The 60948-nt window shown below is 39.8% G+C and overlaps 3 protein-coding genes across 5 annotated transcripts; 2 read left to right on the top strand and 1 right to left on the bottom strand.

Moving 5' to 3' along the window:
• The first annotated feature begins 4139 nt into the window (after positions 1 to 4139).
• On the top strand, positions 4140 to 11140 carry CUNH2orf69 (chromosome unknown C2orf69 homolog). Its single transcript, XM_027725703.2, has 2 exons — positions 4140 to 4490; positions 6189 to 11140. The coding sequence occupies exons 1-2, from the start codon at positions 4140 to 4142 to the stop codon at positions 7026 to 7028; spliced, it is 1191 nt and encodes a 396-aa protein (XP_027581504.2). The 3' UTR covers positions 7029 to 11140.
• A 3533-nt stretch (positions 11141 to 14673) lies between these two features.
• On the bottom strand, positions 14674 to 25751 carry TYW5 (tRNA-yW synthesizing protein 5). Of its 2 annotated transcripts, XM_027725704.2 has the most exons (9): positions 25614 to 25751; positions 24427 to 24708; positions 23418 to 23572; positions 20367 to 20436; positions 19466 to 19510; positions 18825 to 18962; positions 17799 to 17886; positions 17229 to 17345; positions 14674 to 16062 (listed from the first exon to the last, which is right to left on the bottom strand). In XM_027725704.2, the coding sequence occupies exons 2-9, from the start codon at positions 24565 to 24567 to the stop codon at positions 15806 to 15808; spliced, it is 1011 nt and encodes a 336-aa protein (XP_027581505.1). In that variant the 5' UTR covers positions 24568 to 24708; positions 25614 to 25751; the 3' UTR covers positions 14674 to 15805. The 2 variants fall into 2 exon arrangements, with proteins under 2 accessions (XP_027581505.1, XP_027581507.1); XM_027725706.2 differs by lacking the exons at positions 24427 to 24708; positions 25614 to 25751 and adding an exon at positions 24208 to 24416.
• Positions 25171 to 36206, top strand: MAIP1 (matrix AAA peptidase interacting protein 1). Of its 2 annotated transcripts, XM_039378849.1 has the most exons (6): positions 25340 to 25679; positions 27616 to 27687; positions 29452 to 29578; positions 30561 to 30711; positions 32502 to 32602; positions 32957 to 36206. In XM_039378849.1, exons 1-5 carry the CDS (start codon positions 25368 to 25370, stop codon positions 32578 to 32580), a joined length of 741 nt encoding a protein of 246 aa, XP_039234783.1. In that variant the 5' UTR covers positions 25340 to 25367; the 3' UTR covers positions 32581 to 32602; positions 32957 to 36206. The 2 variants fall into 2 exon arrangements, with proteins under 2 accessions (XP_027581540.1, XP_039234783.1); XM_027725739.2 differs by having other exon boundaries at positions 25171 to 25679; positions 32502 to 36205.
• The last annotated feature ends 24742 nt before the right edge of the window (positions 36207 to 60948 follow it).

The following is a 60948-nucleotide window of genomic DNA, read 5'->3' as shown; positions in this document are numbered from 1 at the left end:
TGAAAAGCTTTTATTCTCACTTTCATACAACTCAGTAAATTGCCCAGAGAGTGATTTATTCTCCCCTATGATCTCCTGAATATCCATACACACACAAAAGATGGATGCTGGCAGGCAGAGCTGTCAGTAGGAATTTCAGCAGAAGTAAATTGTTTAGTACTTATAATGGAGCATAATAGCTGTAATTTCATTTGAACTGTTGCCACTATTAAAATCACAAGCCAAGACCCTGCCATTCATCACTATGCAGCCACTGGGAATTTCTCTGTGCACACCACCACAGAGACAGGTAACTGAGTCCTTAAAGTGTTACTATACCCAAAAGAATGATGAGCCAGGCCCAGCACTTTCTCTCAATAGTGAAAGACACAGCTGCATATCAACTGCAAAGGAGTTTCCGACCAGTTTTTACCAGGTGTTTTCACAGTTATTCCAATCCTCTGCCAAAATGCAAACTGGCAATTTCAATGCATATGCAGTTAAAAAATGTTTAAAAGGAAACTAGAATACAAAATATAATACACAGATATGCAAATATGTATATATGCACACTGCACATGAGTTGGGCAGGAAGCATGTTCTTCTGAAGATCACTGAAATACCATGAAATATTACAGTTGCTACATATGAACAGATATAAATTCAAATATATGGAATACTTGGCTAAAGTTATTATTGTCACATCAGGAGACAGTTGTTCTTCACTTAGAATTTCAGTAAAGCACCTATTAAAATGCTTTAGTCTAAGTGCTATGATTAAAACAAACCACAACACATTTTCTTGATCTATGAAAATGATACAACCAGAATGCTATTCTGTGCTGTTTATGTGGGATCCAAGTGAAAGCATTAGCATACATGCTATAGAGGCAATGAAACAGAAACAATTCCAGAAAAAGTTCTTTGAGTGTCATAAAGATGACTTTTGCTGTGGTACTCTTTCTAGTTAGAAACTGCAGATGTAGTTGCCTCTGCCAGGTTAGACTAATCAACCCCTCTGCAGGAACCACAAAAGGCCTGTATGGGAACTCAGAGAGACTGAAGAGGCGAGTAAGCCCTTCGTTCTCTCTCTCCAGAGCAATTAATGTTCACACATTAATTCACGTCTCTCATCACTGCTAATCAACCATAATATACATTATTTCTGCCAAACTCCCTGAGATGTATTGGTAGATTTCTGCAAAGTCATGAAAAAACATTATGCACTTTACTTCCCTGTCCCACCTAGAGAAGGAAGGAAAAATGAGCAGTGAGCTGCACATGCGGGACAGGCTGTTCTGCTGCAACTCAGTGGTCAGCTCATGACTGATCCCATGTATAAAAACTGTGAGGGCTGCTGTGGGGAAAGAAGAGCAGATGTAGTAAGACCAGCAACATGTAAAAAGAAAACATCTTTCTTTTTACGATAACAGAGAATAGAGCAAGAAAAAATTGTAAATTCGTAAAGAAGAAGAAAGCAGAAGAGGAATGAGGCATCACAGAAAAAAGAACAAACATGAAGGCAGACAAAGGCCCCTCAAAATACAGTATATCATGGGTAATATTTTTAAGGATTGATACACACAATTATTGAATCTGCTTACTTATTTCAGTAGCCACATGACAAAGTTTGGAAGCAAACTCAGAGTGATCAGTCTCCATTAAAATTTATATTATGCCATGGAAGATTTTTTTGGATCTTCTTGAGAGTAGGAATAGGTTGGTGCTTTCTATTTTAAGGGGGGAAAATCATGTCATGTACACCATTATTTCCTATAACCAAAAGAGAGCCGTTTTCATTATTTGGTAATTGTGTATCTGCATTCTGATGAAGATACAGACCAATGTTCACGTTCTCCCTTAAGGCTCACGTAGCATTTGGGATGAAGCTGAAAGCCTGTATGCCACCCTGTATATTAGCTTTAATTACCTGGTAACAATTGCATAATGAACACACTGTAAAAGGATTTCTGGGCAGAAGTACCAGTATCAACTTTGGTTACCAGAATTGTCACCACAACACTAATAATATCTGTAAACCATTCTGGGCAAGTTAATCTTTCATCTGGAGAAACCACGGGAGGAAATATAGGCCACGGGAGGATAAGAGCACAGATTTATTTTTTCCATGCTACTGATAGTAATTATTCACATTTCTCAACAATAATTACTACATTGGAAACTTTCACTCTCCTTACCACTTCCCTTTGATGGATCCTTACTACTTCATCAGGTATCATAACAGAGCTCTGCCTTTGCAAGCAAACCTTACCAACCTAGGTCCAAGTAACAGATTTTCAGAGCACAGGCATTATTTTTCCTCAGTTTCTCTGGGCTTTTTTTTCTAAATTATCATCTTCCTATGAGAAAAGCAGACCACTTGGTTTTTTCTTACATGTATACATCTAGTAGGTCTCACCTAATATTGCTTTAGCACAGGACCTAATGGGGAACAGAAGTGATACGGCTTCACTGGCCCTTCTAATTAAAAGTTTTAGCATCAGCATGAACCAGAACTGCTCAAAATTGGATTAAGAAAATCTGCCTCTATGAACTGAAATAGACAGTTCTATAGGTGCATGAAGGAGCTACAGCTCTTTTCCTAAATAATTTTGCTTCATTAGCAGAGGCATTAAGAAAGTTTCCAGTCAGATTATACCCTTTGGGCATGGTCACAGGGAAAACTCCTAGGAGCACGGGCAGGAATTCCCAGAAGAACTCTAGTTTCAAAGACTGAATTTGGAACTGACTGCTAGCTTTATAGTAAAGGCATTAGAAATATTGTCTATATTGTCTAATTATCTGCTAACAAAAAAAAAAAAAAGCATTGTTGAAATGCACCTCTGATATCAGTCTTCTAAGACATGAAGGGTGTTATAACACCTATAAGGGTGTTATAACCAGATAAACTGTTCTCATACAGATTTTTCAAACTGAACCACACAGCACCATCTTCTGGTGACCAGAAGCTGGATTTGCTTTTTCAGGCTTTGAGAAACAAGCTTAAAACATATCAAAGACAATTTTCATTAAAAAAAAAAAAAGTAGTGTTAAGTTTAAAAATAAGCAGTTTAAGACAAACATCTATAAAACACAAGTCAACAAAAATTTTAATTAATCGCTGTTATTCCTAGAAACACAAAGAGAAAATATATCCTTTAAAATGTCTTACTCCATCAAGAGGGCCAGGCATCAACTTTGTTCTGGTTTCTACAAATAAAGAAAAATATGTATTGCTCACATAGTAAACAATGGAATCCCAAGTATATATCACAACGTGATGTCCTTCTGAGCGTCTGTGTGGACCCTCAGTGACAAAGGTTCAGGTCTGCTTTCTGGAAGAGCCTTTGGATGAGCTTCAGAACACAGAAACTGAGAACTGTTTAGCTGGTTCTGTAACGAGCCCAAAGACATACTCACAAAAAGTAGAAGTGTGCCAAGGAGATCATGAACACATCATTGCTCAAACTGAATCTCTGTGACCAGGCTGCACAAAAACATGCAGGTTAGAATTTATACCTAGAAAACAAGCCAATCTAAAGCATTCTGTTTGTTTCTAGCCTGCTACGTGAACAAATAATCTTAGTATCACCATAGTTCCTTTCATTTGTTGAGTTTTCCAACAAGAAGAAACCAGTCAATAGTTTGATTACTTGATTACACAATCACTGGTCAGTTAACGCTGCTTCCTTCACAACTGACTCAACTAGTGAGAGTCAGACTTGGCATCTGGTGGCTTCCCAGGGTTGCATACAAGTGCTTTTAAGCAGACTAGGAAAACACGGCAAAGGAACGTATACGTGAAATACCAAAATTCCAGAGAAAGCAACCGGGTACGGTCAGGAGTAAAGGACAGACTCTGTTTCCTTGCTTTGTTTGCCGCGTAGAACGCACAGTTTCGCACAACAGCACGCACAAAACCCCCTCTCCCCCTGTCCATCCCGCAGGACACAGACACCCCCTCACGGCCCCCGCCGCTGCCCTTATAACGGCTCCGTGACGTCACGGCGGGGGCGGGGCACCGGCCCGGCGCGGGGCGCGCACGTGCGGCGCCCCCTGCCTGCTCCCTCCCGAGGGCTCCGGGGGCGGGGCCGGCGGGCGGGGCCGGGGGCGTTGCGCAGGCGCGGAGCGCGGCGGGCGCGCGGCGCGCGGGCGTTCCCATGAGCCGGCGGTGTCCCGCGCCCGCCGCCGCCGCCGTCGCCGCCGCGCTGCTGCGGGGGCTCGGCGGCCCCGCCGCGCTCCACCTGGGCAACGCCATGAGCCTTTGCGGGGCGCCGGCCGCCTGCGCCGCGGGGCCTGCCGGCGGCGGCGGCGGCGGCGGCAGCGGCAGCGGCGGCAACACGGGGCTCTCGGCGGCGCGGCTGAGCCCGCCGTGGCTGCGGCTGCCCGAGGTGCCGGGCGCGGAGCCGCACCGCGCTAACGAGCTGCTGCTGCTGCTGCCGCCGCCCGCCCCGCGCGGCCCGGCCCCGCTACCGCAGCACCACGTCGTGTACTTCCCGGGGGACGTGCAGGTACGGCGGCAGGGCTGCGGGAGGGAGCGGGGCAGCGGCGCTGCAGGGGCTGTGCGGGTGGGCTTTGACGGGCTGCCGGGGCCATCAGAGCTCTGCCCCCGGGGAGCATCTCGCTGCCCGTCACCGGAGGGCACAGCGAGCGGGAACGGGCCCTCTGGAAACCTGAGCTGGAGCAGCGGTGCAGGGGAGTTGAGTCGTCTTCACGGAATGAACCAGGTTGGAAAAGACCTCTGAAGATCATCGAGTCCAATCCAACACGACCGTGTCAACCAGACCATGGCACTGAGTGCCACGTCCAGTCTTTCCTTAAACACCTTCAGGGGTAGTGACTCCACCACCTCCCTGGGCAGCCCATTCCAATGTCTAATCACCCTTTTTATGAAGAAATTTTTCCTAATGTCCAACCTGAACCTCCCCTGGTGCAGCTTAAGACTCTGTCCTCTTGTCCTGCCACTAGTTCCCTGGCTACAACCTCCTTTCAGGTAGTTGCAATAAGGTCTCCCCTGTGCTTCCTTCGTTCCAGGCTAGACAACCCCACCTCCTTCAGCTGCTTCTCACAGGTCTGGTGCTCCAGACCCTTCACAAGCTTTGTTGCCCATCTCTGGACACGCTCCAGCACTGAAGCACTGCCCAGTGCTATAGTGGGGATAGCAGTGTCTGAAAGCGTGTCAGGGAGTGTCAGTGGAGACAAGATGATGAAACCCTAAGATGGCAAGTTGTCCTCACCAGGCAGAACACCACGTCACCGTGCAGGTGTACGGATAGGCCAGACGCTGTCCTGGAGGAATTTGACGGGCACAGGAATCTGATGCTTTCTCAGCCTGCCCTGAGTTGTGGTCTCTGAGCTGGCAAGAAATTGCAGAGACCCTGAAGTGCTGTCCCTGCGCACATGGTCAAGCTCTGTAACGTTGCATGCTCTGGCACTTTGCATAGCCAGCTAATCTCAAATGTCATTACTACTTCTCAAAAGCAGGGGTGGTGGCTTTTTCTTTTAAGGAAAAGGCTTTCCTTTTCTGCAAGGTAAAGATGCAGAACTTTTTATTTTAAGGATTGGGATGGCCTTAGAACCCCTACCTGATTACCATTTCTGGGTATGGCTTCATTATATCTTAATAAAATAAATGAAGTAGTATTCTTTGCCATTATGACTTCAGATATAAAGACCATTCATGACTTGGGGTAGGTTTTTTCCACCTATACCCTTTATGGATGTGAACAAGGGCAATAAAGACTTCCTACAGCTGAATGAGAGGGATTTTTTTTTTCTGTATATGAGATAGAAAACTTATTACAAAGTTTTAAGTCTGTTGTCGATTTGAAATAAGATAATTGGTATTTCTGTAGGTGGAGATAATACAGTAAAATTATGTATTCTGTGTCATACTAAGTTGAATAATACTTTAATCTTCTCTTGGCATGAAGTCAACAAGAATTAATAATACTTTCACGTGCTTATTTTTATTGTATTAATTTTGGGGACATTAAAAAGTGTGGTAAAAATATTAAAGTAGAATAAGTAAATCTAAATGCATCTGTTTTTTTTAATGTGTTTCTTGTCCTGCAAGCCTAGCAAGTGAGCACCTCTAATGCCTGTTTCTCTCTTCAGTCCTTTCTTAAAAATATGAGTACATTGGAGCTGAAGTCTTTTCAGAATGAAGTAATGCATCTTTTGTGTTTTATTTTTTTTTAATTTTTCAGAACTATCATGACATCATGTCTTGCCATCCAGAAAACTTTCAGTGGGAGCACTGGAGTTTTGAAAATGTTGCTACCATACTTGCTCGCCGGTTCCCCAATAGCTTTATTTGGGTCATAAAGTGTTCTCGAATGCATCTGCACAAATTCAGTTGTTATGACAACTTTGTGGCCAGTAACATGTTTGGAGCACCAGAGCACAGCACTGACTTTGGAGCTTTCAAGCATCTCCATGCTTTGCTAGTTAATGCATTCAGACTCTCTCAGAATATTCTGCTGTCCCAGAAAAGTGTGCATGGTGTCAGCAAGGATGCAAAAATAGCTGCTTGTAAATCACAGCCGCAGTCTGTTCCTACAACAAATGGCTGCTCATCCACGGAAAGGGAGAGAGATTGTGAATGCTCCAATAATTCTGCTGTGAACTTCATGATACCGTCTGCTGTAGGTGCAGTGTCGTTTACTTTGATTGGCTTCAGTAAAGGTTGTGTGGTTTTGAACCAGCTGCTTTATGAGCTGAAGGAAGCTAAAAAAGACAAGAACACGGATGCCTTCTTAAAAAACATAAAAGCAATGTACTGGTTGGATGGTGGTCACTCGGGAGGAAGCAATACTTGGGTTACTTACCCTGAAATGCTGAAAGAACTTGCAGAGACAGGAATTGAAGTTCATGCTCATGTTACACCGTACCAAGTGTTTGACACAATGAGGTCATGGATTGGAAGAGAGCATGAGAAATTTGTACAGATACTTGAAGAATTTGGTGTGGAAATAAATGATCAACTGCATTTTGCTGATGACGTTCCCTCCTTAGATAACCATTTCAGAGTTCACGAAGTATTCTGAGACTGTGTATCTGAACAGTATATTCATTGTAGAAGCACTTTTAACACTGTAAATGTTGTCATCTAGATTTTCAACTTTGAGCAGATGCTTTCTGAAGAGAATACTAAATCAGTTCTGTGTTGCTAATAGATACTATATATAAATTTCAGTAGCTTACAAAGGAGTATTTGGGACATCGTAACTATAACAGATGTAATTTGATTCCTGGAAAAAAGTGTTATGAAGAACTATCCTATACATGTTCTTTTGTTAAATGTGAATGTTTATTTTAAACTGTTGGTAGACTTTTTAGTCCTGGATATCTAATGTGATATACTGCATTTAATGGGAGTTTAAAGTACTTGATAATTTCAGATGTCTGGATATTTCAGTTTAGTGGCTTCCAGAGCTAAAAGCATTGGTCTTTGTCAATAACAGATTTATGGTTAGTTTTTTGTTTTGAGGAAATTGATTGTTAGAAGAACCTTAGTTATGTATTTTGGTGAAAAGTGTTCTATTTAGTTAATTAAATCTTCCAGTTTTGTAACATTTCTCCTAACTGAAACCAAGTTACAAATATTCACCTTTGGAATAATAGTGCCAATGCATTTTTCTTCCTTATGTGCGCCTTGCCATTTCTGTCACTATAAAGTTTCATTAATTGATTGTGTAGTATCTGCCAGTGAATAGCCATTTCAGCTGGGGGCTTGAAAATTTTGGCATAGCTATGTTAAGTAACCAAGAATGTTGATGAGCGTGTAGCTTATTCCTGTTTCAACATACCTTGCTATTGCTTTGACTAACTTCTATAAGGACCAGCAGTAGTATCTGTATTAACATGTGAAGAGGTGTCTTTGTCCCTGCCTTGGAGTGGTAAGGTTTTTCTTGGTAATTGCTGCATTGATGTTGATCTAAATCGAGCCAGAAGTACATAATATGTTACAAATCGCATAAAAATTTTAGACTGTGTTGACTGCTTCCAAAATGCCTCAGTTTTAAAATCTGTTATGTATTACAGTAGTTGCTTCTAGAGCTATCCAAAAATCTATTTTCAGAGCCTAATCTGGTTCAGGCCCCAAACCTGAATGTTCTTGAGAAAGAAATACTGAAAGATGGACAGTTATCGTATTAGTGGAACTTTTCTACTGTCGTAAGTAACTTTCCATTTATCTACAAAACTTAGAATCATTCTTAAAGACAACTGCAGTTATTAACAATGAACCAGTAGCTGCAAATGGTTTTGGATTTCCTGGAAGTATAGGAATACAAAAGCAAGTTAGCAAAACACTGTGAAGATTACACAAACAATTGTGGCTAAGTTCTGAAAAAAGGCATTTTATTCAACTTTGGTCCTATGTTTGATGGCTTAGTGACATCTTTGCCCTGCTTCTTGTTTCCCATGACTCTTACACTGGGAGGAAGGTCCTGAGTCATCTTTCTTATGGTGGCATCATTAAAAGTTACAGGGTTCACTGTAGACAACTCTTGGCGGAGGTTATGCATATCAGTGATTACTGAACAATGAGAAAAGTGTGTTAAACTCCTAAGAAAATTTTCTTAATACTCAAAATATTGAGGGTGGTAGAAAGGATTATATGTGCACCTTAAAATTTGAAAGTGAACTCTATTGCTAAAAATAATGTACCTAGTTGATCAAAAGGAGAAATTATTTATTTAATTGATGGAGAAAAGTGCAACATGCAAACCAACTCCTAACACTGTATAAAGGAATCTGAAATCTAGTTCTCTCAGGTTTTTTTAATTTTGGACTCTTTCTTGGAGATATTGTTCAACCCTATTTGTTGATTACCATCTTAGTAGGCTTATAATAACTTGTCTATGTGTTTCAAGGAACATTATTTCCCCTTTTTGGTCCTTTTGATAACGCAGCACATGCGAGGACTTTTTTCTGTAAAAAAAAAAAAAGGGGTCACCTAAAGAAGTGGCTTTAATAGAAAGCCTACAAATGTCCTGAAATATATTTAACTATCCACTTATAAAACAAAACTTTAAAAAATAAACCAACAAAACCCCCAAAACACTCTACTCATTTTGCTCCCTCTCAGTTTCAGACTGACCAGGCTAACACTAACACTTGCCCTATCCAGTAACTGCAGATCAGAGATCAATTTTTAAACAATTCGGTGCCTGCCAAAACAACGGGACTTGCAGGCTTTTGGAAACAGCTATTAAAATATTGACATTGTCTTCAAAAGTTTCAGGATGGCTGTCCTATCAAAATACTACTAACTTGTTTGATGGAGGCTGCCTACAATAACTCTTAAATAGGCTCAAGTGTTGCTGCATTACTTTGAAGAATAAGCACTTTGTTGTAAAACTAATCTTGTTATGAGACCTCATGTTGTGGAGGGAAAACTGACTGGTTGTTTTTCATTCTTTAAACAGCTGTAGTACTCTGTTGGAATGTGCCTCTGTCATTCATTACAATGCATGCTAAAAATAAATTTTGCAAACAATGTAGAAAATAAACTATTTCTAATGGGTGAAACCACTTTGATGTGAATGTAAAACCATTAAACAGGGAATGTGCAGTTAAGTTTTGTGGATTAAACTTTATCAGGTGTTTGTGGAGACCTAGTTTAAAAAATCAGATTTGATAACTTTTCTTCAAGGAAGCTTTATATTTGTGCAGTAAGCATGTGTAATTCTAAAACAGCTTACTGGCATCTCACAGGCATGGGAAAGCTGGCACGAAGTGTGCAAGGGTGTGAACATTTCTGTGTTAGGATGAAATGGGTTTGTATATGCCTGGTTTTCAATGTTAACTATAAAGGCAGATTCAAATAAGCTCAGATGTAAATGCCTTAAGTTAAGTGGTTCTTATAGTGGTTTAATTCAAGACACTTCTGGTTTTGAATGGAGTGAGCAATGTTACACAGTCCTTAGTTCAACCTAGTAATGACTGGTGTTCTTTATACTACGTGCTTGTTTCTTGTACAGTAGACAAGACATTCTTCATATTTTGAGAAATGCTAACATGTTTTAAACTGTGCCTGTTAAATTCCTTTAAAGCAAGGCTTGATTCTGTGAAACTGTCTGGATGACTTAAATGATTTTGTGTGCATCTAAAATGCTAGAAACTTTGGTAACTTTCTTCCTATCTAGGACTGATTTAATCACATCTCTGTAAATGGGTCCAATTACAGAGGGTCCAATCTTTAAGGGTCCAATCTTTAACATGGGGCTGAAAGGAGCTATTTTCTCTGTCCTCCCATTGATAACATCCTGCTGCCTCCCTTATGTTAGCACAAGCACTTTATGGTAAGCTGTTCTATCTTTCTAAATTAACATAACTGCTGATAGAGATAACTAACAGGAATCCTATGTATTTAAAAAGTCACCAAAATTATTTTAAATAAGACTGCTATGTCAGTTCAGGAGTTAGGCTGTTACAACTGTGAATATGCACAGATAAAAATGATGGCGCATGAACATGTAGTCAGATTTTCCCCACAGGTTCTTTTTGAGCTATTTGCAGAAAGGAAATATCACCTGTGTTTTCTTCCCTCTTACAGTGCTTCTTACCACGCAGTTTTTCCAAAGCTAACACTTACTTCATCCCACCAGATAATCAGTATTTGTTGTCTTGTACAGACTGGAACTTGAAGCACTGAGGTTAAAGTCTACCCATTCATTTACCTTGAATGCTTATTTTAAATTACACGTGTATTACATCAGTTAATACAAGAATTTAAAGAACAGTAAACGTTCTGGGATGTGTGTGCTCAGTTGTGAGCCACATTTTAGGTACATCAGAGCCTGGTAGAATCCACAAATATGAATGTGTCCTTGTGCAATACAAAAGCAAAGATGGATGTCTCAGACTACAACCCAGAAGAGACAGCCTCTTTAAATCACCTTCAAACTTACTTCTTCACAGTCTTTTTAAACTTATATTGAAATCTCATTTCATTTTTGTAAGGGTGGTAGATTAAATTTAAAAAAAATTACTTCTGATGGTCATAACCTCATGAAAATTTAGACACATTTGAATATTGCAGATGGAGATTCTAAGACCAAAGCTGGTTTTCTGTTGGTGTTGTTATCTCTTTACCCTGTTCAGATGCAGGGTGACTGTTTTTAACTTGAATAAAGTAACATGAAGTCATTAAGCCAGTAATGCAAGATCATATAACACCTATGTGGCAGATAGGCACTGCTTCTTCCAGTGCCAGACATACTGTTCCTGACTAAAATCATCGTATTGGTATTAACAGCATAATTCTCTCTTCCTGCTGACAAAAAACACTTGCACGGGATTAGCTGTTCCACATCACTGTGGAAACCATGGAGGACTGATTCAGGCAGTCATTTTGCAGTTAGTGTAATGTGGGTTATAAAGTAGTGATGGCTTTGTCATCCCTTCCTGTCATTAGGGCTTCATTACATGTTTTCAAGTGACCCAAGAAGTGTCAAATTCTACTTAAGCAAATGACCAGAAAATCATCTGGTAGAAAAAAAAGGAAAAAATAAATTATTATCTGTTTTTAATTGATGTGTATAAACATCTTATACACTTGAAAAGGAACAGAGTGCTATTACTTCTAAGTTCAAAATAAATTTTCTTTCTTTTAGTAAGCTCTCAAGAGAGCACTTTCAGTCATGACTGTTAGTTTCCTTTGTCAAACCTGGCACTTCAGAGCTGAATTGTTTCCAAGGAAAGCACTGCTGCAAGACACAGAAAGCAGTCAAGAGACCAGTGCTGAAGGGCAGAACTAGGCTCTTTGCATCTCCCACACCGAGTTTACCCTCTGAGCAATACTCCAAAGCCTGGGTGTCAGACAAAGCCATTGCATCCCTTACAGACTGTGTGCCTAGCTCTTTCCCATTCCCTGTCACGAGAAATGCATTGATTTTGTGTGATGGAAGTTTAAAGCAATTGATGTACTGCTTGACGGCTGAAGTATAAATGTTTTCACAGCAAAAATTGTCCATTGCTATGATCTGTGTTATTATTGCAAGCAGTAGCTTCAGAGCATTTTTGTATGAACGTGGCATCGCACGTGGAGCTGCGTGTTTTGCATGGTTGAGCAGTTCTTTTAACGTTTTCAATCTGCTCTTAAAAGTGTTGACTAGGAACTGATCTGAAGAACTGGAAAGAAAGTAATCTGCTCTTGTGGATCTCAGAAATGGCCACTTAAAAGAGATCCTTGCTCCCAGGAATTGCCACATACAGAACTCAGAATCTATCCCCACTCCTGGAGTCTGACCCAAAGTAAAATAGGAAATCTTAACATGCAACTTTACTGCAGACTTAGGTAACTGTTTAAAAAATGTAACATTTCATCTGTCCTTCTAGTTACACCAGAACCTTTGATTATTGAGAGATACCGATCTACAGAGCATCTCTTGTAAAAGTTACTGTCTCAGAACGTGTATCTTCAACACCTGTATCATCTACATGAAAACATCAGGTTTGGAAAGATAAATTTTGGTCAGAGGAAAAAAAGAATCAAGTTTGTACAGGAATTTCCCTGAAGCTGGGAAGTAATGCATACTGGGATCACATCACATGTAATATAACCTCTAGTATGATAAAATCATCTTCATCTTAGTCAAGTTAGTCCTGTTGTGGGACCAACAGCATGAATGAGGCAAATAGTTTTATATTTAAAAAGAATTGCAAATATATTTCTGATCCTTCATGATGAAGTCAAACCCTTTCGCATTTAATGTAACACTTGTATTAAGAACCTAGACCCTGTGTAGCTCCTGGAAAGAAAGAAGTTCTTAAGTTGGGTACATCAAATTGTCAGCACATACATAACAGGCAGATTTTTAATGATCTGTTTAATAGTTTGACCAAAAAAATGTTTTGACATAAATTTTTTTCATTTGGCTCTTTCCACAGAAAGCACATTAAGAAAAATGAAATCTGAAACATTTGTCGTCCTTTATATTTCATATAGCCAAGAATAAATAATTCTTTCCAGGTCTTGACTTCCATTTTAAAGGTCTCAGTCACCAAATTTTTAGAGTAATTCAAAGTTTGGGGTATATAGACCAAGTTTAAACTGCTGATTTCAGACATTGTCTTTATGTAAGTATCTTATCTTTCAGTGCTGGGCAGTCTGCATTACCCAGCTCCTCTGCTGAAGACAAGACAGCTGAAGTGGCTGCTTTGAATGCTTAAGATGGTCAGTGTTTATTTTCTAATACCTGTTACCACAACTTCATCTGTTTTATTGTGGCATGATCCCATTTTGGTTTAGGTCTCTAAAGGACAAACTTCCACAAAATGTCAGTGGCTCTAATTCTTTGTTATTTCAGTAGTGGCTGAAATGTTAGCTGGAAGTTATTCCTTTAATGCTTTCACCATTCATTCATCACTTTATTGCCTGTTTCACACCATGTAGCACAGTGGTTAGAAAGCACCAAATAATTTCATTTTTTTTAACACAGTAACTTCCAGATCTTTATCACTAGTCACGTTATGTTCAAATTAAGAAAATGCATTTTAAAGCTGCTTGTTTTCTCCTTTTATAGGATTTCAGAACAACTGTTTTATAGACGTTACTAAATAAGAAATTTAAGAAACTCTTTCAAAGTGAAATAAAGGCTTCATTTAAAACTTGGTAGCATGAAACTGAATAGCTGCATTTGCTATATAGCCAGATATACACTTTCCAATCCAGACTTCATGCTAGCCTAAACAAATGTACTGTTGCAGCTTTCCTGCAGGGTTACTTCAGCACTAACTGCAGCTGAGGGATGCAAGGGTTTAATTTGGCCTAAGGTGTTTAGACTAATAATTTAATAGCTTCCCTTACAAAATTAAAAGGGGATTGAAAAATATTCAAAATAGCATTCTGAATACTTGTGGCTTGACAGGTCTTATTTATGCTTTTTACATACATACTATGAAACCAGTATTATTGAAAATCTTAATATCACCATTAGGAGGCACAGCAGTGAAGGTATTTGACCCACAAGATTTTCCTCCTTTACTTTCCCTCTCTCCAAGAGCCTCAAGCCCTCCCACCCTCTCTGAAGCACAGCAGGCACTTCCCACAAGTGAGGCAGCAGCAGGTCACTCACACCCCAATTGCTGCTCCACAAAGCTTCCCTTATTTACTACTGAGTGTTGAGGGGGCCTGAGAACACTGGGCTATCATGTCCCTTTTGTGACTGGAGAATCAAGCAATGGCAGGATGCAGGAGCAGCACAGGACTTCTCTGTACCAGTATATTGAGGCAGTTATAGTTAAAAGAGATGGCTGTGCAGGCACAATGCTGGAACACAGCTTTGTCTAGCCCTGCAGGCTCTCTGAGCCTCTCCATTTAGTCCCGACACACAAAGAATATGCTCTGTTCACCTCTGCAATTCAGATGGGGCCCTCGACATCACCGATCTAACAAAGCCAAGAGGTTACCCCAGCCTAACAGTCTGTCTCAGCAGTATGCACAAGCAATCCTTGTTCCTTTTTGAACAAAAATTTTGGGAGACCTATTTGTGATCCCAAATTTAAATTCTACCCTCAGAATGTACAATGATGCCCATCAGAATCGCTTGGCTGGTTCCATTCATGCTTATTCATTGAGGTGGCCGGGTGCCCATTCACATGGTACCAGACTATTTTCACTGTGTTGAATTGCCAAGAAGAACAGGTTTAGAAGAATAATCTGCACAGTGTTCAAGCTCCTGCTCTTCTGGAGAAAGCTTTTTTTTTCCAGCACTTTATTAACACTACATATCTATTTAGTCTAAGAGCTTTTGACAAGTCACAGTTCTCAAAAAACATTGTTAGAAATTACAGACTGACCTTAGTCACAAAATGCTGCATTGCCCAAATGGCACAAGTAATAACATCAGAGGGATTTCAAAGAGACAATGACAAGCCTATCCTTTTTGTGAGATCCCCACCTTTATTTCACAAGGCTTTTGTAAGCACTGCAATCTGAAAAAGTAACCTACAATGCCTGAACAACAGGCTCCATCCCCAAAGGTGCAATGCAAACCCCCTCTCATATGGTAACAAAGAGCACCCCAAGTACAGCTCCCAGTAGATTCTATGTCTACTTCAGAACTATGAACTTCACTGCAGATTCTAGGACTGTAGCTGAATGGATTTATGGGCACATTAGTTGCAAGTGTTTCACAGCTACAGAAACAGCAATGCTGCCTGACTGCACTGGGGCAGTGACCAACAAGGTTTTCTCCACAATACATTATGCAGGTAGGAAAAGGGTAAATCATTTGCCTTGCAGTCAAGCTGTTGCACAATTCTAAGCTTAACTGGCATGATTAGCTTTTGCGCTTTTTCCTCATACCCGCTCTCAGTCTCACTACAAGGGGGAGAAGAAACTCCCCACACTTATTCTCAGGTTATTACTCAAAAAGAAACCTTGACCATTACAGCCACCAACAATGGCTTTCCTAGACTTCCTCAGAAACCACTGTGGCTTTCCTAAACTTTCATGAGGTCAGACTCAAGAAGACGTGCAGTTAGTTGTAAGCATACACACTGTCAGCCCAGACACCAGGACTTCTGTTCAGAAAAATTTAAGTAGAACATTCCAAACCAGTACAGTCATAAATGCAGGCACTGCAAATGTGTATATCACTGTAGAAAAGAGACCATCGCCAGATCAAGCAAACTCTGTACTCACTACACATGATAAAAACAAGAAAAAAAAGCTACAAGATCAACTTCGTTATAGATGAATATTTACCAACAGTTTTTATTGGTCTCAAAATGTATGTACACATGGACAGTTTCCACATTGACATACAATTTTCTACTTGCACAGAAGCTTGCTGAATTACAATGTGTTATTTTATCCATAATCATTCCTATAGGCTTTTTCTTGGATGCGTAACACCATTCTCCGAGCATAAAAATCCCTGTATTCCTCAGGTAGTTCTTCAAGTGTTTTCAAGGCCCTGTCCAAGATCTGTATAGCTCTAGAGGCTGCCATGGGATCTTTATTTCCATAAGTGTCTGTCTTATCATAGGATTCAGCAGGAAGGTGTTTCCAAAAGACATTCAGTGCCACTCCAAATTCCTCAGAAATTACATTGTGGAACCACAAAGCTGCAGAAAGAAGAATGTCTAAAATAAAAATTACTATCCAAAACTTCCATGTGACTCATAACAAGTGTCAGAATCGCCCAAACTAAACCTAGTTGAGGAAGAGCCTCAACTACCATATTTTTGTTTATTTATTAATATTCATTCCTGAATATATTGCATTGTACCAAAGTTAAGAAGTTCCTCAAGACGTTTACGTCAATCCATAACTTTGTATGAAAGCAACACTTGCTGAAGTATAGAGATACTCAAAGGTAAGCAAATGATAAGCATGTGTGGGATGAAGGTAAGACTTTGTCAGCAACCTGGAATGTGTATCACTGAAAAAAGATGCTTTTTGAGAAATGTGTGTGGTTATTATGGAGAAGTCAGGAGCAGCCCCTCTTCCGAACCTGCTAACACAGCAACAGTGTGACACACCATTATCTAAGTGTAACCAAAAGTTTCTTTAGGAAGAGAAACAAATGGTAAGTTCAAAACTAAGTAACAAGTCCGAGGCTAAGAAACTATTTTAAAATAACTTCCTAAAAACCTACTGCCTTTTTGTTTACTGACCTGTTTATATTGCCCAGATAATATAAAAGCGACAGAGTATCTGCCACAAACTCATGAAGAGTTAAAATCAGAAACAAGTAGGAGTAGTTCAATAGGAGTAATTCAAATGCTTTTCCCTGATTACCAGAATTTGTCATCTCAGCCCAGGAAGGAGCTTTCTGTTTTCTCCTTGTTCAGAAAAGTGATAAGGACTTGTCTTTCCACTCCCCAGAGAGGATTAGAAATTTCTAGAAGGTCCAGTAACTCTACCATCCAAAATTCTCATCAGAGCACATGCCTCACAGTGCCAGAGCTACAGAAGAACAGAAACGGTACTTTACTCAAATCTTGTCACTGGGAAACTCAAGTCACTGAAGTAATTTCAGATTTCACAAGGTGAGTTTATTATATTAATCTACTAAGACACAAATTCATAAGCACAAAGTTTAAACTTGAGGAACAGTAAGATTTGTAGGTAGATATAATAATAGCTTTTATCAAAGTAATTGTACAGTGGGAAGTAGAAAAGTTTTGCCAACACTTTTCACAGAACACTTAAACATAGAAATGCTTTAGTCACCTCTTACCATCTCTAGAAATGAAAATGCCACGTTCAGGAACCATTTGTTACTTACCTGGAATAAATAACACATCTCCAGCTTCCAGAAGACATTGATAGCGCTTGGCTTTCACAAAAAGGGGATATTTCTCCATGTCTGGGTTATCCACATCCAGTACCTCTGATTTAGTACCTAGGAAAATTTTCAGTGAATAAATATTCCTACTCTTCCAACAGTAACAAAGCATCATCACATTGCTGGAAATGGCAGTTCTTGAATCAAATTTAATACTGGTTTATTGTGCTGTAAGTCTTCTAAAAAACAGGGAAACCTGATGGCAGTGTTGTCTACATTTGTCTTGTGACTGCAACCTTATTAACATTAAAAAACACTTCTCCTGACATTTAAAACACTATTTTGAGCCCAGACAGAACACTGTACTCCTCCAGTTACCTGCTGAAAACAATCACACAAAGCTGCTGTTCTCAGCTTTAACTAAAGCCAACGGGATTAGAGTTAAGGGAACAAATTACTTTTTTTATATCAAGTCCTTTGTTAGTGACTGTTTTCTACAGTGCAACACCTGTGAGCCACAAGGCAGCAAAGATCACCAAACTCTGACCTAGATACCTATGACATGCATACCTGATAAATATAAATATGGTGCATCTCGAGGACTGTACAAAACAACTCGTTTTTTCCCTGTGACTTGGATTAAGAAGTTATCCATTACCTGGAATAAGCATAATAAGAGAGATGTCAGCCAAAAGTTAAGAGTGATTATATAGGATTAAGCTAATTAATTATTAGCTTAAAAGAGGGAATTATTAAAACCTTCCCATGTTAAGAGTTAGCTACAAGAGCTTCCACATACGGTTAATTAAAAAAACTTAAAATTTTGAGTAACTTTATCCCCTTGACTGCACATTCTTGACAAATAGTGTGTCTGGAGACACAGTATTGCTTTCCAACTATCTTGTGTTTTTCCTGAAACAAAGAATCAAGTTCTTCCATCTTAAAACACAAAGCCATACCATACTTTAGACACATAAACCACCAAGATGTAATACAAAATATATTATGGATTCCTTTTCTCTTTCAATGTTACCCTTACTTCATTTTTTTGACTGACTTTCTATTGATAAGGATCCTTTTTCCTAATTATAAGGCAAAACCTATTTTTCTTATGAGTAAATTTATTCAGAATTCACTGCACAATGTTATAAGAAAATCTTGTTTGGAATCTATCGCATTGCAGCCACAAATTACTACAATCATTGTACAACTGGCAATGTGTTATACAATTGCATTTTATTCTAATATGGCCATTAGAATAAAAAAAAAAAAAGAATGTAATGTTGAAGACAAAAACATTGAAAGTTACTGTGTTTCAGATTTTTAACTGAAACTCAAAACAGTAAAAAAAAGAACACAATAAAACGTCATTTAATCTCACAAATATGGAATTAGACATAAACCCAGTCAAGATATTATGCCCACGCAATACATCTATTTAAAATTCACTGTACCACTGAATGTGATTCATTTCACTATTTCAAAATATGTGAAGTCTGTTATGATTCTCTGATCTTTGTCAGAGATTTGCACCTTATTATCTCAACTCTGTAATGCCATCTGCAACATTTTATGCTAAACCCGTGTATTACCTACATCATAATGTGTCCATAACTGTAATCCAGCTGAGCTGATGCGGAAGACACTAGAGAAGAACTGTTCCTTCTCAAAATACTCTGGAATTTGAACATCTTTTGCCAAAACAGGAAACTGCTTCCTGATATCTGCAATGTCCTGAAACAGAAAGACAATAACTCTTAGAGAACCACATATGCACATTTAAATGAGGGAGCACTTCACTGTCTTTTCCCATCATATGAAACATGGGGCTGGAACTTCAGCATTGGTGAATACCTGAACACAGCAACGTTCTTCAGCAATGACTTGCTCAATGACACTAACAAGAACAGCCAGAGAGCTGCTTTGAACTGCTAGAAATCACACTGAAGAAGCAAGAGATCAGCAGAAATCCTTTTATATTAGTTTACAACAAAAGCTAAAGAAAGGGAGGTTAGCCATGTATTCTTCAGTGATCAGCTAAGCTCTCATATAACAGCAACTAGTTCAGACACTTAGATTTAAATATTCTGACTTAAATCCAGTCAGATTCACAAACCAAGTGACCCTAAGTAAGTTGTGTGTCTGTGTTACAGACTCAGCAGATGACAATGGGCTTTAAAAAAATATTCCTAAACTGCAACTTTACAATATAGGAACTGTAATCTCAAATAACTCACCTTCCTAGCATCTTCACCCACTGATCGCAAATAGTACTTTTCATCCTGAAGAGAACACAAAAAGAGAATTGGTTTTGGTATTTTAGTAAGAAATGCAAACACTTAAACAAAGAGCCTGTATTTTCTCATTAATTAATGCAGAGCTTCATTAAAATATGGTACAAATAAATGGCATCTACAAATTTAGCTGCTTTGTTATACTGCCTTTACTCTACTGATCCCTACTGTTCATCTCAAGAAATGGGAAAATACATTAACTGAGAGCAGAAGAGTAAAAGGGGGGAGACTTGTCAACTGCTTCAGCATTGCTGTTACTGAACAGCCTCAAAGCAAATGCAGATTATATTTTAAGTTCCTCAGAACACTGATGCAGGCAGCTATTTTAATTGGCTTCAAAACTTACAGCATTCTATGTAGCACAGAAGGTAAAAAGCATGTCTACATTCAAAACTGTTTGCTTCCTAATCACAGCTACCTGAAAAATCCCTAGCTTGAACATTGATATGTAAAGATAGCCACACATGTGCTACTTACAAATCACGTCACAAAAAAATCTGGATTTGTATTTTGATAGCAGATGTAATCAAACTCTAAAATATCTTCATGACATTTTCTTGTGAAACACGCAAATGATACAGTTGTTATTTTAAAACAAGGTTTGATTTCTAAATTTTAGACTGGAATTTTTACTCATGTATGCAGTTTTTGTTAACAGAAACTGGCTGGTTGAAGTTAACCACACCATGCACATACAAAACAACTCACATTTTTTCCCTTGGCTCCAAGCCACTAAAAAGTTACATCTAAGATCAAGTAAACTTTTAAATTACAATTCATCCTTTTCCTTTCCATATACTGGCAAAATAACTGACAGAAGAAACTGTGACACCAAAGAAATTACCTCAGAAAGAAAGTACTCCTGGTGGTTGACTTCAGCTGCTCTTCGTACAAATACATCAAAAGGCAGAGTTCTGGAATATAAATATCTAAATTTATACAATGAATCAATGTAACAACTCATGGTGTAAATGCTTGGTTTATAATAAGCTCCATGTAAAAGTAAGACCATGTAAAGTAAGACAAAAGATGGAATGTGCTGCTCTTTTACTTTTTTAACTTAACATGGTGACTAATCAGTGTTTGCAGCAGATATTTGAAGAGTTCTATTGAGATAGAAATCCTACACTTAAAAACTTCTCCACTTCAGTAAATTGTAAATATCCAAACAGAATCCTGTAATTGCTGAGGCTGGAAGGCACCTCTGGAGATCCTCCATTCCAACCCCCTTGCCAAAAGCAGGATCAACTACAGCAGCTTGCCCAGGACAGCATCCAGTGTGGTTTTACACATTTCCAAGGATGGACCCTCCATAAGCTCTCTAGGCAACCTGTTTCATTTGTTCCATTGTTTGACCACCCTTGCAGTAAAAGATGGGGGAAGTGTGTTCAATAGATTAACAGAATTTGCTGTATTTCATCTTGTGCCCATTGCCCCTTGTCCTGTCACCACGAACCAGGAGAAGAATAGAGCTCCATCTTTACTCCCTCCATCAACTATTTATACACTTTGGAAAGATCCCCTCTTGAGCTTAGGAGTTCTGAACGGTTTGAATCACAGCCGAAATTTCTTTCCAGTCAAATTAAGACTCAAACTGTGACCAAAGCCTGGCAATACTTGCTTAGACTGTTTCTGTAAGTGTGTAATTTTTAGACTTGTTTACTGTACATTTTCATAAATTTGCAGAAAAGTTCAGCATCAAGAAAACTACTGCAGGGAACATACACATGTTTATATCTATGCATTTTCTGCTAAGAATTTGTGCATGAACACAGATAACTTATCTTCATTTGTAGGTCTATAAAATTTATTTCAGTTATCTGAGGTTTTTTTAAATATGTGCTTCTCCAGCTAAGCAAAACACAGCATTTTTTATATCTTCAAGTGTTTCTTTAAACTTTTACTAAACCTAACTTAAGAAGATTCAAAAGGAATCACTGGGCATCAGAGCTGGTCCCTCTGAGGTCAATACAAGTGTTACATATTTATTTAGATAATGGAAGCTTTTCATACAGATTACAGATTTTGGTATCAGTTGACAGCTGAATGGCAAACCAAGCACAAGCAGTAATGGTACATGTTCACTGTTATGAATATTATGAGTTGAATGTTACATTTACTCATCTCAGCATCTCACATTACGTATTACTGGATAATAAATTATTGAATATAAATACCACATTTCAGAACAACCTCCCAGTACCCAAGGTAAAGAACAAACTACCCTCAAGCAAAATTTTTCTTGATCCTGTTATCCCTTCTACCAGAATGTGAACATTCATCAGACAGCACTTAGACCAATTCTCTAAACTTTAGGCTTCTTTGTAACAGGCAAATACAACCACTGAAGTCAATGGAAAACCAAACAAGAACCAATGCTCTGACTTCAGCTAGACTGTTGTATCATGCCCATTTACATTTGCTACTGAAGAAAGTGAGAGCACAGCTCCACGACAGCTTAAACTGATGCATGCTGGTGCTGCCACAGCTCTGTCCTTGCTGTCTACCCTTATCACCCCATCTCCTCCCCTGCAGCAGCACTGGCACTCATCTGACCTCACAGTGAACCTGCTTGCAAAGCTAAAACAGCAGAAAAACAGTCAGACTTCTGCAGCACATCACAACCTAGCTGAATGAGTTCCAGAACCAACACAAAGACAGGGGTAGGAGCATGCAACTTACAACAGGACTGCAGTACTACTCACATGCATCAGTTTAAACTCATGGAACTGCATGTTAAGTCCTCAGTGTTTCTGGTGTTTTGGTACTACTTATTCTCCCTTCAGATTAGAATGAGGGGCTTGCTATGGAAAGGGTCAAAGCTTCCTGAATTTCAAGTGAAGTAGGTGGAAGTCCTGACACTTGCCATACTGAAGCACCATCAGACTCCATATGGCTGTCTACAAACCTGCTAAAACTAGCACACCGGGTTAACTAGATGTGAACTCACAGTAAGAGAGATTAATTAAAAAAAAAACACAACAAAACAAAATAGAGCATGGAAAATAAAATACAGAGATAAGGCAAAGTCATTCAAGTACAACCTAACGTTTAAGATTCAAAAGTTCATTATGCAGGGAACAGAATGTACCATAATTGTTATGTGCTTTTTCCCCTAGAACAACAGGCTCCACTCAAAGACTTGTAGCTTGTTTACACTTATAGTGTATGCTTCCACCTGCTTAAAAGTTTAACAGACTGAACACATCCTGTTCCCACCTGGGGTAAACAAACAAGAGCTAAAATAAAGGCATTTGCCCTTGAAAACCAAGAGGAACTTCGGAGGAGAGCAAGATGTTTTGTGACCCGCATCAAGATTAAAGAGCTGGTGAAACATGTGGTATCCAGTAGTTCTAACATTCTGAGAACTGCACATCCTAACTTTGAAAGGAGCTTGGCTTTAATTAGCTACACCCCTCCTAGAGTGGAATACCCTGCCTGCCACACACCAGCATTCAAAGAGGTCCAGGCACATGTTGAGGCAGAAACTACCACTATTCAGTAACACTGAAAACAGACCATGTAAGTAGAATAAAATAGCATATCATCCAGTATCAAGGGTGTCTTGGTTTGCTTTTTTCATTAATGGCAGCAACTGCCAGGCTCAAATTTCTTAGAGGAATGCTCTGTCAAAATACCTTTATAACACTACTCCATGACATCTCTTTCAAGGTGCTGTTTGGGCCCTCATTTCACCCTCATAGTGTTAAATTCAGGGCATAAAGATATTTGTAGAACGAACAGAAGAGGGAGAAATCAAGGACAGCACTTCGATACATAATTTAATGTTTTCACTATCTTGATATTCTCACCCTCAGCTTCAGGCAGATGCACTGTATGTCTGCAAGTTACAAGCATGTGCCTTTAAAACACAAGAGGCCTTGGAGTGCAGTACCTATACACAAAGTTCTTACTGAGGAAATCCATCTGTGGCACTGTGGAAACATGAATCTTTACTTCTTTAGATCCTTCAGCTTGGCTCAAGTAATCTACTGTCCATTTGGTTGTGCAAGGGCCCAGTTCCATTCCTGTCAGAACTACTGGCTTTCTCTAAGGAACAAAACAAAAAGAAATGTCAATGGTGAAACGATCATAGCATCCAGTGGAAAAAATTCAGAATTAATTTTTCAAGGTATGTCCATGCAAACAAGTCAGTTGAATGCCAGGACCCACTACTCAAGGTCACAACTTATCTTTCACAAGCAATGTGAATCAGCAATTTTGCATGTTGAAACAAAATGCAGTAAATTATAGGACTGTGTCTCTATTAACTAAATCCTTTTTCCTAGTGGTGTAAGGAAAGATATGGAGAGGCAAAAACAATTTTAACCTGCACTTTGTGCTGGGGCCAACAAGGAATCTAGCCAGACTAAGAAACAGATTTAATCATTCTAGCCAGAGCTTAGCAGAAAAGTTGCAAAAGACCACAGAGCTAAGGTGCAGACTGTGAGCTGTGGTGGTGCTCTGTGTTCTCATAAGAGAAGCTCTTGCCAGCACTATACGGGTTCCTTGCTGCTGACAACCACGAACAGGTTTGATCCAGGGCACATAAAAAAAAATCAGCAGAAAGACACTTCTGCTTTGAATTGGGACCTCGGGAGGGGAAAAAAATGGAACAGAGACGACAAAGCAACAAAACCAGCGATCACACTTTTTCTAACCACTGCCAAAGGAAACGGACTCACAGAGATCGGCCGTCGGAGCTTGCCAGCAGCTCAGACAGGACTTGCCTGTAGAAGCTCCTTGCTCCCAAACTCCCACTCAACTCGCTGGATCACGGCACCTCTCCGGGAGCACAGAAACCCAAACCCCGCGGTTTGCCTGCACCAGATGTGCCCGTAGGGAGTCACCGGACAACTCCTGCCTTGCCCGGTGTCCCCGGGCAGCCCCAGCCCGCTCCGTACCCGCGGGTAGATGTCCCGCAGGAACCGCTCCCGCGTCACCCCGTCCAGCCGCTCCACCGCCACCGCCGGCTGCTCCCGCCGCTCCACGGCCGGCTGCTCCCGCCGCTCCAGCTCCAGCGCCTCCCGCTCCCGCCGCTCCATGACCGCCGGTGACCCGGGTCCGTCCCGCCGCTTCCCCCGGAAAGCAGAGCCCGCGCAGGAGCGTTCCCGGCTTCTCTCTCTGAGCAAGGGATGGGGGCCCGCGGGTCACAGAATCACGGAATTTTCGGGGTTGGAAGGGACCTGTGGAGATCATTTAGTCCAACCTCCTTGCCAAGGCAGGGTCACCGGAGCAGGTGGCACAGGAACCCGTCCAGGTGGGTTTTGAACGTCTCCAGACAGGGGGACTCCACAACCTCCTGGGCAGCCTGTTCCAGTTCTCTGCCACCCCCAGCGTAAGGAAGTTCTTCCTCATGTTGAGGCGAAACTTCTTGTGTGTTAGTTTGTGTTTAAGTTTATGGCCATTGCTCCTTGTCCTGTCACTGGGCACCACCGGAAAGTCCGGCACTATCCTCTCGGCACCCACCTTTGAGATATTTATATGCATTAATGAATCCCCTCTCAGTCTTCTGTAGACTAAACAAGCCCAGCTCACGCATTCTCTCCTCATATGAGAGATGGTCCAGACCCCTCATCGTCTTTGGCACCTCCGCTGGACCCTCTCCAGTAGGTCCTTGTCCCTCTAGTACCGAGGAGCCCAGGACCGGACACCGCACTCCAGCCGTGGTCTCGCTAGGGCCGAGCGGAGGGGACGCCCCCCTTCTCCGGAGGTGTCCCGCGGTGACGGGGTGACCGCAGCCCCCGCCCCAGCGCGGCCGGAGCCGCCGTTCGCCTCGGGAGGTCCCCGCGCGGCGCCGGAACCGGCGGCGGGCTCTGTTTCCGCGGGGCGGGGCAGGCCCAGCATGGCGCTGCGCTGCGCGGGCCCGGGCCGTGTCCGCTGGCTGGCGCGGGCACTGGCGGGCCCCGCTCGGCTCCTGCCGCCGCCCGCCGCCGCCTCGGCCCCGCTGGGGCCCGCCCGGCTCCCCCCGCCCCGGCCCAGCGCCCGGTTCGCCAGCACCGCCGGGCCCGGCCCCGAGGGCCCGCAGCGGCGCGTTGTGGTGGTGAGGATCACCAGCCCCATCGCCTGGCTCCGCACCCGCTTCTACTACCTGCTCATCCGCCTCTACTTCGATCAGGAGTTCAGCGTCGAGGAGTTCACGCGGGGGGCCAAGCAGGTGAGCGGGGCCCCGGGAGGGCAGAGCGGCCGGCCGGGGGGGAAAGGACCCGCTGAGCCTCCCCGGGGCCTGGCGGTGCCCGCGTTTTGTTTCATGGAATCACAGAATCCCTTAGGTTGGAAAAGAGCTCTGAGATCATCACAGAATGGGTCAGGGTAGAAGGGACCAAAGTGGATCATCTCGTCCAACCTCCCTCCTCTTGCAGGGTCATCCCAGAGCACCTTGCTCAGAATTGCGTCCAGACGGTCCTTGAATATCCCCAGTGAGGGAGACTCCACAACCTCTCCTGGCAGCCTGTTCCAGTGCTCAGTCACCTGTACAGTAAAGAAGTTCTTCCTCATGTTCTGGTGGAACTTCTGGGCATGAATTTCTGCCTGTTGCCTCTCGTCCTATTTCTTGGCACCACCAAGAAGAGCCTGGAACCATCCTCTTGGCACCCCCCTTTAGATATTTATGCACATTAATGAGGTCCCCTCTTGGTCATCTCTTCATGAGGCTGAACAAGCCTGATTCCATCAGCCTTTCCTTGTAAGAGATCCTTGAATCCATCCTCAGTGGGTCCATCCTCACTGTTGGACCCACTCCAGGAGCTCCATGTCTCTCTTGTGCATTGAATCCAACCTGTGACCGATCACAACCTTGTCAACTAGGCCATGGCACCAACTGACACATCCAGTCTTTCCCTGAACACCCCCAGGGACGGTGACTCCACCACCTCCCTGGGCAGCCCATTCCAATGTTTAACAACCCTTTCTGTGAAGAAATCTCTCCTGATGTCCAACCTGATGTCATGTGTGGATATTGTAGTACCTGCGTGCTCCAAAATGTAAAATAGATGGAGTTCCCCACTGCTGGCTCCAAGCACCACATTTGGGGGGGAGTGATATAAGCTAAGATGTGCTTTTCTTTAGGAATTCCTTGTTTTCTTTTCCCAGATTCCACAATTAAAATGAGCTGATTTAGCAATTCCCCAAAATAGCATGAAGGAAGATGCTTCCAAACATTACAGAGACTTTAAGGGGAAATGTATATCAGCAGGTTTTCCTGAAATGATAAAGCTTAGGGAGACACAAAGCTGGTGTATATGCTTGTTTCTCCAAATTTTGAACCAAGTAAGCTTTGTCAACAGAATGTGTCAAAGAGGTAATGATCTCAAAGCTCATCATGTAAAAATGACAGTTATCTGCTGTGAAACTTCCAGTTTTTATATTTACTTTGAACAGAAAAAACAAGCTCAAAACAACACATAATGTTAAAATGATTAATATCAATTCAAGAGAGAAAAAAACATCACAACCTGTACCAAATTATTTGCCATGTGTGCAGAACCCCCTGTTTTATCTTGTCCTGGTTTGGTTTGTTTTTACTTGCTGTGGAGTCCTAAACACAACGTCCTTTACAAGACCACTAATTGAATATATAGAGACATTATTGTATGTAAATATAGCTGCAAAATTGAGGGGGAAAAGGGGGGTTTGCTTCCTGAAGTTCAGACACTAAACCAGATTTCTAAAGAAAATTTCTAAATTGAAGCTTCAGTTTTAACTGAAACCAGAAGATGAGTTGAAAAAGAGGGCAGGGGAACAAAATATTTACAGGGAAAGACACAGACTGTTTGAATTATCAAAAAGAGTAAATACCGATACAGAGTACTGCAATGCTTTTTTTGTTTTAGTAAGCTATGCATTCTGTTACCTAATATGAAAAGATTTGATGCTTTAAATGAGAGATTGGAAAGAAACCTTACGATTTTATCTGTTCATGAAATCACTTTTTTAATGCTGGAGGGCTTACATTTCAATGGTGATACCCTCTGCAGATACTGAAATCTTAAATCATGGAATATTTGGGTACCTTGTCACGTAATGATGGATTAGTTTGAAAAATAAGCCAACCTAGTGTTACTTGTTCATGTATATACTTTTTTTTTTGGTAGGCCTTTTCTGTTGTTTCAAAGCTGCTGTCTCAGCGTAAACTTGACCTGCTGGATGAACTTGTGTCACCAGAGGTAAGTGCTTTCCATCTCCTGTTCTAGCAACTGATTTTCCATTGTGAAGTAACATGCATTTGGCCTGTCATTATCTGTAAGTACTGCCAGTGGTTTAATTTGGGAAAACCAATGTATCACGGAACAGGCCAATTGTTTGTCCTGCAGCTTTTTTAATGTTTCATTTCAAGGCATGAAACTTAATTTAAATTTACTGTATTTGAAGTACATTTTGGCCATTGAGCGTAAGGACCAAATGGCAAAAAGATTGCTGGTGTACCAGGAAGGATTGAAAGGCAGCGGGTTCTGGATGGCAGGCGGAATTGCGAGTCTCCAGGTGTAGGCAGGCAGCTGAAGCTTCTGTGCACCAGAATTCAGATGAAGAAAGGAAGGGTTTTGTGCTCATCCCTGCTGCACTGATGTGTTCCCACCCACACAGATCATACAGCCAATTACTGGTTTTGGCTGAAAGGCCTCAGTCTTGTGTCGTGGTGTCAGGGGTATGACTGACCTGGTTAAATATCAGTGCTGTGTTTTCTGTGTTTTTATGAATTTTTAATTGCTGAAGTTGTCTTGGCCTTCCCAGGGCATGGAGGTGGCAGATGCATCAGAGTGAAGTGGAGGAGATACTCCAGGTCTCTGTCTGCCGTGTTACAGGATGTCAGCGTGGCCTGCCCTATTGCCACCCATGCCTTTGCAGCAAAAACTCTGGTGCTGTTCTAGTGCATCCCCTCTGAACAATATTGCCTCCTCTCCCTGAACAGAGATAGCAATAAAATGTGAGTTTGTTTCTTGCTGTTGTTTTCAAAGAGCATCTCCTCTGCTTCCTCTTGAAAGAACTCCCGCTGGTCATCTTAAATTTTTCAGGTTTTACCTGGATCCAGAGACCTCATGTAACCTGATGATGTAGCAGATGAGGCTGTGATACCATGCTACTTCATTGTTTCTTTGACCAATGAATTTTGTATCTGAAAAATGGACTAGAAACCAACATCTTCTAGTGCAGATTGCCTCTTGCTTCTGTGTAACCTCTGTATTTGTTTGTTGTTCAGAAATGGCAAATCAAGTTGGGGTAAAAACTGAATATTATTGGAAAATACATGCTGCACAGCTTCATCTTTTCTTGTGACTTGACTTTCTCATGTGAAGTTTGAGGTGATGCCTCTGTGCAGTTTATGCACCACACCATTTTTCTACTTAGCACAGTAATGTAGGTTGTAGGACACTCAGATACTGTGAGTGTGAATGTGGGATGGAACTTAATTCCCAGAGCAATGATTTTGCAGTCTTTTCTGTTTTGCAAGTGTTTAAACTTTTTTTGAAGGCAATGTGGATCACAAAATGGCAAAGATAAACTTAGTGGTAATGAAGCTGATTTTCAAAGAAATTTGTGAAAGATAACTAAGAAATAATTGAACCAAAAGCTTAGGAACCTACACATAGCGAGAAATCATCAGTGAGAAGGCAGAGCGTGTGACTGTGGAAGCTTAACTGGTGTTTTCTGTGGTTATGTGCCTTGCAATGCAGCTACTCTTTTGACAGTACCTTTTCTAAGCATTTTTTAAGATACTTGTTTTCCATTGGTTTTGAGCAGTAAATGAATCTTCTTCAATGCTGCTGAATGAGGGTTAGGAGTGCCCAGACCTCCCAGTGCTTTTCACTTCCGCTGTGGTGTTTGTTGCACAAATATTTTAGCAATACAGCTCATTTTATTAACTGCAGTAGAAAAAGATTGTTACTTCAATTTCCTAATGAAAAACTAAGTGACAGTTTTTCTGAATTTAGGTACTTCAGGTGCTGAAGGAAAAGATTTCTTTGCTCCCTGACAGCCACAGGGATGCTTTAGCAGCTGACATTGATTCAATCATGTACACAACAGAAGGAGATGTTCGCATTTACTATGATGATGATGGTATGTTTAGAATCCTAAAACGTTTCAGCAATGAGCAGTTTTATTTCCTGGTGTCCCACTAAGCAGGTGTTTTCCTTGCAGATGTGTTTTTGAGTACTGTTTCCCTTTCCTTGTTTTTTTGTTTGTAGCTCATCTGTATGTAATTTCTTGATTTCCTTTTAAACCAGAAACAAGAGTTTATTTTTAATATGTCATGGTACTGTTTGTTTAGGTTTTGCTTATTCCTCTTCTTTTGTACAGAATTTTATGTTGTTAGTCCTCAGCAATCTGAAACCACTCAAAAACAATTTTTCTACTATATACTGAAAGCTGTTTGCTTCAACAACGAAAATACATCCTCCAAGAAGAATAGTGAAGGCTGGATAATGAAATCAATTTTGCTGTTCTAGTCTTTTTTTCATATAATGTATTTTGTTCTATGGCTCCCTGACTGTTTCTATTAAGCTAGTGATGAGCTCAAACAAGTTTTTCTTTTGGTTGGATACCAACATTAAGTGTTCTGTTCCTTATCAGACACAGTTGAGATTATTTGTATTCTAACCATGGGGCTTCCATTGAGCACTTCAAGTTGAAATCAAAAGTCAGACCCAATGAGCTTTTTTACTGATTTGGGAGATAGGCATTATTATTTTCCTCTTAGATTGTTCCTGAGTTTGTACTACTCTATGTACTTTTGCCATATCAGTAGTTAGTTCTGGACCTTGTGGGAACCAGCTTTTTGTCATACAATTTCATAATATACAATGTCACACCACACTCATGCTAAAATACATACTTTTCTAGTGAGTATTTTTATTGTTGCCAAACAGCATGAATATGGCACTAAATAGCTTTATCACTTATTATTCTATCCTGTATTCTTTATGGCTGAAGTCAGCTGCCCTTCTAGAGTCTCACTAGAATATATGCTAGGTAGCAAATAGGAGTATTTGACGAATGAGAAACATGAGATCTAACTCGTGCTTTGATTTATTTCCAACAGGAAGAAAGTTTGTTAGCATCCTGATGTGTTTCTGGTATCTGAATGGTGCTAATCTACCTGATGAAGTACCAGGTGGAGCCAAAGTTTTTCAGATTGTGTTTGGAGATGAAAGCACAAAAGAAAAAAAACATCTTTTAACAGCAAACTATGAGTAAGTTTACTTGTCCTTTTTTTTCCCCCACGTACGTGTGCTGGCTGTGTGGTAAGCAGTTGGGGAACTGTAGGCATTCACACTGTGCCAGTGCAGAACCTGGTGTGGTTTAATTTACCTTGATTCTAAAGTAAGTTCATTCTCATCAAGCTTTCCAGTTTTGATTTTAGGGCCAAATTTTTTAAATACCCCTCAAAGCCATTATGTTATTACCTTGTTTCTGAGTTGACATTAATGGGAACTCTTTCTCTATCAGGAAGAGAAGTATTTGGAGCATTGAGTGAGGTTTCCGATCCTTTCCTATGCTGCTCCTGCAGCTTTCAGGAAATAGGCCAGTTCTTGTTTTGCATTTCTTGTAGCTCAGCTAACAGCAGTGCAGTCAAGCCAAGCAGTAAAGTGTAGTGCTGTCGACTTGTCACTTCCCCACAGAAGTCAGAACTGCAATTAGCTGAAAAAGTAGCTCATGAAAGAGGAAATTATTTAGCCAAATACTTTCTGCAGAAAGGCAGAACAAAGGAAGCATCACCTGGTATTCAAATAATTCATGCCACTGATCCAAGCCTTCAAAGCACACATTAGGTAGATGGATTTTTCACAGGAATGCTTGTAAGTAATGTCTGTGTTGGTGTACTGATGTCAGAGCAGTGCAGAAAATATATGCACAGTTGGCAAAATGTACTGAAAATAAGATTCTCAGAAGTTGGGAGAAGCGACGATTTTTGTGTGAGAAATGCAATATGGTCAATGATTTACTCCCACATTTGAAATTGAAAGTATGGGGTCTACTTGATGAGGAGCTCTGAAGCAAAGGCAACACTCATGAGGACACCAATGCTTTTTGCCTGAATGGATTTTTGTGGATCCATCCCTTAGCTGAATTCAGCATCTTCCTTAGAGTTAGAGGCTTCTGAGGTTCTATTAACCTTAAGAGCCTTCCCTTAAAGCCTAAATATCTTCCCAATCCCCAGCAGAGAGATCTTTGCAAGTATGTGTTCCTTAACCTAAACACAAATGGGCAGAGACACTACAGGCCTTGGAAGCCCAGTGTTAAGTATTTGGATGTCTGAAGAAGACAGTTTGCAGGCGTGGATTTGCATGTAATTGTGAAGCAATGATGTTATACTGCTCTTGTCTGTGATGTGCAAGTTATTTAGGAGCATGAATATTCAGCTTGAAGCTTAGGCTTATCTTTAGATGACAAGCAGTCAAAGCTGACATGCTCAGAGAGGAAGTCATTAATGACTACAAAAGGCAGAAGACGACTTTAAAAATAGGAGTGGATATTTTCATTTTCTTGTTGACAACTCTGGAGTTTTCTTTCAGGGAGATTCAGTGCTACTGTTAACTTGACCTTTGATGTAGTTCTCAAAATACATTACTTTTTAGAGTATAGTTCAGTAAAAATGAAAATTTTCAAGTAGAATGTGTAGCATGTGATTTCCTTTCTCAATGCAATTACCATCCCATTAAATGAAACTATTGGCAAATGAAGATCTGCCACAAAGCTTTATTCATAGTTACTGCTGTGAAAACCCTTGATATCTGGGCCTCTGCTGTGGCTGATCCTGTATGTGGGATCTGAACCAGAACACTCTGAAGTCAGTGATTTTGTTTCTTGTCATAGAAATAATTTTAATCTTCCATTTTGGGGAGTAAGCACTAGAGTCTAAGTAGCTGTTACAGGAATAACTCTGAAGTAAAATCTTTTGTCATGATTTCTTGCTGTATTAGTAGCTCTATAAGATTAGTAAGTTTTAACAGCCCTTCATTTACTTTCTTTCCTTTTCCAGGTTCCAAAGAGAATTTACAGAAGGAGCAAAACCAGACTGGACAATTACACGGATTGAACATCCAAGGCTATTAGAATAAATGCTTTCTACAGCCTTTTTATGTAAATGTTCTGATGTAACAAATATCAGGGGGTTTGGGGTCTCTTTTTTTCCTTTCTTGCCCTTTCCTCCAAAAGATAGATGAATTTTGTATGTTTGATTCTCAAAAATTTTTTCTGAAACATTCATTGTGCTGCAGTATTCCAATAAAGCCTTTTCCCTGGTACAGGCTAGTACAAATTTAATTGGCTCCAATGCTCATCCAAGACATTTAGGCAGAGCAGTTTCACCCTGGCAGGCGTTATGGGTATGTTGACTTACATTCTGAGAAGAGATGGTACTGTTTGAAGATAAACAATGCTTTAATGGCTGATGGCCCTTCTGAGTTACTTTCCTATGTTTCTTTTTTCCCTTAGGGACTGTACAATATATAACTGAATAATATGCAAGATGAAATAGAGGTAGATGGACTTCTTAGATTGTCTAGCCTCAGCAGTTCATTTTGAGGTAATCTTGCTTTTGAATATGTTTTGAGATTAAGAAAGTTAGAGCCATTATCAGTATTTGCTACAGGATTGGAGTAAAAAAAAAGCTTCTAGCATTGCACTGGGAAAATACAACCAAGAGATATGTGTTTTGAAAAATTAAAAAAAAAACATTCAATTCAATAACATATAGGTGATTCCAAGTTTAGAGGTTTATGAAAGAAAAATCAGTTAAACCCATGAATTTAAGAGAGGACCTGAGAGTTAAGGTAAATGAAGTCCTCTGTTTGAAATGCGTGTTAAAGAAATGAACAAATCCTTAAAATTAGATGTTGCAACTGAACAACTCAGTTTATCTCTGGTTTCTGGAACACGAGAATCCTGGTGTAAGTAGCTTGAGGCTTTTTTATGTGAATCAACAGGAGAACATTGTAACAGGTTTCTTCATCCCTTATATCAACTTCAAATATAAAGCTAACTTTCTACACAGGTATGCTGTAGATATTAGTGTAGTGTTTTGAAAGTATAAAGTATAATTACTGTGATTCACAGTAGTTGTGATTGAAAGGTATAAATTAAATTTTCCATAGTTCAGCTCTTTTGATCCAGATCCATTTAAATCTTATCAAAAAGTTTTTAATGTCAAATCTTGGAAAAATAATTATGCTACTTTGTTCTGCCTTAGCAGCAGCAGACTGGCCTTATAATGCAGAATTTGTGATTTGTCCTCTGGACAAAGTTCACTGATGACAGAGTGCCTTGTCCTCAGGGGAGGAGCAGAATTCTGTATATATAGCCATTGTGTTTGCAGTCAGCCTGGAAAAGTTTGAGACAAAGCAAAAAATGTTTATTATTCTGTGGGCCATTTGCTCCATGGTGGGATGTCCAGTTTGGCCACTGAATAATGTGCTGCAAGAAGCTGCAATCAGACTTACTTGGGTCTGTAACAGACCCAAATAACAAGTAACAAGAGACAAAGCAGAACACTAGTGAAATGTGCAGATGCACTTTTGAAAGAAGTCATTATGATGGAGCAAAATAAGAAAAAAAGCCACTGAAGCAGTCTTTATATTCAGGAGTGTCTGCTTTTGTCTTTAAATAACATAGATCTATTCAGAAATACTGGTATATCTTAGATTTTAATTCAGGTTGCTTTATTAGTGTCTTTTTTGTGTGATTGGATGTATCAAAATGAGAGTCTCTGTCATGACTGATGAAGAATTACCCTTTTACTACTGAGTGCTCCATTTTTGGTTGCAAAGGCAAAGTAGACCCTTCTGTATGACTGATAATGAAATTTGTTTGTTTTGTTCACTATAAAATTGTGACTTGATAGAAACATGCTCCAAGTTGATAACACAGTTTTGCTGCAGAAGATGTAACTGAAAATTTACATGCACTGCTTTATTATTTTGAAGTTGTGTATCTTGTGCATCGGGGCCAGAGAGGGCAGCGCTTGGATGTTTGTGGGTTTTTCCACCTCTGAGCTTCATCTAGAAAATAGTCCTGGAGACTGCAAATCTCCATCAGATCCAGAACTACTTGTGGCCTTATTGCACTGTAAATGAATCAGAAAGGCACATAAATTACTAAGCTTACTGTATTGGAAAGTGATCTTCTCCCACAGTGAATAAAACTGGTGGAATCAAACTGAATTTAGAGTCTAATACTGGTTTCAGAAGAAAAAATGCCACCATCACTCCACCCCAAAAAACCACCACATACTACCCCAAACCCAACTTGTAAGTAACAAACAAATGTACAGCTTGGAGGACATTGAAGTTTATAGGAAGGTTTGACTCCTTTTTACCTGCCATCCATAAATTCTGTGTCCTAAGTGTGATCTTCATAGCAATTAATCAGACTGAAGTGGATGTCCCTGAAGGGCTATTGTCATCTTATGGCATCCGTGTTTTCTCTCATGGAAGGACTTTTCTTCTGTGTTGTCTGTTCAGGCAAAACGGGAACTTCTGGTTTCCATGTTGCCATCCAAAAGTAGCAATAAAAAATGTATTTAGTTTCTTCAAGTGAATATATTTCTATATGCTGTCAAGGCTGTCCCAAATTCCTATGGCAAAAGGGATGAATAAAAGGTTAAGTTTGCTTCATCTCAGTCTAGACAAAGATAGAGAGAATATTGTCTTGTAATTTTGGGATTTCCAGTCCTGCCATTCAAACACTTTACCCTAAAAATCATAATGATAACTTTAATGTTCAGAATTATAAAAATGAACTAAAGGAATTGTTTCATGATTTGGGAATAATGATGCCCAGCAGGGAACAGTAGAATGGTGTGGAGATCCCAGATTTTCCTATTATTTGTCTCAGACATCACCTGGGAAATCACAGTGTTTAAGGATTTATGTGTGCCTGATTTCCCTCTCATCTCATTGCCTCGCTTGCATTTCTGTTGCTTTATGTGGGAGGACAAGTACAATTGTAATTATGGTGTGTAGCCTGTAAATCCCCATACATGACCATCTAAAATATTTGCAGTTTTAGCCCACAAATGTCTTCATTCAGACCCCATTAATTCTTGAAAACAGTGTTACCAGGCTTGGTAGTGATTTTTAAGGTAAAATTCATATCTGTTAGCAACACTGATATTTCTCATTCATTTTACACAGAACTGTAAGGTCACACAAGGTGTCTGGACTGCACTTCAACTGGGGATGGAAATTCAAAGTACCACATTCTTCTCCCCTGTGAGAAATCATGTTTGTTTAGGTTCATGTGGAGCTTGGGAAGCCTTAATTTTTTATTTGTTCATCTGAAACTGTGGTCATGTTTAATGATTCCTGACAGCTGCCTAGCACAATTTCAATGCATGTGCCTAAATCTTAACAAGCACTAATTAAATCCGGCCAACAAAATCCCTGTTAATTTGCACACCCCACTCACCAGTAGATGGCCTTGGCCACAAAGCAATTGTGGCTGGAAAGAGACTGGCATTAATGAGAGTGCTAGCGAGGTAAAAAATAAAATGGTAGAGACATTGAGTGCTATTTAAATTATTTAGACTTGTCTTACTGAAAAGTCTTGATATTTTTACTGGCTTTCATCCTGACTCAACGATAGTGTCTTGTGTTCTCTCTGCAGCGCCTGCCCATTTTAAAGTGGCAATTTATCAGTGTTCTTAATAAAGATTCATTGTCTGTGTGAATTCACACAGGCACCTCAGTGCCTGACAGTAGCAAAGCTTATTTTGATATTCATATTTTAAAATATATTTATCATGTTGATTTTGATTCCTTTCTCTCCTGTCCCAGCATTGCCTGATTACTTCAGGGGGCACATTCAGCTTTTTCCAGGGTTTAAGGTGTGTTCAAGCTTGACCTTACCATCACTTCAGGTTATATTTAGTAGTAAAAGTTGTGTTTGTCACAGTAGCGATCATCCTCCTTCAAAACTTCACAACTCCTGGGGTTTTTTTTTGTCCTGTGGTTAAACTTGATCTCTGTCCTGTGTGCTTCATTGGCTGCCTTTGAGATTCCTTGCAGGCTGTAGTCACATGATGGCTCACAGCTTAAAATAAGGTGGGATACAAGTGTGTATAGTGGGAAGTGTTTCTAGTTTCATTCTTCCCTCCTCCATGGGTGTGATAGTTGATCTCTAAGCACTGGACCAGGTGTGGCCACAGGAAGAGGTATTTAGCGGTTAAAAAAGAAAGCATTGGCTACACAGCTGTGCTTTTGTTCTTCTAAGGGAAAGGCAGCTGGGGCAAATGGAGTTGCACAGTGAGTCATAGGGGTTCCCCTCCTTGTCTTTTATCTTCATTTTCCATTGCTAATGTGCTAGTCTTTTGGATTTTTACAGTCCTGCCATTTAGGATGGAGGTTAAGTAAGTCTTATGTGAATCTACGGCACTGTTGAAAACACCCCGTTAATCACAGTGCTTTCTCTCAGGTGTATTTTGTCTGATTTCAGTGATGTGTCCTTTTCCTGAAATATGGTTCTCCTATTGAAGTTGATAAGGAAACTGTCATGCATTTTAATGGGAGCAGACTGCAACTTTTTTGCTGCCTTTGAAGTTACCCCATCAGAAATAGAGGGAAGCTAAAATTAGACATGCTGTAGCTTCTTGAGTGCCATTTCATCCCTCCTGTGGCTGTCACAGAACAAGGCTTTTGATAGTGAGCTTGGTACTGTAGTGCTAAGGGAGGCACTAAGATGGAAAGGAGCAGGACAGCAAAGCAAAGTGCAGAGAAGATGTCATTTCACCAAGGATGCAGCTCTTTGCCTTAAGGACATGGGTTGTTTGGAAACAAGTGGTGATGTGACTTGAATGTTCCTCTAAACTATATTTTGCAGTTGACAGTAACCTTTTACATAAAACACTACTTCTGCTCAGGTTTGTGTATGGGGAAAAAAATCTGAGTTTCCAGGATTAGAAGTGAAGTCCCACCTTAAGTTTGCAGAGATTTCATAATCTGACTGGGGAGGGATGGAAGAGGCTGCCTGGGTAAATCAGAGCAACTAACAGGCTGTTTCTGTCTTACACTAATTAGCAACTGGCACATCCCTAGAAATTGGGAATGAAAAAAGGGGAGGGGGAAATGCCTTGATAGTCCCTCTCTTCTGAACTTTCTGGAACCACTTGGCAAGTGCAGCATCCATAATGTAAGTCCCAGCTGCCAAGTCTGGGAGCAGAAGTTTCAGTGGTGCAATTAGATTAAGTGGGTCCCTTGTTGCAGCCCAGGATCTGTCAGGACATCGGTTTCTGTGCTTGCTGGTGGTGTTGATGTTGTTTGAGGACCTTCATGTTTCTTATCTGCAGTACAGCCAAACAAGGTCATTACAAGTGATGTTATTTTTTTGTAATGTTTGTTTCGTGAGAACTGATAAATATAAATAATGCTTTTGGGGGATATTTTTTATATACTTTTGGAGGGAACAAGATTGAGGGTCTGCAATATAAAGTGACACACAAGCTCGTGAAAATGAATTTTTGTAGTCTAGAACTCATGTCATGCAAGATGTTGACCACTTAAACTTCTACCCTAATCATACCAGCAGTGATAAGATCTTCACCTAAGTCATGAAGAGGTCTCCTTGGATTGGCAGCTGCCTGAAATCTCTCATTTCTGTGTGCTTGAAGTACATATATTATTAAAATCTGTAATGAGCTTAGTCACATACTTTGTCCTTTTTAATTATCAGTGGGGTCATTGTCCCTTAGGTCTACCTCAGGCTCAGCTCCCTATAGCAGAATCTTCTGAGCTGTTAGCATGTTTCCTACTTTTTTGTCATTAGTGTCATTTAGTCACTTTTTTTTTCTGAGATAAGAGGTGCTTTTCATAAGGTAGAACAATAGAGGGATTGCTGATCCTCTGGGTGTGGTGTGCCTTGTTGGTTGGCATAGGAATCCTTTATGGACTTTCTGCTGAGGTGTGCTCTCAGAAGGCATCGTTTCTGCTGTTACAGTTCAGTCTCTGTGTGATTTCCATCTTTCTTACCAGCCCTCTGTCTAAGAAAGTAGTAAAACATTGGTACGAGTACTTGGAAAGATGGTAGAATTATCTTTGCTTGAATTGTAAACTATTAGGTGGTGTATCTACTTAAAAGTTTCAGAAGCAAATCTACAGATCATATGCTGAGTCTGAATTTGTATCACCTGCATTAAAACAGTAATTATAAGAAAATCTTAGGCAGCATGATTTCTTCTGTGAGTAAGGGAGGGCTTTTTCTGTTGTTCACGTTGTTCTGTGGTGGTTTTGTTTGTATTTTGGTTTTTTATTCTATCTTAAACACCAGCAGTTAGTCAAGGATAAAGAAAGTGTTCCATTGCTAAGAGATAGTATAGACATCTAAGGAAAAAATGGGTTCTTCATCTGGGTGGTCATCTTTGCATATTTCATGTTCTACTTTCAGATTCTGTGTTGGAAAGAAGTGAATTTTTTAATGCCAAATTGGTAATGTTTGCTGACTTTCTCTACTGCAGGGGCTGTTGTTTCCTGATGGAATCATTTGCATGTATTTTGCCCAGTTTTCTGCCAGTACAGCTCGTGCTCCAGGGTCTCCTGCAGTGTACAATTTAATCTCTTACTTTCATTTCACTGAAGTATATAGGTTTCAGCAGGGGTAGCTGGGTGAAGGTTAGTGCCCGCATTATACTGGAGATCTGCTTAAGTGATCTAATGGCTCCTTCTGGCAAACTGTGAAATTATAATAGCAGAAGTAGGGAGAGGAAGGGGATCAAAGGTGGATGGTAATGCAAGATTCGTGTAAAGAGAAAGCTGTATGTATTCTGTCTCTAGAGCAGAAGTTGTAACAGTCCTGAAATGAAAATAAGTTTAGAAAAACTGAGAAAAATAAAAACATGGTGAGAAAGTCAGTGTTCTGACTGGATGTTGTTCTCTCAGCTAAAAAGGCCGGAAACTTCCCTCAAAACTGAGGCCAGGAGAATTTCTTGTAGGATTCTGAGGTGGTGTCCTGGTTATCAGGAAGAAGCGAAGTCTAGAGGATTTACAGTGACTTGCCTCTGTTGTGAGGGAGATCTTCAGAACACTTTATGAAGTGAAGACGTGTGCTGAAGCCTTCATTTGCAAGAACCCGGGATTACTTCTCTCTAACAGTAATCAGTACCTTCTCATGAGAGTGTCTGATATGTTCGGTCTGCAGTCAAATGGCCTTTGGGCTTTTCTATTTATTTACTATCACACAACTCTCTCCTAGCCTTCTGACAGATCTAGCAGTGGCTATTTGAGGAGAGTAGCTGGTGATACAGATGCATTTATCCCACTGGAGTCTCAGAATCTTCTGGTTGTCTTTCCTCAAAACTCTAGGTGTCTCTAAAAGCCTGACCAGAGCTGAGCACGCTGCTGCAGATGAGCCTGCTATATTTATCTGGTGTTGAAATAATTTCCTCTAATTTCATACTTATATTTATGAATTCTCAAGGTTAATTTGCAGGATCTTATTTCTCCTGTTAAGCACAGTACCAGAGCACACTTGACATTTCTCCCAAGCATTATTTTCTGACCGTGTGTGTGACCAGTAGGGATTTCTTTCCTTGTTTCATTTGAGTTTTTTGTCTAATCACACATTGCCAACATAGTGAAAAACATAGTCTGTTTTTCCCTTGTTTTTAACCTTGTGTGTTCCTAGTCTTTCTTTTATATTCGGTATCCTCTTCCCTTCTTTCTTGTTCATTTTGCTTTCTTTATGGTGCATTATGTGATTATTTCTTTCATCCTGTGCCTAGAAAAAAGATAAAATCTGTGTTTCAAAGATTATGCCCAAAGCTACTTAAAGGAAAAAAAAAAGTTTGCTGCTTCAGACATTCAAAAAATGCCAGAGGAAGGCCAGCATTAGTTTCCTGTACTCAGATTTTCGTGAGCTCTTATCTTGCTGCCTGTCTGCATGTCTCTGCTGGGACAGGCACAGCTGTGTCCCTTGAAGTCAAGGCCTGTCTAGATGCAAGTGATTCTGAAAATTGACCAGTGTTCATATCACAGTGTGTACCCCGTCCTACACACATCTCTAGTCATATTCTTATGTAAATCGATACCCTAACTCTCAACACAGTTTATTTGATACGTAAAATTTCTGTGTCTGTTCAAGCACTGAAGCACTAATTCAGCCAATTGTTTGAGCACAAAAGACCTAATTGTTTGCTTTAGCTTCCCAGCTGCTTGACTAAGACAGTGCCCCTGTAACTTATATTTACATGATCTTTCCTTATTGCTTAAATTTTTCTTGAACTTTCACTAGACATTTACTTAAAGAACCCTCCCTGTACCATTTGCCTGTAGAATGAGCTACAAAACAAAGAGGACTTTGAAAGGATTCATTTAGATACATAGTGTTGCTTGCTTGCTTCTTAGCTGGTTTGCTGGGCTTTGTGGTTTGTGAGAGCTGTTGTGGGGGAGTTTTGAATTGCTTTCTCATCTCTCTTAATTTCTTGTTTGCATTCACAACAGGCTGCCTGTTTTAGTAGTCTTCTATATTTCTCCCCAGTGGACTATATTTCCTGTTTTCTTTGTGAACAGCACCATATGTAATTGCTTTACCATTCTTGCTTTCTTCCTGAATGATTTGGGAACTATTTTGGAGCTTTTATCCAGATATACATCCCACTCCCAAGTGTATGAGCTCTTTATGTTCCCAAGTTAGTCCTGAAGAAGACTGTTTTGAAATCCACATACGCACTTTAACATATTTTGTTTTTACTCGCCTGCACTTCTTTGGGGAGCCTTGACAGCACTTTGCTGATGCCACAGCAGTTTGGAACACACAGGTATCTGAGGAAAGTGGCTTGAGCTGTCACTTCAGTTATTCTTAAACTGGTAATCCTGATTATTAATGAAGACCACATCTAAATACATGGTCTTTGTGGGTTTGCTTGTGTCACTGTTTTTTATGTTTTGGTTTGGGTTTGCTGGTTGTGGGTTGTTTTGTTTTCTTTTTTTCTTGGTTCGTTTTTTTTCTCCCCAAGTGCTGCATCCAACTTAATGTTTCATAAAGCAAATCACTGAGTAAATTTGTAACTTCTGTCATCAGGGCCTTAAATGCCTGAGGTGCTTCCTGTTTCATATTCACAAGGCTGAAGTTGCACATTATTAAAATCCTGTCATTTCAGCATGAATTATTTTATTGAGTCATATTTTATTCACATGTCTTTTCTCTTTCAAGGTTCTCTCTGGTATGCATCAAACACTTGCCTGTTAGTCCTACAGTCTGCTGTAACAGCTTAGCTTGGATTAATTTCTTATGCTTGTTAGTTTGTGAAACAGCTCTGGGTTTGAGTTTTAGCTTCTGTGTTTTCCACACTTCATTTTTTTCTTCTTCTGATTTTTTTCTTTCTGCTAGAAATTGTCCAGAAGGGTTGTATTTTCAGTGGGTATTTTGAATGTCTGACCCTAAATGCAGAACAAAGTTCCCAAAAAAGGATACACTCTATGTATTTAGAAGATTTAAATGAAGCATGGTTATTATCACTTCTTTGAATAGCTTTTTATAATTCAATCCCATTATTCTCAATACCATATTCCATCCTAGTATTCTTAATGGTTATTTCTACCAGTGCAAACAAGAGCAACACCAAACAAATCAAGAAGAAAGGTCACTTTGGAAATAAAGAACTACTGTCCTCACTGTTGAGAGATATGGATTTGTCATTCTTCCTGTTTTGTTTTGGCTTCTCAGGCAAGAGCAGACTGTGCTCCATGGAGTTTCTTCAGGCATTGTGCAAGCTACTGCACAGTTAGTGTTATACTGGAATGAGTCTGCCAGAATTCTTAAACCATTCACTGTAGAGGTTTTTAAATAAAAGGCACCAAAGTAAGACCCCATGTGGCATAAGGCATAAACACTTCAAAGGGGTCAGAAAGCATGTGTAAATACAAGACACGATGGCAAAATAATCGTGATGTTTAAAGTATTGTTTCAATTTTGCTTATCTTCCTTATGCTTGATTCTCAGATGTAATGAAATTCCTAAAGAACAGTTGTCCTTTTTGCTTGCTTTGTTTTCCTAGGTATATGGCTGCTTAACCAGCTCACAGCAAATAGTTTACCAGTGCATGTCATGCACTAACTCCTTAGTGTATTTGTGGTGAGGATAAGGTGCAAAAACCTAACATATGTATCACTCCCTAAAAAGGTGTTGTGTTCATACAGAAATGTTAATGTATGTCTGCCCTATAAGCCAGCCATTGTAACTGATCTTTCTACACCACTGAGAAATGAAAAACCTGTTTTTAATGCAGCTTTCAGAACATTTTATTCAGTATGTTCATTTACAGATGGAAATGGGGTTCAACTATGCGGGTTTGCCTGCTGAGCCAGTGGGAGAATGCAGTTCTCCAGCCTCAGCCTAGTGCAGTTTCTGTTGGGTCACAGTCTACCTCCAGTATTTGCGCTTCAGTAGCGTGTGCTTTTAAAACATGCATTTTGCTTGTTTGAGGCCTGATGGCTCTGTTTCCAAAGGCCTGAGTACCTAGGGTTCCTCAATGACTTTGGCAGTGCAACTGCCCAATACCATTCACTGAAGTCAGCTCATATGAGACATGACTCAAAACTTATTCAGTCTTATAAATGACTGCCTTTGATTTCAGCGTGTTTCAGAATAGGCTGCAATTCACTGAGGAGCCTGGGCACCCAACAAGGTAAGGTGCTGCCAGTATTCTATAGAAGCACCATGGATTATATGGTTTCACTCTTGCTTTTTGAGTTTTGTGTATTTATAGGAATTTTTGGTTTGTTGGTTGTTTAACATTTGACTAATTGTTTCCTTGTGTTTTTAGAGTCAAAATTATGACTCAAAAATTTATTTTATAAATCTGAGCTTTATTTTATCAGTTTGATAAGTTTGCTTAAGAACTTCTTGGAACATGTTTTAGGGTCTTACTGTCCATGTGGCTTTGTCTCAGAACAGAAGCAATGACTTTCATCTTTTCCCTGAGTGCAGTCCAAGCCCAGTTTTGTATGAAACTAGGCCTGTTCTACTCTGGTGTGGTCTTGGAGCAGTAAAATAATCTCTGTGGTGTTACGTGGGGGACAGCCTAGAACCAAGCTGCACATACAGTCCAGAGCAGCTGTATGCTGCTTTCCTCAGAGCAGTGGAGCTCTCTGAGTCATCCCTCTCCATGAGCCAAATTGCTCAGTGTTTGTGCTTCAAATACTTCCCTGACCGATATACCAGACTGAAGCTTCCTGTTCTAATATTGATTTAAGACTTGAGTATCAGTGGCTTATTTTTCCACATTATAATTCTCTTTCCTATTTAACATTCCTCTGGGATATGCAGAGGGACAAAGTCAGACCTCTCTAGCAGTCAAAATGAGGGGAGGGGAAAAGCATATGAAGGACATCGATGGAAAGAGGCAGAGCTTGAATCGCAGTGCAGCGTAGAGAGAATTTTGGTTCAGCAATCACATTGTGTACTGTACTATTTGCCAAAATAGAAGAAAAACAGCACTCATTCTCTTGAAAGCTCTCTCTTACAGGAATTTGTTAGATTACTTTAAGTTTCGTATTATTTATAAGCTCTGACCCAGACTTCTCATTAACTGTTCCCAAAACATTAGAAAAGGAAAGTAGAAGTACTTCCTGCTTCATGTATCTCTCTGGTTAACAGCTGTGCCTCTTAGAGGAAAGAGAAAATAGCCAGTGGTGATAAAAACTCACCCTGCTCACCCTCTTGAGTAAGGTGTATTGCTGCAGCATGTGTTGCTTCTCCTCGGGATCCTCATGTAGCAGCAGTCACCAAATTGCCCTGAAGTGCTCCACCCTGCAAACAATTTAATTGTGGGCAGAGAAAGGTTCACTCATCTCCTTCCTCACCTTTGGCTGCCTATTCCTTCTGTTAAGTCTTCGCTGTTTTTAATTTTTAAAAAACTGTCCTAGACTGGGCTCCTTAAGGAGTGCAGATGCTCAGGAATTATTGAGTTCTTTGCTCAGGTATTGGCCTGATCCAGCAGTCATGAGCTTTGTGAAAGTGTGAGGAACCATTTATATTCCGTCTCTGCATGTGATCAGCCCTGCAATACTGGGTTGCAGGTTTGTGCCTTCTTTCAACCAGAGGTTCTCCCTCGTGGAGCCTAGTCTCTGCCATTGAACCAGTGCTGGGGCAGCCTGCTGTCCCCAAATAAATCTTGTTACATCAGACCATCATCTACATAGCTGTTGGTGTCGTGGTATTACCTCCTCCTCTTCCCCCTTAGTTTTTGTGTTTGTTCCAGTCCAATATTTCTGAATAAAAGCAGTCAAAAATGACAGCAGTGGCTTAATATTTGTAAAATTAACTAAACTCTGAGACCTGACTGCTTTTGGTTTGTTTTATTCTGGCTTTCTGAGTTTATATGCTCATCAAAGGCACGTTTTTGGAAGCTTTTCTCTGTGATATTGAAGAGAAAGAGTGTGTAGCTTCCAGTGCCACCAAGACTGTCCCCAGTTCACATGCTTGTGTGAAATGGGGGTTTAGGATCATGTGAGGCACGATAACAATCACAGGAGTCAATAACAGTGCTTACTCATGTTTGCAGATGGGGTTGATACACAAGCATGAGCCAGTTGACCAGCCCTGCCTGTGAAAAAAAAAAAAAGGTCCTTAGATCTCTTCATCTCTGCACTGGCATTTGAGATTCTCTTTTCCGAAGTGGCACATACATTACTTTAAGGAGTCAATGACTTTCTTGTCCAAACTGTACTTTGTAAGTCAAAGCCATCTAAATGCAGTTCTACTAGTTGCTGTCTCCTAAAGCTTAAACTTTTCCACCTTTTCTGGTTAAGGGAGATATTACAGTACTGCAGGTAGTTTACCCTGTGTGCATTCCTAAGTCCTACTTAGGAAGGCAAACCATTTCTAATCCTCCCAGCCCAGTGGAATTTTAGTGCATTGGGAACACTGACAGTCTCTCAGTATTCTCTTTTGATATATATTTACATATACAACTATTAACAAATCTCCCCACTATTTACTAAAACTACATCATCCATAAGGCAAGGCCAGAATTCCTAGTAGTCCCTTGGGTGTAAGCAAGATCAGCACCCAATCATTACTTTTTCTAATAGGAAGCTCAGAGTGCAGAAGGATGTTCTTGTGTGGCAGACTGTTCCTCATAATATTTGGTGTGTGTCTAAGTGAAAAAAGGATGCCTTTGTATTTATATTACTCAGTTTGTATTCCCCTAGCTGGAATATTACAGACACTTTTTATAATGATCAGAGAATTTACTTCTCACTGGATAAAGAAGTAGGCTACACAATGAAACTGGATCACTTTTTTTTGATGAGCAGGAAATCCTCTTGACCTCAGTTCCTGCCTCTGAACGTAATCTGCATACTTAACCTCTACTCATATGTGTATATATGCTTGCATCATCTGTGGAAAGTTGGAGGAATGAACAAGTAATATAAGGAATTTTTAAGAATAAATTCCTAACCCTCAACCTATCTGTTACCTGGGATTTGTTACTGCTTCTAGAGATTTGACTGAAAAAGCCAGGCCCCAAACTGAAAAAGCTGTCTATTTAGAATAGCTTAAGGTAACTGGGATCAATTGTTAAGAATGTTATTACCGGTTAATGTGACTGCTAGAAGATCTGTAAGGGAGTTATCTCAATGACCATAAAGCTGTGCTCCTGGCTGCCTCAATAAGTAAACATCCCTCTGTGGAGGTCCATCTGCCAGGGTTTTAGTTACAATTGAACTTTCAGTTGGTAAATCTGTCTAGTGTCTCTCTTCAAAAGCCATCTTAATGTCTTTATTCCCTTAAAAAAATAAAACCTCCTATTTTCTACAAGGCAGCCTCGGGGGTTTTTTATGGATACTAATTACTTGGACTTTATCCATTTAAGATGCTTTGGGGTAGGATATTGCAGAGAAGCAGTAGATGAAAGTGTTGGTTTGAAGCTATCAGTGAGCTTCAGTCTGAGGTTTGAGATGTGAAGTTTCAAGCTATGCAAAACTCAGACTCTCTCCTGACCTCTCTACCAGCTGGGCTTATCTAGTTTGTAATAAAGGGGGTCAGAAGGGTCAGAACAGCCACGGTGTATCTCTGCTCCCTGAAGTGACTGTACTTCATTCACATGATGAGGCAGCAGAGGAAAGGAATGGAGCAATAGTGTTTCAGAGAAACTCATTTGTGCCAGGGAACCTTTCCTGGAAAAATAAATGAAGAACAGGATGTGATAAGCATAGCTCATGGAGAAGGAAACTGCTCCAGAATGCTACAAGGAACAACGCAGCATCAGTTGAGGCAGACATTTTTGCATGATTCTCCCAAATTACTCCCTGGGATTAGAATGCAGTGGCTCAGGCTGAAGAAGGAGAATCTCGAAAGACAGTTTTGGAAAGTTTTTATTGTTTCTATATGGAAAGCACATGTTTTTCCTTAGCAGTTGCATTCTGTGAGTCTGCATGCACTAGCTGGAATTGACTGTTTATGAAGAATATGAAATGCTCCCTGGTGGTAGCATTTATCCATTCCCTGTTTCCTTCCAGGGAAATTAATTGCTTTGCTAGTAAACATTGTTCCTGGAGCTGGAAGTATCAAGGAAGAAGGGTTGTGGGTGGCCTCTTTGATATTCCTGAATCTGCAAAATACCTTTGTGCCACATGTCTAAAAAATTATACTTGCGTTTTTGCTCCGAAAGGAAAAGGGGAATTTTACTGAGGGGCAAGGAAAAGCTCTGTTGTGGTCTAACCAGAACAAGCTCTCACAAGGATGAGAGCAATATCACTGTGTAAAATGTCTCTAAAATTACAAGATCTGGCAGTGAGACATTGAGGTATTTGCCCTTCACAATGTCACAATTAATTGTGCAGGATTATGATGTAAAGCTGAAGTCTATCCTTCTGCCAAGGTTTTTGCCTAAACTAGTGCATTTGATGTTCACAGTACAAGCTATTGCTATGAATGCAGTACAGTCACCCATCACTTAGAAGACTAAGGAACACCAAAGTCTCTAGTTGCAGATGTGAACAATGGTGCTAACATTATGAACTGTCCAGTGTTAAGTTGCTTTGTTCACTTGCTTGCTTACTTGCATTATGAGCTCAGTGAAGTTAACATCCTTAATAAAACATTTCTTTGAATCGGGCAGAAGGCTCCAATACAGTTGTTGAAATTTCAAAAATATTGATTGGATGTGCACGACTCTTTCATTATTTTGCATTAAAATTCAGGTGGTTTTAATTTAGACCAAAATAACCTTTGCTCTACCTTAGAGATAACTTTGGCTTTGTGTATTTATGAAATAAGCCTGTAGTTAATCCACGCTGATGCTGGGAAGAAGAATGCAAGCACTGAAGTAGTTTAACCAAAACCAGGGAACATGGTTTGCTGTTCTGATAACCACCATCTTTTTCTATCACAGTGAAAGTCACCTTATGAACCTCTGATGTTTGATTATCATTATATCAAAAGCCTTATGGGGTAAGTGAAGCAGACAAATAAACTTTGTAGTGCTTGCTCAATTCTCAGCATATACTGAAAATGGAAAAAATGTAACTTGGATAATATTTTGAAGTTTAACTCTTTATATGCATAGCTCTGCTTCCATTACAGAAAGTTGTAGATACCCTGAAAACAGAAACATATCCTCTGCATTATCAAGTGATATGTCACAGATGACAGATAATTTTTAGGGATCTTGTTACCATGAACAATGTTGATAATATATTTATAGAAAGCATATTTAATTAAGAGAGAATTCATAAGCAAAAAACCCCTTCTGCCTGTTTTTTTTGTATTGTTCCAAAACACCTATCTACACTCATCAGAGGTGTAGACATTTACAAAAGTGTTTATAAATTACTATAAACTGGTACTACTTTTCATACAAAATTTGATGAGGATAATCTTTCTTTGTTCTTTGAAAGTTTTGTAATCACTAAAGTTGATAGGGATTATTTCACCCTTCTGTGAATAACATCATAAATCATTACACAAAGTAATGAAACTGTTTAGAAAAGGAAATGCTGTGTAATCATAGAAATCATAGGCAAAATTTAAGTTGGCAGGCATCTCTTGATGCAGGTTGAAATGTTACAAGGTCACTTTGTCCTTCCTGCCTATTATTTGCTGAAAGAAGAATTCCTGGAATTCTTGATTGTGGTCAGAAACATGAACTTCTTATCTGAAAGCCAACATATCTAATGCCTTTAACATTATGTTTTAGAATTAGATCTTGATGAAAAGTAAGAGAGACTTGAAGACTCCTCTTAGTAAAAAAGGTTTCATGCACTTTCATTTCCCTGATATCTGGTCAAATGCATTTCAAAATGTCTCTTTAAGGAAAACTCATATTTTCTTGTAATAATGTATTGTATATAATTTTTAAAAATGCAAACACTAGGGAAGGAGACTTGGCCAAGTGTCCTTTCCTTTTTTCTGAGTTTATGTGGAAGAATCACGTCTGTGGATCCGGATCCATATACCTGAGACCAGTGTATGATGTTTTCTAGGAATCTCCTTCAGAATGATACGTGTTACACACTAGTCCTACTGTATTCTAAGCTTCACAAGCATATGAAATAAAACTTCCACCACTCTTTGGATTATGGTTTCCATCACAAGCCAGGGAGCAGTTCCAGAGGCAGGCTCTGAGAGGAGGCTCAAGTGTTGCCAGCAAGCTTGGAACACATGGTGCCTCTTTAAAATCCCTTCTCAGAGAAGAAGGATACTTAAAATAGACTCCTTTTCTGTAACACCATATGTAAGTTATTATCAATCAAAACTTTTCCAAACTCATTGTTCAACATTCTATAAAGGGAACCTTCCCAAGCAACAGGGAGCCCCCACCTTATGAAATACAGAGGAAATGTGCTCAAAACAAAGGAGGAGTCTTCCATTTTAAAACTCGGAGAAAGGTTTAGAGGTACAAACAAACAAGGTTTTTATGATTGTGTTTATGTATTTTATATCTCTATCAATGTGTCTCTTTAATCTGAAAGTATAAAATCATACCACGTTATTCTGAAGAAAAGGGTTCTCTTGTTTTGGTTATATTTTTTGCTGTGTTTTATAAGAAGCTAGACAGTGACTTATTATTGAAGGCACAGTTAACAGTAGTAACTTAGTAACACCAAATTTTGTTGTTTCTTTAAGCACAAAGCAAGCTTTTCCTCTGCCTGTTCAATATGAAAGCAGACAGTTTATGAAGCTCCAATTCTCTTGTCTTTCACTGTTTATGTAGTGTAAGCAGCACAGAGCAACTAGGCCATACTGGGCTGTGAGCAGAGTCTGAAGTAACAGTTCTGGCTTAGCCAGCAGTTCTGGGCACAGAGCAGAGCTGGGAATGGCAGCTGTGCTGCCAGCTGTGTCCTGAGGACCTTAGGACCTTCAAAGGGATCTTCAAACCTCTATAACTATTGCTGCAACATTTTTTTCTTCATGCTTGTGGTAACAGTGTTTATTTCTATCTTGAAGGTTGGCTGCAGAGAAAGCAATTTTAAAGGCATCAGGTAGATTACAACTGTTTCTCACACTGTGTTGCCTAACCACCACTTATCTCTTCTTGACAAATCTTGCAGTGCCAACATAATACTACCTTCCTCACGGAAATGGTAGCTGAGTTGCAGGTTTAGAGTTTGGAAAAAAATACAAGTGTTTTGGACCATCGTTCCTTCTTTCTGCTTTCAATCCTGGCTTTTTTTGGAGGTACAGAAGTCCCTGATACATTAATTAGTTATCCTTTAAAGCTGTGTTGCTACAAACATGTAGCATGTCCTTAGGTAATGTGCTGTCCCAGTACTGGGTAGAGCTCCCACAAGGTAAGTCTTTTGAAGTTACCAGGAGCAGTCTGTTTGGTGAGACCATTTCCTGAAAGGGTGCTCTGATCACATCTTTGAGGTTTCTAGGGTAAATACAGGGGTTTGAGTGTATATTGCTTCTGACATGCATTTGTTCTTCAATATGATCTCTATCCATGTTACACACTGTGAAAATCAAGAAAGAGTAACAGACATAATTTCTCTGCACCAAAAAGTAGGTGCTCAGATGCTCAGGGCTGGACCATGCTGGAAAGTACAATGTAGTTTTCTACCACCTTCTTGGGATAGAAACATATTAAATGTTCAGTTCAGCTTTTAGCTGTGAGATCAGAAATTGGTCTTACACAGTACTTGGTCACTGAATGAAGCTGATATTTGCTTAGCAAAATTTTCAGATGTGCTCAAACAAGGTAGGTACCTGAAATGCAATTTTTTTTTTCAGTTAAGTGCCAAACTTGGCTAGGTGCTCTTGAAAATTTCTGTAGATATCTGAACAACTTTGTGTGTCCAAGCCCCTGATCTTTGGGTGAAGGCAGAAAGGACTTGTGCTTCTATATTTCATAATCCTGGGCTTGGCCTTGAAATGTTGTCACCTGGGACTTCAGTATTTAGCTCCTGTGAAGTGGCTTTGTTTTGGTTTGGCTTTTTTGAAGTTGTTATATTGAGAATTGATGTACCACTGTTCAGCACTTTGATTCACTGTGTGAAGGTGTAGTTTCATTAGTTCGGTTTTCTAAATACTGCATTAGCTTCAAAAAGCCACATGTAACTCTTCAGGATGTATTTTTTGTAACTGCTCAGCTGGTCTGATCTACGGAGTAATCTGTGCATATCAAATAGCTTAATTCTTTCAGTTCTTGATAGATGATTACTGAGGTCAGCTATATGTGCCTAATGATCATCCAGGAAATATGCCTAATCCAGGAAGAGGGTGAGACATGTGAGAGGCTCTGTGCTAAAAAGCTTCTGGCTAAATTCTACCATACTTCCAATGCAATGTCCCATAACACACTAAAAACTGCATACACTGCAATTAGGAACAGCATTTTAAAAATAAAATTCTTAGGTTTTCAGGTTCACATGAATGACTGATTGATTTAATCATAACCACATAATAGTGAACTGAGAACTGAACCCCTTAAATGAATAACATGTGATTACTTTTGGAAATAGTGAATAACCAAAATAACAAATTTGGTCAGTGGAGAGCATCCACTTCCAGAAAGCTAAAATGGGAAAATAATTTGAAGTGAGGAAGTTCTTTAATACATTACTTTGAACAGCAGCCCAGTTAAAAAAATTGGATCAGATTCACAAATCAGAATGTTGCATTTTTCCACAAAGCTGGATCCCTGCAAGGAAAAGCAGTGACAGCTTGGGAGTACCTGTTTTCTCTCAAACTCTGAGAGAGTCTTCTGAAAACTCCAGGACATCCTTTATTTTATTGCAGATTTTTTGAGTCCTTGCAGAATGTCACTGAATTAGTAATACTCCCTACAGGGAATTTTTCCTTTCTGATCTCTGTTATAAGCAGTTAAATAAAAAAGAGGTTAGTAATGGGAGCTCAAGACTGATGGTGGAGCACATTATGGAGATGGGCTAGCAAGGGGGAAGTACAAGTGTTTAGGATGTGGTTCTGACCATCCTGATTGTAGTGCCTGTACTCTAAACATTGGTGCAAGTTAGCCAGGCTGACTGGTGTGGTTGTGGCAGCTGCAGGAAGCCTGACTGACTCCAGTCATGCTCTATAGCACTGGAGAGTGCTGTGTGGGCATATCCCAGTTTCAGTGACAGCCTTTGTACACAACCTGTGCTAAGTGATTTGGCAAATCTGTTCCTCCTAGTTAATTCTCTTGGTCCCAGAGATATTCAAGACTATTGACCTGGAGCTGGAAGTTGTCACCTGAATAATCACATTTAGTCCCAGGCACTACCTAAGGGTACATCTCCTAAGCTTATAGGACTCTTCTATTAAACTGGTTATGGTTGTTTTGGCAGGGGGTAGGGGGTGTGTTCAGTAATACTAAGAGAAGACTGTTTCAGCTCTTTAGCAGGTACCTAACTCAAGCATAAGTGTTGCTTGGCCGATATTTTTGTGACATCGCTTTCTTTTCACTGTGTATTGCAACTTGAGCCCACAGCACCAGAGTGACTGTCTTTTTGAGATGTATTTGTGCACTTTTATGGGAACACAGATGTTTATGGGTCACAGATGGTATGAATAGATTGGCTATAACTGGGACACTTGTTTAATGTGCACCAGAGAGTAGTTAAAAAAATCAAGCTCCTGTCTTTTTGTCTTCTAGTCCTGTCCCCATTGGAGTTGCCAGACAAAAGTGTGTACTTAGCTGAATCTTGGTAGGCAATGTGGGCAGCTGTAGTTGTAGAATCATAGATTCAGACTGATTAGCCAACTTTGGACAAAGCCAGTATCCTGACTTTCAAATGTCAACAGGGGTGACCTCCTCCCCACCCTAGGCATAGTTTTTTTATACTGGACAAAATGATAATTTTGTCTATGGATTATATATTTTTTTTCTGGAAGCTTTTTGAATCCTCCTCATTAATCTGTATTTTGCTTGCCAAGCAACTGAAGCCTGTGTTTTGCTGCACTATCAGGAGTAGCTGATAATGATGGTCCATTTTTGCCATTTCAGCCCCTGTACCTGTTCCCCTTTCTCAACCAAGGTATTTAGAATTTCTACCAAACTTGCAATTACACAGGAGTAAACAGAATAAGAAGTATTTCTACAGAGGTGATGGATCTTATCCGAAGTCCTGCAAAGATAAAATGGTTATAGATGACTTTTGGATGTGTTTATTAGTGTTCACTAACATGTAAACCATTTGGTTTTTTAGTTCATTGAGTATCTCTCGGTTTATGGCTGACTCATGCCTGTATTCAGTTACATGGCCACATGCCCAAAACTCTGTTGTTTTGCAGAATAAGTGGTTTAACAGTAGTGTTCTGACACTGTGTGGGCCTGTCTGCCCACATGTACCTACAAGTATGTAAAAAGCCATCTGGTTTGCAAACTTCTTTGTGTCGCATGGCCTGTTTTACAGAGTGTCCCATTGACATGCCACTTCCACTCAGGGCCACCTGTTTTTCTGGATGAATTGTAGTTCCTCCCAGTAATGATCTCAATTGGTATTTGTGTAGAAAAATAATTAAGTGTTTGATGTGGCTTTGGATGTCTTTAGGACAAATTGTTTGCTGTACTCCTTGAAAAAATTCCATGTTTCCCCCCCCTTTTTTTAACTGCATTTGTCAAGACTGTTTCCAGACAATTTGCAGCTTTTTCTACTGCTTATATATGCAAAAATCACAAGTAGCACCATGGGGAGCAATGATGTCATACGACAATGTTAGGAAAAACGGGAGTAAGATCTGTACTGTGATGTGTTCTCTTCTTGCCAAAGCAACCTGTATGGGCACTGATTTCTCTTTGCACCTTTCACTCTGATCCTATGAAGTGCTTTTGCTGCACTGGTAGGAAGTGAAATTCTTTGGATGTGAATTTAGGTTGTGCAAGGCCCCTGCGTATCAGAAATATAAACTAAAGGGGTGTGTGCCTAGTCCATCACAAACACAAAGTAGTAAAATAGCTTAGGTTAATTCACCATGAAGGCACTCATGCAGAATGTAATAGTACCCAATTTATGAACTGTCATTCTTTTACCATCATGGAATCAATCATACTTCTATGGTTTCTCTGAAAACTAAATATTTCATTCTTCAAAATAAAACCCATGGAAATTATATGGGTTGAGCTACATAGCTGTAGCTGTTTGCTGTTATTGATCAGTTTTTTAATATGGAGAACAATGAGGAAGACATTAACTCAGATCATGTCTCCATGCTCTTCTGCGCAGATTCCACCTTCTTGATTGCAATTGATTTTGCTCTTTTTCTTTTAGCTATTAGATTTAGATCTCCTCTAAGGAGTGAGAAGAATGTCCACAACTGGACATACATTCACACTTACTTTGGCAGTCAAATTATAGTAAAATATAGCCATTACTGAGATATGAGAGAGCAGACAAAACAGAAAGGATGCCTTCACTTTTTCAATCCCTTGATAAAGGCTTGAGGGCAGTACAACCCATGTATCATGGTTGTCCTGAGCCTTAATAGTGGAGCCTCCAGACTGTAATTGCTGAAGATTGTGTGGCAAGAAGTCACAGCCTTTTTTTGCTCACGTGATCCTCAAGCCAGTTGGGATTTTTTTTACTAGCTTTCCTTCATCCCTGCTTCTACCACTGTAAATTAGAGCAGGTCTGAGGCTGGTTTGAAGGTACATGTACTACATGTCTGGCTGTGGTTGACAGGAACACTTGTCCTCTGGACTTGATGGGAAGTGCTTTGAGTTGAAGAGCGTAGGCTGTGTAAATCTGGATCTAAAAATATGTAGATAACTTTCAACAAAGTAGAAACTACAGAGATCACCCGACTCTTCTGACAAGAGGTGTCACCAACGAGGAGCGAGCTTGTGGTCTCTGTTGATGTGAATGTCAGAAATACCAATATAACTTGTAGCCTACCAAATTAAATACTCCTTCCAAGTAGACACATTTTCTGTGTTTCAGAGGGGGCTGTTACTGGATTTTTATGTGCACTGAAAATTTAGAGCAACTTTTCTGCTCATAAAAAAAATTTATAAAGGGGCTGGCAGCAATAGCCAAGAAGTGCATAATGCAGACTGCTTGTCCAAACACATTCCTCCTAACTTACACCACATCCTCTTAGTCCCTTAATAGAGCTTGTATGAATGGATAAAGCAGGTTAGAGGTCACCAACGCCCTAAGCTTTTTTCAAAAAGATCTCAAACTGCAGTTCTACCACCAGGCTATTCGTTGGAGTTGGCTGTAATGAGAGTGTGAATGCAATCCAACTTTGGACATTTTTCTAGTTCCTTAGAGAACCAAAGTAAGTGTGAAATTAACTTCAAAGCAAAACAGACAAAAAGGACTCCCTTGGGTATGTCTAAATAATACTTACATTGAAGTGATTGATTTGGGATTGCTAGTAAGGCTAATTCTTGTGATTAAAATCAGCATCTGAGAAGAAGTCCTGTCCAGTGTGTGAGAGGGAATAAGCCCTTAGTTCAGGCTGAAGTCAGACATTGGGTCATGAGTAGACAAGGTCTGTGCTGGAATGAGTCTGCCCAAAATGAGCTTTCCTCTGGGGGGGGTTATGATGAAGTCAGTAATGGCAGCTGTGTGATAAGCAAGCTCATTTCCACTTCCCATCTGTCTGAATGTATTTCCATTGGCTATGCCTACGCAATATAAATGTGGCAGGAGTAACTTTCCTTAAGATAAGGAGAGCAAAAATAAGTTCCACTCAAGTCCTTAGAAGTATGTTTTGGTCGTCTTCGTCTTCTTTTCATTGCCACCCTTCCCCAAATTCAGTCTAAGCAATTTATCTTACTCCTTTTTCGAATGCTTTCTCTTCATTCACTTTCAGACATAACCATAAGATGGTTGCAGAGCTGTATGTGTTTATCATTGCACATATGAAAGTATGTAAATGACTTGCAGATGCTCTACCGGACTGTAACCAAACTTGGCTGTGTCAGTTTTAACATACACATGACAAAACCGCACTGGCTCTGAACAGGCCTCAGTGTAATAAGCTCTCTAGGTTCTCCTTCTACATAAACACTTTTATGTCCTTATTAATTAGAAACAGGAGTCTGTTTCTTGCAAAGTTCATGTGATAGCAATCAGGCCAAAGAAAGAGGCACATGCAATATCTGAATGGTTTTATGATAATACTGCCAGGGATTAGAAGTTTATTTTTTGGGGAATATATGTTTATGAGTGTGTTTGTATATAGATGTGTGTGTGTGTATATATATATATATACACAGATATATGTAAAAGTTAAACAAGCATAACCCGTAAAGCTTCCTGGAATATTTGATGTGGTACATTTGCAGTTCATGGATTTCAGTATATATTTCACGTGGCATATCGTTGACCTTAAACTTTGGTGAATATTTTCATGCCCTTACATCTTAATGTCTTTCAGCACAAAAAGATCTTGAAGCTGCTTTATGAATTGGCAACAGCACTGTGGTTCACTGAAATAAAAATACAAGAAAAATCTGTTAATAATTATATAAATCTCCACACAAAAAGGCCTTTAGGTTGGCTGTAATTAGGAGTATATATATTAGTAACTTTTATAGCACTGTTTCATAATATGACAATATTTGAACATGGAGTATTTAAAATAGCTGTGGCCAATTTAACTCTGGACAAATGGGGAATAACTTTGTTATTGATCATCTATTGGCATATAAACTGGCACAAGTGAGTGAGGACGTGGTTTGACTACAACAGTCTGATTACTTGATTAATTTTCGTCAATTGAAATTCATATCTGCTCTGCCAATCAACAAATAATTTTTGAAATTTCCTTTGGTTATAAGTCATTACAAACTTTAACTTTCCGTGTACTGATGTCACATAAGTTGCTGACTGGTGCTGGTCCATAAGGCAGGAAAGAGGATGGAGAGAAGGCAGCTGGAATGAAGAAAGCTCTCTCTTGCATGAAAGGGTGTGTTTGCAAGTTGCAGGGATGATGGGGCTAATGAAAAAGCAGAGATTTGGGGCCCTTAGTAGGCCTATCTTTTGGGGCTGTAGCATTACTGGAGAATAGTGGGAAATTCAGATAAATGTTGACAAAAATTCCCTAGGCTGACTGAAGAAACCAGAAATGTTGATGAATTGCACACTAGTTAATGAAGATAAAGATGTGGCCTGGCTTAGTACATGTGGTCATATCTGCTTCCTTTCAATAAGTCAGCATCTATTTCAGTCCTGATCACTTTCCATCTCCAATTTATACCAATTTAAACTCCTCCAGAAGACCAGATAAATATTTTCTTGTTTAAGTTTCCCTTCCAGCAGAATCCCACAAATTCTACTGCTTTTGTCCTGCTCTGTGTGAAAGGGGCAGTAACATTTATCTCTGGTGAACTTTGCATTTAATTTTTTTTAATGACTTTGTATCTGAAAGGTATGCGTGAATTTTCCCAAAGTCTTTAGAATTCAAGCTCTTTTGTTTTTCAGGAATGTTATTCCTGAATATTGTGTTTTGTAGTTCACCTCTATGCTTCTTCAGGAAGATGGTAAAATGTCTTTTTCAAGTAGTTGCTTCAGTCCATCCGTGGGAGCTCCTTTTAGAATAGTGGTTTACTGCACTGTGCCCACCACTGATGTGAAGTCGATGATTCTGTCAATGACCTGCCTCTCTCTTGACTGTAATCATATACATGAAAAAATATGTCTGAAGTTGTTGTTGTCTTTTCTTCTCTCTTTAGAGAGTAAGTATTTCCAGTGTGCTCTGGAAACTAGGACTGTATTTTTCTCTCCCGTTTTGACTGTGTAATTAAGAAATGCTAGCTGTGTTATCACAACTCAGCTTAAGGTTTCCTTAGTCTAGATTGGGGCGGGGATGAAAAGCAAATGCTTTGAAAGGGAGCTGTTTGTGAAGTGGCAAACCTGGATCAGAAGATTCTGAGTTCAGTTTCTGCTTCTTCTGAAATTTTATATTATTCTGGATGAAGTGTTCTCATATGTGTGCTCCTCCTCTCTTCAGACAGTGAGGCCTGACTGGTCTGCTTTTTGTCCAGTACTTTCTGTGCACTTGTGCTTAGATCCAAGCAACAGAGCACTTAACTGTGAACATGGCTTTATTGATACTGAAGTGCTGAAGATAATTATGTGTTTCTACAGCACCTAGCAGATGAAAAGCAGAGCATCATTTGGGACATCTAAAGTACTGTGATGATACAAATAATGATGGTACAGTTTGCCATGTAACAGAGGGAACATGTATACTCTGGCAGTGAAGTCTGTTTTAGATAATTATCTGCATAGGAGATTAGGAAGAATTGCAATTAGCTAGAACTATTAGTGAAAAAGCATGATGCTTTGACAAGGAAACAATTCAGAAGATTAATCTGAAGGATAGATGTTGATTGATTTCTGAAGGAAGCAAAAAGGTCAATACTTTATACTAGAGTTTGTATGGCATTAAGATAATTAGATTGAGGTATCTTTTTATTTTGAAAAGGTCTTTTAATAGCAAGATAATATTAGTTATACAAAAACTGTTTTACACTGAGGCTACAATATCATAATTAATGATGTGAGTTTAAAAGCTCATGCTGGATAGAAATCGTTTGACAGGAGTTTTATATATTGTGCTGGTGTTGAGACATTGAACTGTAACTGCTGTAGAATTTAATCTTTTAAAATATCAAGCTTTGTTTTCCCAGTCAGCTTCTATACTGTAGCTCCACTGTTATTTAAATAAACATCCGTTCTGTACAAACTACAAGGAGATTAAGCATTTCCTGAAGTTGCTGGTTAAAGCAAAATAATGGCTGCATTTTTTTTCTTGGATTGATTCTGTTTGCCATTTGTCCTTGGCTCTAATGGAGAACTGGAGAGAGAGGCTCATGTGTCTAATGCTAGACAGCAAAGTAAAGCCTGTGTGTCATGAGTGATGTTTTTTTAATTCTACCTTCATAGATGGAGCCAAAGAAATTGTGTTGTTCAAATAGAACCTAGAATAGCATGTATCATTTTCCAACTGTACTCTTTTTTTTCTAAATTGATATACTGACTTTTTTTGTTAGTGTCTGTTACTTGAACAATAGAAGACAAACATGGATTTTCAGAAATTCAACAGTGTTGTTAACTTCTTTGGCATTTGCAGTGGAATTAGTATCATCATTGCTTCAGGGTTGAAGCTGGAATACAGTTAAGGCTCAAACACACAAGTGAGTCACTTTATACCAGCTTAGCCACAGCAAATGAGAATAGGCACAGACACAGGGTAAAAATCATGGCCCTAAAAATCAGTAAAAGTGGTTTTAAATGTTGTCTTTGTGCATTTTGATCTTCTCATGACTCCTGCTGCCCTTCAGCAGGTGCCTGGTTGTGTCAGCTGTGACAGTAATAGTGTTGCACTTCGCTCCTTAGCGTGGCTGTTTCCTTTGCTGGACTGTTGTTGTCCAGGGCAGCGCTGACACTTGGTATGCCAGAGTGAAGGTTCTGCTGCAGTGTGCCCCAGTGCAGCATTCATAGATTGCTTGCTCTTGATCTAGTGATGTGTATTCCTAGCGTTGGATGCTCATGATATATTGTCCCTCTTTTGAACTCTCTCTTACTGAAGAGAGCTCTCATGTGTGAACTTCAATCATGTTTTGATCACTACTTGCTGTGAGGCTTTTAAGAATCCATTCAACTTTCTCTCTTTCACTTCTTTTTTGGCTAGTCAAACTGAAAGTCCTCACTCAGATAGACTTTGTCTCTCATTTGTACAACCTTGGGAACTCTTCTCCCCAGGTGACTTGTTTGGAGGAGATTTGTGCTCTCGCTTGGCCCTCAAACATGCTTCTCTTCCCTGATGGTAGACACCAGTCAGGTAAGGTGATATATATAAAGTGCAGGGCAGTCTTTTACATCATCTGGTGTTAATTTTGGTACCCGCAGCAAAAATCCCCGCAGCCTAATTCCCTTTGCAATTACGAATCTTCTCCATTCCAGTCAGTATATTTATGTTAGTGCAAATTACAATGTTTTACCTGAGAGCCAGCATCTAATCTGTGTGAAGGTGCTAGTAACAGAAAGTGTTTAGAGAGCCATGGATACCTGGATTTACAGGTGAGGTTTGCTATTCAAGTTTGATCAGACCACTTATATGGCTGCATTTGTAACATAGCATGGTCTAGTCATAGGTCGGGTAGCAAAGAAGGTTACCGTACTATCATTTATTTTAATACAGATGGGTAACTTAAAAGGATGACAAAGCTGATTCCCTGTGCTTCCTTACGCAGGTTATAAAAATATTCTTACACAGTAATTAGATACCTCCGCTCAGTTTTCAGATAAGCAGTAAAAATGACAAAAAATCCTACTACTTTTTGAAGTTTCCTTTCCATATTAGCAGTGCAGATAGGCAAAATGAAATTAACATTTTGATAAACAGCAGAGAACATTATTTTAGAATTCTCAGCTGAGCCAGTGTGTGAACAGCTACATATCCATGCTCAGTCCTCTCTGCATCAAAGCAAAGTCTTGTCATCAAAGCATCTGATTCATGAGACAACCATACAGGAGTTTAATTAGCAAAGGAGTGTGCAATATGTGATCATGTTGGATTCATCAGATGTTTGTAGAAGGAAAGATAGCAGGTGTTTAATTCAAATCTGTCCAGTAGAAAAACATCACAGCTCACATACTTTCTCATACTGGGATAAACTTGGGTGAAAAAAAGCCTATTTGTCTTCTTTAGTGACCTGCTTTACTGTGTATCCTGTTTCATCTTGTTAAATATGTACAGAACACAGATTCTGCAAAGGCAGTGTCTTTGCACTCAGTCAGGACCCACCAGAGCACACAGGCAGGCACCCTTTCCTCACACAAAATTCTCCAGAGTGACTCTGTAAGGCCTGGAGTTGCAACTGGCATCTTCTGACTTAGAGGAGAGTGGAGATTCATGAGTACGAGAAGGAATAATATTTTTGCTTTTCAGCATCATCTTTAAGCTTTATCCCTGATACTAAAAGAATGACAGTAAAGCATACATCAGATTCATAAACTCTAGTTTGAGACCTGAAAGCCTTTCCCCAAAATTATTTTATAACGCTGAAATTAAATTAAAAAATATTACATTATTAA

This window comes from Pipra filicauda, unplaced genomic scaffold (genome assembly GCF_003945595.2).
Source record: "Pipra filicauda isolate LSUMZ 115617 unplaced genomic scaffold, ASM394559v2 scaffold149_size4050908_pilon, whole genome shotgun sequence".
NCBI classification, from domain to species: Eukaryota; Metazoa; Chordata; class Aves; order Passeriformes; family Pipridae; genus Pipra; species Pipra filicauda.
This window is presented reverse-complemented; position numbering and strand designations above follow the sequence as displayed.

What these genes read in the sequence shown, in the direction of transcription:
- CUNH2orf69 (XM_027725703.2), top strand. Translation starts at nt 4,140, where the DNA reads ATGAGCCGGCGGTGTCCCGCGCCCGCCGCCGCCGCCGTCGCCGCCGCG. An exon ending in ACTTCCCGGGGGACGTGCAG is followed by an intron (nt 4,491 to 6,188) that starts GTACGGCGGCAG and finishes TTAATTTTTCAG; the next exon opens with AACTATCATGACATCATGTC.
- TYW5 (XM_027725704.2), bottom strand. Translation starts at nt 24,567, where the DNA reads ATGGAGCGGCGGGAGCGGGAGGCGCTGGAGCTGGAGCGGCGGGAGCAG. An exon ending in AGGAGTACTTTCTTTCTGAG is followed by an intron (nt 19,511 to 20,366) that starts GTAATTTCTTTG and finishes TGTTCTCTTCAG; the next exon opens with GATGAAAAGTACTATTTGCG. An exon ending in TGGGTGAAGATGCTAGGAAG is followed by an intron (nt 18,963 to 19,465) that starts GTGAGTTATTTG and finishes TTTCTGTTTCAG; the next exon opens with GACATTGCAGATATCAGGAA.
- MAIP1 (XM_039378849.1), top strand. Translation starts at nt 25,368, where the DNA reads ATGGCGCTGCGCTGCGCGGGCCCGGGCCGTGTCCGCTGGCTGGCGCGG. An exon ending in TCACGCGGGGGGCCAAGCAG is followed by an intron (nt 25,680 to 27,615) that starts GTGAGCGGGGCC and finishes TTTTTTTGGTAG; the next exon opens with GCCTTTTCTGTTGTTTCAAA. An exon ending in ATGAACTTGTGTCACCAGAG is followed by an intron (nt 27,688 to 29,451) that starts GTAAGTGCTTTC and finishes TTCTGAATTTAG; the next exon opens with GTACTTCAGGTGCTGAAGGA.